Below are 70,386 nucleotides of genomic sequence, written 5' to 3' on the forward strand. Positions count from 1 at the left end.
GTTTACTGACCTTGTACCTTATGGTTTATTTGGATGATATCCCAACCTTGGAACCTCCTTGCTCGGCTCTTCCTCTCGATTTCCTGATCACAATTATCTCATAAACATCATTAACATGATCAATTACACATTTCAACTCATAAACATTAATCCTTATTTATGAACCCATATCATTGATTCATCATGAATGGAAACTATAAGTATATCAATCAATAATAACTCATATCAAGTTTAATTTACCTGTTATATCACTACATACATCATAATCCAACATTCAAAGACTTAATTCATTAAGTCCTATTTCTTCACTCATGAACCCTAAACTTCATGAATCCAATTTAACATAAAAGGTTCAATAACATTGTATTAAACTAAAATTAATCATAATATATCAAATAACATCCTAATTTCATCAATTGAACTCAAACCCTTCATCTCGGGTTTCAACCAAAACCTTCTAACTTTACCCTAATTTCACAACAAGTGTTATAGATGATTATCCTTACTTTGATTCAAAAAAATTGGAGTTCTATGCCTTTAGTCTATTCAAAATTGGACTTATGAGGGTTAACTAGCTGTAAATCGCACCTTAGTGTGAGTTTTTAGAGAGCTGGAATCGAATACCCAGTTAACAGCGTCACTCACTTTTACGTCTGTCACGTTATGACATTTTATCAGTCACGTCAGGAGAATCTTTTGTGACACTTCCTTCTTACAACTAAAACAAATTAAATCGCTAATAATATAAGGTTACTGTTGCGACATCTCACCAGGTCTTCGGGTCTTGGAGTCTTGGATCTGGATCGGAGATCCGGGTGTGATGCCGTCTGTGTATTCCCGATTTGATACCTAGTAAGAACCACAACATATTGTTAGAGTTGCCCCAGGGTGTACCCCGGGAGCTAGCTCTGACGATCAAGTTAGATCGATGTTGAGGTTGAACGGGTTTGTCCTACCCTGAGAGAACCACTTTGGTGTGTGGGTTGTGTGTTTTGCCCTGGAGGCTCTAGGGTTTAGATCTCTAGAAAAGGTTCCCTTCTATGGGGGATATTATGTTCTATTTAAGGGGGATAATTAGGTCTAGGGAGAGTTAGGTCGGGCCTTGGGCCCACCCAACTCATGCCCAACATAGGCCCAGCTAGCAAGGAGTTGGGTAAGGCCTCTTGGGCTCTCCAGGCGAGCGTTAGGTGAGCGCCAGGTGTGGGTGCTATACAAGGCTGGCAGGTTAAGTCTTGACGTATAGACCATGTTGATGGACCATACGTTAACAAGTCCCCCCAGTCTGATGTGATTGGTGAGTGGCCAATGACATTGGGCTGGATATATTCAAAGAAATAATGCATTAAAAAGATAAAAAGAATGATCGAACCTCGACCACGATAGACGTGGTGTTGTGTGATGAGCTTATGCAGCAGTGGCTGGGTTGATACTTCTTTCTCCTCAAGAATATGATCCGATCAATGCAATGAAACATAGATGTTGTTGATAATGTGATGCAGGGCACGACTGCTAATGACATTACACAAAGCAAGGCTGCTATATGACAATGGTGTCGACAAGATGTTGGGCCAAGGTAGCTAGGAAGCGTGGCCTCGCCATATAGTTTCTGAGATTGTCATTTGGTGCGGATGTTGTACCAAGCTTCGAAGTTTGTAAAGCAACCATGACGTACTCGATCCATGATTCCTGCCTCCTAGTAACGTCCAAAAGTTTTCCATAGAAACACCATTGAGGAAAACACACATGCTCCAACGAGGGGGGATGAGATATGTGGCCATCGTCGGGTAACAGGTTATATTTCTATGCCCAGGGGGGAACTTGTAACACCCCGAATCCTGGATGTGAAACTTGAGAGTTATAATGCACTTTGTATGACCTACTCGACGATTTGGTTGGTCCCAACTCGTCGTGTAGGAGCTGAGCTGGCCGCGCGAATTATGAAGCTGACTCGTCGAGTCGAAGGGCTGGACTCGACGAGTTGAGTCTGTGTTGAGAAAACCCTAATTTTAGGGTTTGAGCCCTATTTTAAGGACCTTAAGCCCTAATTTCCGCCTCCCTGATAATTTAGACACCCTGAGAGAAACCCTAGACAAGCTGTAATTGTTGTGAGAAAGAGAAAGTCTAAAGATCTTGTGTTCAAGTGCTTTTTTGGAAAAAAGAATGAAGAGCATTAGGCCTTGGATCGAGAAGGGGCTTGTGGATCAAGTGTTTCTCTGTGCTAGCTTCAGTTTAGAGGTAAAAAGCTACCATCTTGAGCATCTCTTGTGATAGATCTCTTCCTAGGGAGTTTTAGGGCTTATTTCCATCCATCTTTTGGATTTTGAGTTGTTGAGCTGGTTATGGAGGTTGAGACTCCATATCTGAGCTATATGAGTCCCTATGAGCCCAAAGATCCAAGCTTTATCAAGCTTTGGGCAAGTTTCCATGCATGAAAGCCTTAATAGAGATTGTTTTGGCATTTTGAGCCCTTTATGCCATGCTTGAACGTAAAGCTTGCAGCTTTACGTAATGATTCAGCCTGAGGAGGCAAGATCCAGAGTATGAGACCTTATTTCTGTCCAAAATTGTCTGAATGAGGAATTGGACTGAATGGACTCGACGAGTTGGTGAGCCGAATCGACGAGTCGGTTAGGGTTTACCCCGATGGTTTGGATACATTGCAGACTCCGCGAGTTGATGAGACAACTCAACGAGTTGAGAGGGTTTTAACTGTCTTTGGATTTAGAGTGGACTCGACGAGTTGCTGAGACAACTCGACGAGTAGGTAGGGTTTTCCTGGTCTTATGGATGCTGCATGTACTCGACGAGTTGGGTAGCAACTCGGCAAGTAAATTCGGGTTATCGCGATTTACTGAGTTCTGAGGGACTCGACGAGTTCATGAGCTGTACTTGGCGAGTTGATTCAACATGGACTGTTGACTTGAGTGTTGACCTCTATTGACTTCCGTTGACTTTAGGGTTCTGGTCAACTGTGGATTTTGGAGGCCATGGAGGGGCGGGGATTAGACCAACAACTTGAGTGTGGGATTCATTGCTTTACTCTGCGAGGTGAGTCTTCTCACTATACTTTGTACTTACTGTGAGACCAGAGGGTCTTATTCGTGTTATTGACCAGAGGGTCTTATTTACATTATTGAACGGAGGGTCTTAGTACATTGTTGACCGGAGGGTCATTGTACACTATTGACCGGAGGGTTGTAATTGTTTATATTGTGATTTGTGTTGCCATGCATACTGTCTTTGTGACATATGTTGTTATATTATTTTGCGTATATGTTAATCTTATGAGCTTATACTGAGATATGTGATATCATGCATTCTGTCTTGTGATTTATGTTGTATATTATCCTGTGCATTATTGAGATAGGACCAGAGGGTCCAACCCGAGCTGTGAGACCGGAGGGTCTTCACTGAGACACATGACCGGAGGGTCCTCACCGAGACGCATGACCGGAGGATCCATGCCGAGCTATAGCCATGAGAGGCTTATTATTTGTGTATGTGGTATTTTGGGGAACTCACTAAGCTTCGTGCTTACCGTTAGGGGTGTGCGCGGTGCGTTTTGGTGCGGTTTATACCCAAAACCAAAAACTGCACCGCATATGCGGTTTGAGTTTATCGGAAACCGCAAACCGCACCACGAAAGTTGTAAACCGCATTGTGCGGTGCGGTTTGATGCGGGCGGTTTTGTGCACTTTTGCGGTTTTTGCGGTTTGACAAGCTCCCCTATAGCCTAATATATTTACAAATCGAATTCGAGACAACAATATATAACTTGTGCACAACACGTGTAACATATTATTAATCTTAAATTAGTAATTACAAAATGACATTCTCTCATTTCATTATGATTTACATATGGAAAATTAAGTTTCATGCAACATTTTGTATAAACATTTTGTATAAAGTGTATATATTTGTTTACACTTTTAATAAGATCTATAATTATAGGTGGTTTTTAAAAACAATATTATTAAGAATTAAATAATACCATAATAACAGTAATTAAAATACATAGATAGTACTTAACTGTGGCATTAAAGCAAAAATCATATACATAAGATGTGAAGTTATTTATATTCAATCATGCAAATCATAACAAATGTTGGTTACAGCTTACAAGTGCAATCTTGAAAATTTAAAGATATATAAGAGTTAACTATAATAACCATTTGGTTATCTACTTATGCATTTCTGAATATATATATATATATATATATATATATATATATATATATATATATATATATATATATATATATATATATATATACATGCGGTGCGGTTTGGACCGCAATCTTGTAATTATAAACCGTAAAGCGCACCACAAAGTGCGGTTTAATAAAATTTCAAATCGCAAACCGCACCACCAAAGTTCTAAACCGCGTTATGCAGTGTGGTTTGGTGCGGCGCGGGCGGTTTATGTGGTTTGTGCGGGTTTATGCACACCCCTACTTACCGTGTTATGTGATATGTGTTTCAGGTACTTCTCAGGATCGCGGGAAGGCGCCAGCTTGATTGTACACACGAGATGGAGTTATGTTTTTGAGGATCCTGGATTTTATTCAAACAATTATGAATATGTGTTTTCGATAATTTGACCATTGGGGATTTTTTGAAATGTGTTGATGAGATTAATGTGATTTTAAAACGAAAAATTTGTTTGAAAATTTACGGTGTTACAAGTTGGTATCAGAGCCTTGGTTTGAGGGATTCAGATGTACTCTCGAGTATGTCTGGACTCAAACTGAGGATTTGAGAAAAATTTTCAAAAATAAATGATTTTTCTAAAACGAGTAAGAGTTTAAAGAGAAAACGAGTCGGAGCAGTGTGTACAATCAGCCAGAGCCCGAACGGTGATTTCCCAAAATACCCTTACTTATTGTGTTACGAGATATCTATGAGATGTTAGCGATGCGTGCTAGAGGATACACTAGGTATTTCATATTTAGGGCTAGAGTTGCCTGATTTATGATGCCTTAGCCTAAGGAATGCTATTGACTGATATTATCAGCTATTTTCTCTGTGTATGTGCTGAGTAAAAGTACCTAGAAAGAATATTTTAGAGAGATCTTTGAGTAGAGGAGTAATCTAGGAGAGATACCTAGACGTGCATTTGAGGAATCTACTGAGAGATTAGTTAGATACCCACGAGAGGTAGGGTTGCTTGAGTTCAGTGATGCCTTTTAGAGTTGCAAATTGAGCGAGTGGAGTTGTATGCTAGAGTGGTTTTATGTGTTGGTGGAGGTGATTCAATGCCTGAATGCTAATTTCTTTGTGCTTTGTGGAACTCTTGATGATGGAAGACAGCTACTAAGTGAATATGATGATATTCAGGAGGTAGATGGCTGACATCATGAGGAGTTCTTCAGCAGCTGATGGTAGGGAAGTGTGAGAACCTAGGGAGAGCCTAGGGAGTGACTTTAGTCAGATGAGCACGCTGACATAGGAGAGTATTTGCTGGAGAGCGAACATGTGTATCGGGATTGGTGATCGAGAAGGTTGAGCAGCTATTTAGGAAATCTGGGACGATCCGTGTGGAAAGTATGGGTAGATGTGGCAGGTAGTATGGGCCCATACTACTGAAAGCAGAGGACCCATACTCGAAACAGGGAGGATTCCAGAGGTTATAAATAGCAGGTTACAGGGAGATAACATGGATTAGGTACCATGATTCGTAGCAGAGTGTGTTTCCATATTTACCAGTTATCCAACGATGGGTGTTCATACTGAGAATGGATATGGTAAACTATGGGGCCAGAGGGCCATGTCGGTTGAGCTTCGATAGAGTGTACCATGTGAGGGAATTGAGTTAGATCCCGAGGATTTGACTGGTGGGCTGCCAGTTGGAGTCGCAGGACTTGAGGAAAAATGGAGGTGATACACTGAGAAAGATCGCGGTCTGGGTTGAGTGGTCGACCGATGGATGAGATGTCACATCCTGTGACGAGAATTACACTATTTCCGCTTCTCGTGCGAAGCGAACGAGATAACGAGCTCCTGGTTCCAGAGTTTGGAGGTAACCCCGAGGGGTAGCATATAGTTGCGATATTTTCACCAGAGTAATTGTGGTATGTTTGCTACGAGGTATTTCTTATACCGTGAGAGAGTCATCAGTGGGGATTGAGATGCATGAGGACAGGGAGATGCCCTAGATGAGTAAGGCATACTTTTTAGCAGTAGTTTCAGGTGATCAAGCGGAGTATGTCGGGGCGGCGTCCCTCGTTTCCTACGTTGTGTATCGACTGTAAGAGTAAGGTCTCTTGCTATTATGATGATCTACGCGATGAAATGTTGGTTGAGGGATCAGAGACGAGGTGTGTGATAGTGCATTATTTTCAGATTGAGAGTCGTGACTAATTCGGGACAACTGGGATATTCAGCGGTGTGTCGGTATAACTAAAAAATAGAACTTACTAATTTTAATCAACATCAAATATATTTTATTTAATATATAAATAATATTTGTTATCTAAACTTTATCTAAAATATTTAAATTACAATACATAATTAAATATTTCCATTTTCCATTTTTTATAAAAAATATTTGAAGTATAAAAACATCATTTTAAATTTATAGCCCCTCACTTGAAAGATTAAACACTTAATAGAAGTGGTTGTTCTACACAAGAAGCGCGACACGACCAATCCTTGGTCGCGAGACGAAGTGAGGTCTGATTCGCAACTATTTTGGACTGTAGTGGTCGTGATGCGACCATGAGCCGGTCACGACGCTTTGACCGTTGACCATTGGTAGTAATTTATGAGATGCGTGTGTTGGTAGATTTAGGTGGTTCGTGCTAGTTGGTTCATTCGATGAGTCTTGTGTGTGAGATTAAGATTTCCAGTTTCGGGTGAGTTTTCTCACTATATTGTGTGTGATGTTATATATCTTTGTGTGCTGCTAATATATGAATGTGTGATTAAGGTCCTGTGGTATGACGGTTGTATGTCTACAAATCCAATAGAAGGGGTTGTCATGATGGGATGATGGAGAAAGCCTATAGGCCCGATGGGATGATAATTGGGAGCCTACATGCCCGAATGGCGGCGTTATGATGAAATCGTAAGCCTATTATTTTTTAATTCGTAAGTGTAATGGAATATGTGGTATGTTGGGGAACTCACTAAACCTTGTGCTTAATCGTTATATTTAAATGTTTTTCAAATTGTTTTGGTGAGAAAAGGGATGGGTACGGCATGACTCTACTCGCATCTATGATTTGTTTTGAGACTTCTGCTAAGCTGTATGTTTTGTTTTATAATGTTTTAATCAAATTAGTATTTATGTTTCTTTTAAAAATGTGGTTTTTAGTTGTTTAATTCATACTTCAAAAAATTTAAATTTGGATGAAAATTTAGGACATTACAATATTCTACCCCAAGTTAATTATTGATGATTTTGTTGTTTTGAGAAGTAATGGGTTGGTACATTTGTGTATGAATTGAGTGTTTATTCATACGCCATCGGTATAATGTCTAACCCTGGGATTGTATTCACTAGGCTCCTTTAGCCTAACCTACTACGTTGATAATTTTTTGTTGGTTAGTTGATATTGTCAGAAGTTGAGAAGATTTATAAGATTTGGATATCTAGAAGACTCTTGGTTTGTAATGACTTCATAAACCTTTTTCTTTGATTATATTTTTGCACTCTCGCATGATGTTTAAACCATTTTATGAAAACTTTGAAATACAACAATTAATTTATTGCTTTAAAATTTAGGACCGTTTTTCGTAAAATAAAACACTGAAAAATATTTTTAAATATTTAATTAAAGACTATTTCAAATAGTAAAATAGATCCATGGTACACATGCATCTTAAATATCAAGTCAAACCATCCATGTTTACTAGATGTTTATTTAAAAATATAGAGGGATATAGCAAGACGTTTTCTTCCATTTATTTTAAACTTGCACTTGCAATTGAACAAGATCAATTTGAACCATGAGTTGGAGGAGATATTTCTCTATAGTGTCCGTTGTTACCTTTTCCACTTTCGTCTCCAATTCCAACGCTATTGTCATTGACACTACCGTCTCCGTTGTTGACTGTGTTACCGTTTCGGAAAATGTTTCCGTTGATTTTACCATTGTTGCTCCCGCTTCCGTTTCCAATATTATTGCGGCTACCATTGTCATTTTTGTTATTTATGTTATTAGTCAAATTAGGATCGGTGACATCCTTGTTTTCGATATTTGGGTAGCCATTTTTGTTGACGTAGATTTTGTACTTGTTGTTTCTGTTTTGTCTGCTAACATCATTACAACCAACATGACCATTCACACATCCTCCTCCTTGTATATTCTTAGTACGTTCTCTATTATCACCCACATATCTTATTCCAATATCTTCCCCGATCATTCCTCCAATATTTTCCTTGAGCGGTTCTTTTCTATTATACTCATGTCCTCCTCCACATCTCATGTTTCTCGTGGGACAACCAATCATACTTGTACCATCACCATATGCAAGGGGTAACTTTTCCTTTCCAACAAGCTTTCTACCACGAACAATGTCGATTTTGCAAATCAAAAGGACGAAAAATATACAAACAAAAAGCTTAATTGCCATCATGTAGGCTAGTATTTTTTTTTCTAATTTTATATCGATGACTTACGATAAGTGATAACACAATCACATGTATATATAGGGATTTCAGTGGGAGAAAATTTTAATAGGCTAGCTAATATATAAATAAATAAATAGTTTTACGTCTTAAAATACATAAAAAAAATATTATTATGTTATATACTATACCACCTAATGATTTGACAAAACCATCAAACAGTTTTCTCTTTGTTTTTCATTTTACTAAAAATGTAAGTACAATTATGTTATTTTATCAGTGAAATAATATAATAAAACTAGAAAACTCATCAAAAACTATACCATATTATTTGTGTTTTTGAACTTAATCATTTTTTTTTATTTTATTGAATAATTATCCAATACAGTGTTTTTAAAAAATTTAAGATCTCTATGTTATTTTAAAAACACTCCAAGTAGATATACACTTTTTCTCACTCCTCTTTGCTTGTCCTTTTCTTTTAAATACAATATGTTTATATGAATTATGTATATATACTTTCACATCTTTTATAATCTTTCATATCTAGTGGGTATATCTCATTTAAAAAATGGTAAATCGTACAACTGACAGCCTACGTCGAATCCGTCCCAAGATCCATCATCTGAGAGGTAAATTCTGAAGCAACTTAAAATAGAGGGGTTTTAATGTAAGTAGAAGAATATGAATAAAAATATGTAACCTTTGGTTTTGTGGTTAGTAATATTGGGGTTGTTACCTGGTGGGATGTCAAGTCACCAAGCAAATTACACCCTTTTGCTTGCAAATAAAACGTAATAAAATGGTAAAAATAGGATCGATCCACAGAGAAATGGTTGTGGTTAGTAATATTGGGGTTGTTACCTGGTGGGATGTCAAGTCACCAAGCAAATTACACCCTTTTGCTTGCAAATAAAACGTAATAAAATGGTAAAAATAGGATCGATCCACAGAGAAATGGTTGTATTAAATTACCAATGCAATCTAATTGAATAAGTAATAAAACTAACTAACTACAATTAAACTAAAAAAAAGGGGAGTGTGATTTGTTTGAAAACTAAAAGGCTTGAAGAATTAAAAAACTTGTAATTAAGCAAAATGGTGTGATGCTCAAATATTAGAGAGAATTGGTCAACTAAGACAATTCAACACAATGAATATTTGTTTATGTATCATTAGGATTCAATATGTAAGTTTATCATTCAACCCAAATTGGTTATATAAATCATGAATCATGATATGCCAAAATTCCTTTAAGGTAGTATAGAGGTTGGGGAAGCCCACAACACACCTTCTTAATCAAGATCAATGATTCAATTAAAGCAATTGATATCAAGAAAATTGATTAGCCGTAAGAATGAAGGAATTCCCAATCCAAGAGAATGTCAATATTTACACATCCATAAAGGAGTCATGATTCATAAGCTAGATATGACTTCTACCATCATAAAGCCTTTGTTCTAAGCAAATTCAATGATTCATTTCTAAATCAAAGAAAGAGACCAACAATTGCTCATCAAGTACCAAGCTCATGATCAAAGTATTAAATAAGCATAATAATTATGAACTAAGAATCATAAACATGAGATAAATGATAACCAAACACGAATCCTTCAAAACTCACAAATATCCAAGAGTTTTAGCCTAAGGCAACCAAAATAAAGTAACTAGCCACTTATGGCAACAAGACAATGATCATAAAAGGGTTTCAACATCAAGGAATTAGCAAAAATACTAGAAGAGTGAGATGATGAATGCTCTAGTTCTCCAAAATCGCCCCTAGCTGCTCCAATGGTGTCCAAAATCAATATATGGGCTACAAGACCTAACTCCAAGCTAAATGATGGGCCAAATGACCAAAATGCCTCCGGGAATGTAGTTGCGCTAGTGGGAGTGCAGAGTTGAGCGGGTGGAGACCTCACCCTCGCAAAAAGATGTTGAAATGTTATTGGCTCATTCTTCCACTACTCCACCCCACTACCTTAGATCCCCTTGGTCCCCTTCACACCTCACATCATTCAAATATGGACCAATCATCTTCAAGCATCAAAATGGATAGTCTAAGCCCATTTTCAAGAGTCCATGACCTATCCAAGTCTTCAACACATGTAGCCCAATTCTTCTAAAATGGATCCCCAAGGCCTAATAACTCCTCGAAAGTCCACAAAGCCCAGCAACAAGCTAATCCGCAAGCGCAATGAGATTCCAAAAACCTAAAAAATACCTTATGCAAAAGAGAAAGCACCCGATACGATTCCAAGATAAAGAAGGGATAGAATACGCAATGAAATAACAAAAAAAGATGATAACAATGCTAAATAAACTACATAAAAGAAGTAAATAAAGCAAACTATCAAATCACCCCAAGATTAAACCTCACTTGTCCTCAAGTAAGAACAAGACTAAAATAAGCTCATGGTGTACTAAACTAAAAAAGAAAGAAAAAGTTTACCATAGAACTTGGTCAAATCCAGTAAACATGGCCAGAGTCGAGAGAAAGAATGTTTGAAAAATGCAAACAACATTCACAAAATGATCACATAATTGCGGATTCCGCAAGGTAAATCAAGATACTTTCATGATATAACTAAAACCTTAGATTAGATAGCAATTAACTTTAGAGATTTAAAGCTACTTATAGAAATCAGTTTACATGATCTACTAGTGGAGCTCAAGAAACAACAAAGAGAGAGAGAGAGAGAGAGAGAGAGAGAGAGAGAAACGATTGATTTGAAAAGAGGCTTCCTTTTTGTTATATCCGAAGAAAATGTGAGACTTAGGATTCTAATATCGAATTCAAATAGCTTCAGGAGATTGTAAATTTGTAACGTGTAAAATAAGCGGAGAAAATGTTCACCTTCGTTCGTACTTACGTATGTATGATGAGAGAGTTTATCGTTGGGCTCGTGACTCGTCGGGTCCGGAATATATATCTTTAATGAAAAATATGTCAAACCGCCTAAAATGATATTTTCTTTAAAATTATATTTTAAAATGCAAGTTTAGAAAAATTAGAGAAAGGCTCACGAATGGTTTTGGTTTAAAAGTTCCCTCAAACTATCCTTATCAAAGTTTTTTGCATTAATGATCCCTTTCGACAAAAGTTATCACGTCAATGGTCCTTATGTATAACGTCCGTTAGAGAGAGAAGTTATGTACCCATAAGGACCATCTGTGAATTTTTTTGAAACTTCACACAAGCACCATTTGTAAATCTTTATGAAACTTCACATAAGAAGCATTTGTGAAATTTTAAAAAAGTCTATTAAATTTTGTATTATTTATCATTAATCGAAAAAAAAGAAAAAAAAAAGAACTAAAACATAGAAAATGTAATATTTTTATAAATAAAAAATAAAACTTACTAATTTTAATCAACATCAAATATATTTTATTTAATATATAAAAAATTTTGTTATCTAAACTTTATCTAAAATTTTTAAACTACAATACATAATTAAATATTTTCATTTTCTATTTTTTATAAAAAAAATATTTGAAGTATAAAAATATCATTTTAAATTTATAGCCCCTAACTTAAAGGATTAAACAATTAATAGAAGTGGTTGTTCTACACAGGGAGCGCGGCGCGACCAATACTTGGTCGCGACACGAAGTGAGGTTTGATTTGCAACTATTTTGGACTGTAGTTATCATGACGCGACCATGAGCCGGTCAAGGCGCTTTGACCATTGACCCTTGAATTTTCGATCATTTTGACTTTTGGTCAAACTTGGATGGAAATAGAGTTTTGGATTGAGGTTTAACCTCCCATTGGTAGTGATTTTATGAGATGTGTATGTTGGTAGATTTAGGTGGTTCCTGCTACTTGGTTCATTCAAGGAGTCTTCCGTGTGAGATTGAGATTTCTAGTTCCGGGTGAGTTTTCTCACTATATTGTGTGTTGTGTTATATATCCTTATGTACTGCTATTATATGAATGTGTGATTAATGTCCTATAGGATGACGATTGTATGCCTACAAGCCCAATAGAAGGGGATGTCATGATGGGATGATAGTGAAAGCCTACAGGCCTGATGGGATGATGTTTAGGAGCCTACATGCCCGATAGAATGGCGGAGTTATAATGGACTCGTAAGCCTATTGTTTTATGATTTGTAAGTGTAATGGAATATGTGGTATGTTGGGGAACTCACTAATCTTTGTGTTCGTTATATTTAATTTTTTCTCAAATTTTTTTGGTGAGAAAAGGGAAGGGTACAACATAACTCTACTCGCATCTATGATTTGTTTTGAGACTTCTTCTAAGCTCTATGTTTTGTTTTATGATATTTGAATCAAACGAATATTTATGTTTCTTTTAAAAATGTGGTTTTTAGTTGTTTAATTTGTACTTCAAAATTTTTAAATTTGGATGAAAATTTGGTACATTACAATATTCTACCCCAAGTTAACTATTGATGATTTTGTTGTTTTGAGAAGTTATGGGTTTGTACATTTGTGTATTAATTGAGTGTTCATTCATACGACATCGATATAATGTCTAACCCTGTGATTGTATTCACTAGGCTCCCCTTAGCCTAACCCACCACGTTGATAAATTTTTGTTGGACAGTTGATATTGTCAGGCGCATAGAAGATTTATAAGTTTTGGATATTTAGTTGACTCTTGGTTTGTAATGACTTCTTAAACCTTTTACTTTGATTATATTTTTACACTCTCGCGTGATGTTTAAACTATTTTATGAAAACTTTGAAACTCAACAATTAATTTACCTGTTTAAACTTTAGGACTATTTTTCGCAAATTAAAACAATGAAAATATTTTTAAATATTTTATTAAAGACTATTTCAAATAGGAAAATAGGCCCAAGCGAGGGGGTGTTACACATGCATCTTAAATATCAAGTCAAACCATCCGTGTTTACTTGATGTTTATTTAGATATATATATATATAGGGATGTATAGCAAGACGTTTGCTTCCATTTATTTTAAAGTTGCACTTGCAATTGAAGAAGATCAATTTGAATTAGGAGCTCGAGGAGATCTTTCTCTATAGTTGGCGTTGTTACCCTTTCCACTTTCATCTCCAATTCCAACACTATTGTTATTGACACTGCCATCACCATTGTCAGTTGCGTTGCCGTTTCGGAAAACGTTTCCGTTGATTTTACCATTGTTGCTCCCGCTTCTGTTTCCGATATTATTGCGGCTACCATTGTCATTTGTGTTATTTCTGTTATTAGTTAACGTAGGATCGGTGACATCATTTTTTTCAATGTTTAGGTAGCCATTTTTGTTGACGTAGATTTTTTTCTTGTTGTTTCTGTTTTGTCCGCTAACATCATTACAACCAACATGACCATTCATACATCCTCCTCCTTGTATATTCTTAGTACTTTCTCTATTATCACCCACATATCTTATTCCAGTACCTTCCCCGAACATTCCTCCAATATTTTCCTTGAGCGGTTCTTTTCTATTACACTCATTTCCTCCTCCACATCTCATGTCTCCTGTTGGACAACCAATCTTACTTGTATCCTCATCATATGCAAGGGGTAGCTTTGCCTTTCCAACAAGCTTTCTACCACGAACAATGTCGATTTTGCAAATCAAAAGGACGAAAAATATACAGACAAAAAGCTTAATTGCCATCATGTAGGCTACTTTTTTTCTTCTAATTTTATATCGATGACTTACGATAAGTGATAGCACAATCACATGTATATATAGGGGTTCAGTGGGAGAAAATTTTAATAGGCTAGTTAATGTATAAATAAATAAATAGTTTTGCGTCTTAAATTACATAAAATTATTATTATGTTATATACTATACCACCTAATGATTTGACAAAACCATCAAACGGCTTTCTCTTTGTTTTTCATTTTACTAAAAATGTAAGTACAATTATGATATTTTATCATTGAAATAATATAATAACACTAGAAAAGTCATCAAAAACTATACCATATTATTTGTGTTTTTGAACTTAATCATTTTATTTATTCTATTGAATAATTCACCAATATAATGTTTTTAAAAAATTTAGATCTTTGTGTTATTTTAAAAAGACTCCAAGTAGATATAAACTTTTTCTCACTCCTCTTTGCTTGTCCTTTTCTTTTAAATGCAAAATGTTTATATGACTTATGTATATATACTTTCACATCATTTATAATCTTTCATATCTTGTGGGTATATCTCATTTAAAAAATGGTAAATCGTACAACTGACGGCCTACGTCGAATCCGTCCCAAGGTCCATCATGTGAGAGGTAAATTCTTAAGCAACTTAAAATAGAGGGTTTTTAATGTAAGCAGAAGAATATGAATAAAAATATGTAACCTTTGGTTTTATGGTTAGTAATATTGGGGTTGTTACCTAGTGGGATGTCAAGCCACCAAACAAATTACACCATTTTGCTTGCAAATAAAACGTAATAAAATGGTAAAAATAGGATCGATCCACAGAGAAATGGTTGTATTAAATTACCAATGCAATCTAATTGAATAAGTGAAATAAAACTAACTAACTATAATTAAACTAAAAAAAGGGGGTGATTCGTTTGAAAACTTAAAGACTTGAAGAATTAAAAAGCTTGCAATTAAACAAGATGGTGAGATGCTCAAATATCAGAGAATTGGTCAACTATGGAAATTCAACACAATAGATATTTATTTATCTATCATTAGGATTCAATATGTAAGCTTATTATTCAACCCAAATTTGTTATAGCAATCATGAAGCATGATATGCCAAAATTCCTCAAAGGTAGTATAGAGGTTGGGGAAGCCCACAACACACCTTCATAATCAAGATCAAGGATTTAATTGAACCAATTGAACTCAAGATAATTGATTAGCCTTGAGAATGAAGGAAGCCCCAATTCCAAGAGGATGTCAATGCTTACACATCCATAAGCTAGAGATGATTTCTACCATAATAAAGCCTTTGTTCTAAGCAAATTTAATAATTCAATGCTAAATAAAAGAAAGAGACCAACAATTTCTCATCAAGTACCAAGCTCATGATCAAAGTATTAAATAAGCGTAAGAATTATGAACTAAGAATCATAAACATGGGATAAATGATAACCAAACATGAATCTTTCAAAACTCGAAAATATCCAAGGATTTTATCCTAAGTCAACCAAAATAAAGTAACTAGCCACCCATGGCAACAAAGAAATGATCATAAAAGTGTTTCAACATCAAGGAATTAGCAAAAATACTAGAAGAATGAGATGATGAATGCTCTAGCTCTCCAAAATCGCCCCTGGCTGCTCCAATGATGTCCAAAATCGATATATGGGCTGCAAGACCTAACCCCAAGCTAAATGATGGGCCAAATTACCAAATTTATCCCGGCAAGGCAGTTATGCAAGTGGGATCGCAGAGTTACGTGGGTGGAGACCTCACCCTCGCAAAAGATGTTGAAATTTTATTGGCTCATTCTTCCACTACTCCAACCAACTACCTTAAATACCCTTGATCCCCTTCACACCTCACATCATTCAAATATGGACCAATCATATTCAGGCATCAAAATGGATATTTCAAGCCCATCTTCAAGATTCCATGACCTATCCAAGTTTTCAACACATCAAGCACAATTCTTCTAAAATGGATCCGCAAAGCCCAATATCTCATCGAAATCCACAAAGCCCAGTAACAAGCTAATCCACAACCGCAATGAGATTCCAAAAACCTACAAAACACCTTATGCAAAAGAGAAAACACCCCATACGATCCAAGATAAACAACGGATAGAATATGCAATGTAATAACACCAAAAAAAAGGCTAAAAACGCTAAAATAAACTACATAAAAAAGTAAATAAAACAAACTATCAAATCACCCCAAGCTTAAAACTTACTCGTCCTCATGTAAGAACAAGACTAAAATGAGTTTGGGATGAGCTAAACTAAAAAGGAAAAAGAAATATTACCATAGAAATTGGTCAAATCATTCAACATGGCCAGAGTCGGTCTTGAATAGACCCTACACGTCTTCCAAATGTTCCCCACTTTAGAGCCATAAATCACCTTCTCGAACAACTTGAAGGTTGAATAGACCATGTATGAATGTGGAAGCCATTAGAGTTTACAAGACAAAGGGAACGGGGGGATGCGCCCAGCGGGGGCACTTTGAACTCATCAATGCAGACCATAATGCATGAAGGAGAGATGCCTCTCCATACAAAATGATTCCTACATTGGTTAGGCCAAAGTGTATCAAAACGAAATAGGGTTTGCAGGACGACCTCCGAGGCAAACATCCGGCTTCGGGGGTTTCCCCCTTATATTGTCCTTTATATTCTACCGTCTCACCTTTTCTCACCAAAATTAAAAAGAAAAAAATTACAACTCAATCTAAGAAATAGACACAAGACATCCTAAATCTTTATTCTTGAACTTTTGTTTTTTGATTTTCTGTCTTCTTATTTCTCACCTTTTTTGATCATAAGAGGATAGAAAACTTGACTTGGCTTCTTATTCTTCTTTTTGTGTTGCTTCTTTTTTCTTCTTTTTTCTTTGTTTTTGTTGCTTTCTCTTTTACTTTTTCTATGTTGTGATGGTCCCAAACCCTTTGTAGATTCGTTGATCAAATATAAACAAGAATGAACAATAGAAGAACAAAAGGTTATCATAAAGATGTTTTCACAAAGAAATAGGGTTCTCACAAAGAGAACAGGTCATACAGACGTGATTAGGGTTTAACCCTAATACATGAATATATACTAATCTATTCTAGTGAATCCCTTAAATCAAGGGATTGTATATAATCTAAATATAAACTAATCTGGTATATAAGGAATGGATCAAACTATATCTTCTCCAGATTCGGATATCAGCACCAGCACATCAGATGCTGATTAGAGCATCAGCATCAACGTCAGGGAGTCATCCACTTATCAGCTTCAGCTTCAGCTCATGCAACTTTAGCTTCAGCAGATAGTGTATGACCATTAGCGAGTGTCATTAGTGTATTACATGATCAGTGTGTCATCAATGTATGACCTTCAGCATATGCACACACCGATCAATCTTCAGTGAATGGTGTCTTCGTGTCTTTGGTGCCGATAGTGTCTTCAGGGTCTTTCAGTCATCAGGGGATGTTCTTTAGTCTTCGACATATGAACCTCCATCAGCATATCATAAACTATAACTATAATGTATATATTTTTCATCATCAAATCTATACAAGTATGTGACCCAAAAATCCCCCCTTATTTGATGATGTCAAAACTAAACTAATAAAGAATGAACTAATAGATAAATACAACTGAAGTGATATGCTGATTTTTGCTCCCCCTTAGATGTATAACCTTCTTCTTTCAAGAGTGTCTTATGTTCTTTGAATGATCAAGTAACAATGTAGCAGAACTAAACATTTCTCCCCCTTTTTGACAACATCAATAAACATCGTATTTGTTTTTGTTTTTTTTAAGAAGACAACAAGTAACCTAAAATGAAAATAAAACATCAATTAAAGTTAAAGGATAGGATAGGTGTATCACACTATTGTATTGTTGTAATAGTAGATCATTTACACAGTTTTGCGTAGTCTCATCAGCGTATGGTTTTTTATGCTAAATCATTAACCACATTTATTAGAAGAGAAAACGGCGAGAGTGGAATAATGCGGGTAATACATTCCGGTATGGAATGTACCCATCAGAATTGATTTTTCAAGTTCTCATCAGTGTATGGCATTTGGCACATACTTTTGAACTTTTATCAGTGTGTGGTTTTACACAGTGAATCATCAAGTTCTTATAAAGAAGACTTGTGGAAAGAAGTAGGATGTTTCAATCACGCTGAGATGAAATCAGCGTAAATCATTGACAGTGATAACCCATTAGCAAGAAGTGGTTTAATCCTTGCATCATAGAGTTAGTTGCAGTTTAGAATCAAAGATTCACCGTTAATTTGTTCAATGGTATCATGTCATACCTCAGTAGGAGGTCAAGGACATGAGAAAAAGATTGGCTAAGAGAGGGTATAACATCCTTGCCTTATAAGAATTTTCATTTGTGACCAGGCAATTATCTCTAGGTGAAGAATAGGCCTTGCTATCAAATCAATACAATAGATGGATGGCTCATTTAGTCTTAACAGGTAGGATCATGACCTGTTGGGTTAAAGACTTCTGAAGTGAAGTCTCATTAGGTCATTAACTGCTAGAAGACACGAGACTTAAGGCATATACGACAACATTTATTTAAGGGGCATTGATTTGTCAAAAGTTACATACTTGGCTTATGAAATGTCACCATCAAAACATAAAAGGTACACTGATTTTTGTGATTGTTGTACCAGGAAAATGATGACCAAAATGATTAAGTAATTCATTTGTCTGAAAACTGTCAAGGCAGTTTTCTTTGTCCAAAAACTACTCCAACTGTCAAAACAGTCATAAACTGTCACAAAATCGGATCATTAATAAAGGTCAAAACGAAGTCAAAAAACCGGGTTTATTTACAGAAAATTAAGCTCGACCCCAGCCAGGGGCTCTGCCCCTTGGACCTCGCCAGGGGCTGCCGCCCCTTGGACCCCGCTCCCAGGGGCGCTGCCCCCAGACCCCCGTTCGTACAGTCTACTTTGAATCTTGAATAAACTTACACAAGTGTGCACTCCGCACCTTCCTTACTTGTTTAATATTCATCAAGATTGATTTTTGGTCAACAAGTCAATCCATTACACTTAAATACACATTGATGATACAAAATCACCAACATCGATCCTAGTGATGAGATGCTGAGAAGAATTCCTTGCCTTCAACGTTACCTAATATTGCTTCAGCGAATAACTAGTGACTGAGACTAGGAGGACAGAAGAATTGAACCTAAGTAAGAATTTCATGATGTTGGAGAAATCAAGTGAAGAAATAGAAAATAAATGTTGGAAGGTGACGTTGAAGGCCTAGACTTGTGGAATAAACTAGCTTAAATCAGGGAGAACATGGAATTCCTTTGTGCAGATCAAGAAAAACAAGTGCAACTTTAACCAGACCAAAATACCCCTGCTTATGAAGAGAGAAAATTGAACTTTATGTGACCAGTCATACATAGTCTTTCTCTAAATATTTTGACCAACTTGCCTCATTTCATTGAATCACGTGAAGATAGAAAGAACGCAATGCACAAAACAACACACCAGCTTGTACCACTACATAGGCCTTGACAATGACATTACTCAAGCATGCACTCACAGTTGTAGCATTTGACTTCTTGATGACAGCTTTAATCTATCTTGATTCAAAATCCATGAGATTATATAGTATTTCTCTTGAGTACCTGCATAAAAATTGAAAACATGAGAGAGAGTAATCACATTTTGTTTATTTACCTGGATAAGAAAAAGGATATTTTCCCATTAGTTAATGTGTTGTGATTGACTATAGCCACGTGACAACTACAAAGCCTTATCATGCTCTATCTGACTTTTTGAAAAGTGACCATGCTTTCCTCTCTCTTTCTTTTGATGCCAAAACAAAAAAGTATTGAAGTATAACATCAAACCATACTAGTACACACTAGCAAATCCATGACCAAATGAGTTGTCACATCTTCTTCTAAGAAAGCTTTATAAACCAAAACCTCAGAAATCTTTTATAATCAGAAATAAAATAAGAAATAGACATACCTTTTCATGTTTTTGATTAATGAGAGGCAAACAACTAGATTTGAGCTTTAAGAATTCAGAGTCTTTCATTTCACCAGATTTAACAAAAAGACTTAGGAACCCATTCGAGAATAGGTTTTAGAGCATACCTCACTTCTGAACCTTTCTGATCAGTTAAAGAGACATTAGCTTCAGGTTTCTGAAATCTTCTCTTCATTCCAGGAGACTTTTGATTCTAATGCTTCAATGTTTGGCTTTGTTTTAGGATGAGAAGATTTATTCTTGAGAACTCACATTTGTTTCATCTTCCTTGGTTCTGGAGGAGGCTTCTTTGGAACCCACACCTTCTTTGGCCTTGTGTGACTCAACATCTTTTTCATTTTGTGTTTGGCCCTGTAAAAAAGTTTATTTAAACAAGGACATACATCAAGAAGCTTACCAACATGAGATCTTGTGATGTTCTGAGTTGAAGATGGAGCCTAAGTCTTCATAGGATAAGATAAAATCTTCACAGCTTGAGATATCTTGACAGTGCCAAAACTCTTGTCATCTTGAACAAACTCATCAGTATGAACTGATTTGTCAGCGTGTGAAGTCTTGACAGTGTGAAACTTCTTGTCAACATGAACTAGAGTGGCAGTGTGAACTTTCTTGCCAACGAGACTCGACTTGTTAGGGTGAACTATCTTGATAACGTGTGATGTCTTGACAAAGTGAGTCGTAGGGGCACTACGAACAGACTTATCATTGTGAGCGTCTTCAGTGTAAGAGCTACCCTGATGTTCATTACTGTGAAAACAAGAGTTTCTTGATGATGAACTCTCTTTAGGTACATCTTTTGTTCGAACACTTACAAATGAAAAGCTTTTCTTCTGAACATCCTTTTCTTTTATCTTCTTTTCAAATCTGACATTTCTTTCTCCTTTTCTATTAGTTTCTTCTTCAATTCATCTATATATTCTTGTTTCTGATAAATGACTTTGTCTTTCAGATCTAATTCAGTAGTGAATAACACAGATATAGGTGCCTTTGGATCATATATCAGATCAGGAAAACAAGATAAAGTGTAGCGCCCGCAGATTCGGGCTAGTCAATTTAAAGACGATAAGCGTCAAAAATTAATTTTTGATATAGGATTATTTAGAATAATAATCTTAACTAAGTTGTAGTATATGTCACAAGGTTTCCGTACATATAAAGAACGTCGAAATCCGAATTATAATGAAGAAGTTATGACATGTCGAAGTTTCGCGACAAAACTGGCACGACACGGGGAATCGTAAAAAGTGAATTTATGATAAAGTATTTTTTGGCCTTAGTGATCTAAAAGAAAGTTGTATAGTGCGTCTCCACCTACGCGTGGATATAAAGAACGTCAAAAATGGAGCTCGTATGCAAAAGTTATGACCTTTCGAAGATGCAGCTGTCTGAGAGCATGACATGTGTCAGAAACTCTAATCTGACTGGACTCACGACGTGAGCATGATTTCTCACGACGTGAGGAGTCAAACGGACACTAATCGAGGCTAGAAAACACATGGGAAGGCTATGGGATGACTCATGGAAGCTCACGACGTGAGCATGTGAGGCTCACGACGTGAGAGAGCCAAAATCAGCCTATAAATAGCAAATTCGACCATTTCATTCTTTACACCAAAACCTCTTTCCTCTCTCTCGTTTGCTGAAGTCGTTTCCCTTCCCGAGACTGATAACGACGAACCGCTGACCGTTTCTAGTTAGATTTTATCCAATCACGCTACTAATGTGAGTGAATAGTTACTTTCATCTTACACATAGATATGAAGTATTTAATATAAATTATGTGTTATGTGTGCACATTATCTGTATATTTGCTATCTATGCTGGATGAACAATTTTATACATGTTTTAATTTATTTAAACTGTATATGTATTTTATATCTACAAATATGTTGGGTAAAACATGGGTAGATGAATTAGATGATGTGTGATGAAATAAAAATTGATGAGAGGTCTCGATGTTTAAGATGATCTAGTCATCTATCAGAGTATAGACAATGACCACAGACTATTCTAGACAGTCTAATGGAACGTTAGCAGGCTCGTAGCCTATAGGTGTTTTTGAACTAGGTGTTCATTAGGTATTTTTGAACTAAGTGTTCACTAGGTGTTCATTAGGTATTTTTGAACTAATTGTTCACTAGGTGTTTTTGAACTATGTGTTCGTTAAGTATTTTTGAACTAAGTGTTCACCAGGTATTTTTGAACTACGTGTTTACCAGATGTTTTGAACTACGTGTTCACCAGTTGAAATTTAAAAACCCTGGCAGTTATGGACTTAGTGCCTTATGAATAGACATTGGTAGCTATAGACTTAGTACCTAAAGGATAGTTTTAGCAGTTATGCCTAATAGATAACATTGGCAGCTGTGCCATAGGCAACGATGTCTATTCCTTAGGACAATCCTTAGGAATGAATGAGTGGATGATAGACGATTCTTAGGATAAATCCTTAAGAATAAATAAGATAATGGGGATGGGTAAATGGGTTGATTGTTTGATGATTAAACATAATAATTATATTATTGTGGGTTGAAAACCCTATGTGCTCACCAGGTTTTCCAACCTGACCCACTCAGCTTATTTCTATCACAGGTGTCGATATGAAGCTACATTACACTGAGAGATTAAAAGAGATGTGGATCATTAGTGTAAATGAATGTAAGGTCTGTTTATGCTTATGTTTCTATATTAACAATGACATCCCAAAGTTTTAATATAAACAAAATACATTTCTTCGGAAATGCTTTGATAATATGTTTATCATGTTTTTCTGGGAACAAATTCCGCAACACTTTTCTTTAAAAGGATACTCTGATTTTTAAAATAAAGCATAAATAAACCGGTCTTTTCTGGCCGTGAAAATGGGGATGTCACATAAAGGACTTGCATTGACTTCTCTTTTATATTTCAAATTGTTCTTATTTTCTTTTTCATCAAAAACATTTGTATCTTTGTTGATCCTTCCACTTATAAATTCTTCTCTCATCTGAGAGACATTATAAGGACCAAACGTACCTGAACAGTAAGATAATACCAAAGATAAGGAAACATACCATACTCAATTTTCTGTGATTCTGTAGTATTCTTCATATCTGGATGATTGTAAAGATATCTTCTTCTTCCTCTTCATCTTCTGATTTTCGAGTTTCTGAATTGTGATTGAAATTCTGATGTAACGACCCAATTTTCAAAAGAAATTTTTCATTTTTAATCAGCCAAAAACTTTTCCATAAACCATAAAATCTCAATACAATTGTTTTCAAATTTGTAACAATAACAATTTTATTTCAAAACATCAGAGTGTCCCATCAAAACGCTCGAGAGAGAGTGCACGCCACGCCATCAAGCCTTGCCCTTGCCCTTGGGCTCAGATGTACCTGAAAGAAATCCACAAACTGTAAGCTAGTTCTTAATGAGTTCCCCAGAGCATACCCCACACACAATCCACATAACACATATCACATTAGCTATAAAAGCTACATATATCACATAAGCCATGCATACAAACATATAAGGATGCCATGGGCTCCCCCGCATGGTCTTATACCAAAGTGTCATGGGATCCCCCCATGGTCTTTAACTGACAAGCCATGGGCTCCCCCACATGGTCTTTCATCCGACTGCCATGGGCTCCCCCCATGGTCTTTAACTAACAAGCCATGGGCTCCCCCACATGGTCTTATATCCAAGTGACATGAGCTCCCCCCATGGTCTCCCCTGCAAGTATCATATAATCACTAACATATCACTTAGCATATAGCTAACTATCATACCACATATCTCTACTTCAGCTAGTGTAACACATATCACAAAATGGGTCGGCCTTGGTGCCTTAGACCCATTGGTATGGTGAGGAGACTCACCTCTCGAATGCTGAACTGACAAACTAAGATCAGATAAATCCCACGCACTGCTCCAACTCAACTGCCTATAATCATCATGTGATTAACTTGTCACAATCCCGAAATACCATAATTATCCTCAAAGTCAACCCTGGTCAAAGTCAATGTCAACAGTCCATGTTGACCTCAACTCGTCGAGTGCATCCAGCAACTCGTCGAGTTAACTGAATAACTCGCCAACTCGCCGAGTTACCTATGTAACTCGTCGAGTTCCTCCCGAGTCCATTCTACTAAATCTCGAGTCAACTCGCCGAGTCACCTAAGTGACTCGTCGAGTTCATCAAATGTCCAGAAGACCAAAAGTTCACGCAGGACAAAACTCTAATCCTTCACCGCACTCATCCAGAATCTCGAAAACGGGTAAACCCTACCCCACTCGTCGAGTCGACTAAGGGACTCGACGAGTTCCTTCAGTCCTTTTGTGTTCAGTCCTTTCCAGTGGGATCTAAGGTCCCAAACTTCAGATCCAGCCTCCCCTGGTGCAGTTACCACGTAAAGTTGCAAACTTTACGTGCATGCAAGGCCTCACAAAGCTAAAACATCAAAACCAAGGTTTTAGTGCATGGAAAGGGCCCAAGTTGGATAAAGTGAGCAACTTTATAACTCCAAGGACTTAGAGGAGTCCAGATCTGAAGTTGCAACTCCAGATCTTACCCAACACTCCAAAATGCTTCACCAATCTACTAGAAATGGCCCCAAAACCCAAGAAAAGGGGATAATGCTAGAATGATCAAGGTAACAGCTTGTTACCTTCAAATGGGTGTCCAAACGTTGTAGATGCTGGATCTACAATCTCCTTCCTGCTCCAATCTTCTCAATCTTCAAACTCCTTCAACTAAGTGCACCAAAAACTCTCTCTTAGCCTCTCAATCTCAAGGAAACAGCAAAGAACGGCTAGGGTTTCTTCTCTGGGTAATGAAGTGGTAAAGGAGGCCACAAGAGGCAGATTAAGTCCATCAAATAGGGTGCAAACCCTAAAAATTAGGGTTTTCCTTTACAGCGCCTACTCGTCGAGTAGGATTTAAAATCCGCGTCCTCATAATGATCTCTACTCGACGAGTTAGAGCTCCCCAACTCGTCGAGTCCATGCACACAACCCTGAAAATTAGATAAATTAAATAATACCTGGAACAGGTGTTACATCTGAATTTTCAATAGATCCTATAATGAATGTTCTGGCATGCTCTGATACCAATTGATGGTCACAAACCCTTTGTAGATTCGTAGATCAAATATAAACAAGAAAGACCAATAGAAGAACAAAATAATATCGCAAAGATGTTTTCACTAAGAAAGAGGCACAAAGAGAACAGGTCAAACAAACTGTCACACAGACGTGATTAGGGTTTAACCCTAATACATGAATATATATACTAATCTATTCTAGTGAATCCATTCAATAGGGATTGTATCTAATCTAAATATAAATTAATCTGGTATATAAGGAATGGATTAGATCAAATCTTCTCCAGATTCAGATATCAGCACCAACACATCAGATGCTGATCAAAGCATCAGCATCAGCGTCAGGGAGTCATCCATTGATCAGCTTCAGCATATAGTGTATGACCATCAGCGAGTGTCATCAGTGTATTACCTTATCAGTGTGTCATCAGTGTATGACCTTCAACGTATGGACACACTAATCAGTCTTCAGTGAATGGTGTCTTCGTGCCTTTGGTGCTGATAGTGTCTTCAGGGTCTTTCAGTCATCAGGGAATGTTCTTCAGTCTTCAACATATGAACTTCCATCAGCATATCATAAACTATAACTATAACGTATATTTTTTGCATCATCAAATCTATACAAGTATGTGACCTAACATGTTGCATTTCTGTGAATCTTCTTTTATTGTCTCTTTTTGTTTGCTTTTTCTTTATTTTTGTTTGTTTTCTTCTTGTCTTTCTTCTTTGAATGTCTAAGGAATTTTACCATAAAGCATATGATCCTAACAATATGAAAAAGAAGTAATAGATAAAGGCTATTATGAACACCTAATGATCATTGACAATGTATCAAAATCTACTCTAAAAGGTGGTGTATAACTCAAAAAATGGGTGTTACCAAAAAAACCGTGGTCCCAAAAATGTGAATTGGAGGATCCGCCTCACATTTACCTCTAGCATCACATCTCAATTGCAAAAACTCATAATTATATGTTAAATCTCTAGCTATACATATGAATAATTTTCTATTGATATGAAAACGTTCTTCGAAATTCTCTTTGTTGTATAAATAATTAGGGACAAAGTAATCACGTCCCAGAAGTTCGTTTGTCGCGATTTGATCCCTGTTGATCGAAGTTCTAGTCCTTTTTTCGACATTTGAACTTTCAGCTTCTTGACCCAACATATCGCTTGATGTTTGCATGAATATATGATTAAACAAATCATCATGATCATCATCGGATGAAAAAGAAGAAGATAACAAATTATTCATCTTTTAAAATGTGTTTGTAGTGTGAAAATGTATATGAAAATGATAGTATTTATAGGTAAAAAATAAATATTTTAAAAATTAAAGATTTTTTTTTAAAACAACAAAACGGTCCTTTTTTGACCGTTTAACACCACAACGTTCAAATTTTGTTTCGTAATTCTTCCGGGAGGCGTAATCAACACCACTCCACAAGACACCTACGCCCTTTGGGGGCAGTGTTTACGCGTGGAAATGGTGTTCCACATAGGAATTTATGCGTACACTTCACTCCATACCGGCCAACCTAAGACCACATGGTATGTTCAAGAAATATTTTTTCACTTTCTGAATGTCACGTGAGTTTTCCCTCACTCTTCTTTCACCCATCAAAAGGCAGTAAATTGTCATATTTCACTACCTTTCGCTATCTTTATTTTATTTTATTTTAAAAAATAATATATATTTTATATAAATATTATACCCGTTTTTATAAGGAACTAAAAACCATGAATCCTAATATATATATATATATATATATATATATATATATATATACCTCTTCTAATAAAAGAAACCTGAATATGCCACTTGTCATTTTTTTAAACTCTATTCTGCCACGTGTCATGTTTATGTTAACATGCTCTTTTGTTTTCCACTCAAGAAATTTGGTCTTCATCGGTTTCCAAATTTTTCTCAAATCATCAATGCAATCGCAAGAAATTAGGAATCAAATCTCTTTCGTGTATCTCTCCTAATTTAGAGTTTTTATTTGTGTAGATCGTTTGCCGCCTGCAATTCTAATTGGTTTGTTTTCCATCTCCCTTACACGATCATTGTGCTTTCTATCCAACAGTTTGCGTATGTGTTAAGATTTATAGAACGACCAAATTAACCTGGAATATTGTGCTTTATACCCCTTTTCTGTTGTTGACTCTCATTCTCTCGGTGCAACACCATGCCAAATTCTTTGAGGTATGTATGTTTGCCAATTTGTTCCTATTTTGGTAATTTTATTTTCTGCAACTTTTCGTGTGGATTTTTCTATTGATTGGTAGTTTTTCATCGTTCTTCTTCATTTCACTTCTGCACCATCTAAAGAATGGTCATTGGATCCCTTCTTCAGCGTTCTTTTTTGCTACAATTTTGTTGGCATCCAGTTATGTGTTTTGATTTTTGATTCTTTGGATATTTTTCTGTAGTCCAATTCAGTTGCTATAACCACAATTAGGGAATAAGAAGAAATTCTATTACTGAATTGGTGTTTGCTAATGGCAATATGATTTAGGCTCAAATATTCAACCATCATATATCCCACATACATATTTATGTGAATTCACGTTTGATAGATTATTGTTTTCAAGTGATTAATGGGCTTCCAAAGAAAGATCATGAACTCTCTATGTTTTTTTTCTTAGTGATGTTGAAGTTGCTCTTATTTACGTCTCGAATCCCAAATCCTATAAAGTTTCTTCTAGATATGGGTAAAAATAAGAAATTGACAATAATTTACTTTTGAGTTTTGTTTTTTGTTATTCATTTTAATCGATTCTTCAAAAAAAATCTTTCTAACCATATTCATCTTTTTTTTTCTTTTTCATTTTTAAACGATTCTTAAGTTTGGGGTCGCAGACAATTCAAGATGGTTTTAACACCTAATCATGATAAAGACAGTAAAGTACGCTGCTATTCTTGCCCAAGTAAATATAAAAGACCAAAGTACGTTTATGGCTGCACTGTAATTATCTAATTCATGATTCAAACTTCTATTTTTGATGTGGTATGTTCTGTGTTTTGTTAACTTAAGCATCAACAAACATATTTTTGGCTATTTTGGGCATGTCAGCATTCAATTAGTAATCTCTTGAGGCACTAATGATATATGTGTTTCAATTTGTCATCATGTTTAATACCAGGAAGTCCAGAAGGATATATGTTCAAGTGATTCAATTTATACTTGATATACATTTTCACCCCTATAAGTGGGTTTATGAGTATCTGAGTATCGAAAACTGGTGAAAGCTAGCATGTCATTGTCAAAATATTTACTTTCATTGGGTCGTTTGTGTATACTGGGAATGTCTTGATGTGATGGTATTTGAACTAGACTACCTTTGGTTAACTACGTTTTTTTTCATATTTTTATTCTAAAAAGTTTTTTTTTGGATATGGGTAGGGATGCAAAGGAGTTACTGTTTGGAAGGAAGTATTCATAAGTTGGATGGTATATAACCTCATTTGAATTAGTTAGAATGTGTATGGTGATGTTTAAATTAGTTGAATGTCGATGTTAATCTTTGTGGTTTTGAGACATGATTAACGAATTTTCTCTATTTTAAATCTGGAAACTAAATTTAATTAATAGTATCTTTTGATTTTGATTTTTGGTTTGAATATGTTTGAAAAAGTTTTGTAGATTAAAACTTGGACAATAACATTTTGATTTATTTTATTTATTAAATATAAAATTTAATTAACTACTAAAATCGACATTAGGCAAAAGATGACATTTTTTTATCTATTATAATAGTTTTAAATATATCGACCAGTGGTTTCCACGGGTTATAACCTGGTATATATATATATATATATATATATATATATATATATATATATATATATATATATATATATATATATATATATATATATATATATATATACCTGAAGAAAAAAACTGACCAATCACACAAGGAGAGAGATGAATACCCTCCCCTCACTCGGTTCCTGCATTGCAATTCTCACACCCTCGGTATTGTGTTCAGAGGTGAGGGAAAGGTTCCCGCTCTCTGATGGAAATAAATAAAAGTATGATGCTATAAAAGATTGAGCTTGCAGATCGAACCTGTAATGTTACCTCTGTGCAAACCTCCGCACTCCAACCTCGGCTACATCTTATCGACTCTAGACAGTAAATTCTTAACACTCAAACAACTTCAACAAATCCACAGTCTAATCCTCACAAATGGTCATCTCGCTTCAACACCCCTTATCACCACGTTCTTATACTCTTGCTACCATTCTCGTAACCCCAGTTACGCGTTACAGTTCGTATATAACTTACCGTCGTCGTTTTCAAAACCTTCCCTCTGGGGATCCATGATTAAAACGTCTTTAGAATCTAATAACCTGCGGGATTTCTTCACTTGTTATGATGTGATGATGCGGTGTCGTAATTATGATGCAAACATCCCCAGCGTTGGGATGTTTGCTTCGATTTTTCAATATGGTGCGAAAGTGGGTGATGCCCAATTGGGGAGATTGTTTCACTGTGTTGTAGTGAAATGGGGTTTTGATTCTGATCTGGTTTTGCAAACCGGGTTGCTTGATTTCTATGCAAAAATTGGAGATTTGAGGTCTGCCAAGAAGGTGTTCGAAGAAATGTCACAGAGAGATGTGGTTGCCTGTAACGTCATGATTTCAGTACTTGGGAAGCATGGACTTATTGAGGATGCACGGGTTTTGTTTGATAGTATGCTGGAAAAGGATTCCTATAGTTGGAATTCAATGGTATCTTGCTATTTCAAGATAGGTGATATCGACTCTGCACGGCTTCTCTTCGATAAAAACCCTGTAAAAAATACGATCTCTTGGAATGTGTTGATCGATGGGTATAGCAAATGTGGTTATTTGAATAATGCTGATAACTTTGAAGACTTTGTAACACTTTACAACAGAATGCGATTTAGTGATGTGCGTCCCAGTCAAACCATACTTTCTTTGATTCTCCATTGTTGTGCCAGTTTCTGTGCCTCACAACTAGGGAAAACAGTTCATGGCGAGATATTAAAGTGGAATTTCAACCACGATGTCGTTTTGCAAACAGGGTTGCTTGACTTTTACTCAAAGATCGGGGATTTAAGTTCTGCAAAGAAGGTGTTCGATGAAATGTCCCATAGAGACATTGTAGCCAATAACGCTATGATTTCAGCACTTAGTAAGCATGGATTTGTCAAAGACGCACAGAAACTGTTCAACAGTATGGACGAGAAGAATTCAGTCACTTGGAACTCCATGATCACCTGCTATTCCAAGATAGGTGACATTGAATCAGCTCGCTTCACTTTCGATTCCAATCCCGTTAAAGACATAGTCTCCTGGAATGCAATGATAGATGGTTACTGCAAATCCGGTCATCTTAATCATGCTGAAGAACTTTTCCACAAAACTGAAGTGAAAAACCCCGTGACATGGAACACCATGATTGCAGGATTTGTTCAGGATAAGGAGTTTCTAAAAGCATTGCGTTTCTTTGACCACATGCAAGACGAGAGGGTGAGGCCAACGGAGGTAACCATGGTTAGTTTGTTAACCGCTTGTGCTCATCTTGGAGCATTGGATATGGGTGAATGGATCCATGGTTACATCAAGAAAAACAAACTAAAAATCGATGCTATTTTAGGAAATGCTCTTATCGACATGTATTCCAAGTGTGGAAGTATATCAGATGCTGTAGATGTCTTTCACAAACTTCAATCCAAGAACATTTACTGCTGGAATTCGATCATTGTAGGATTAGCAATGCATGGTTATGGTAATGAAGCGATTGAGTATTTTCTTTCCATGAAGAAAGAAGGTGTAAAACCTGATGGGGTTACTTTTATTGGTCTTTTATGTGGTTGTAGCCACTCTGGATTAATCTCTGAAGGTAAAATGTATTTTTCAAAAATGGAAACCGATTACGGAATAGAACCGGGAATTGAACACTTCGGATGTATGGTTGACCTTTTGGGTCGATCCGGTTTACTTTTGAAAGCATTGGAACTTATTACCAAAATGCCATTGAAGCCAAACGCGGTGGTGTGGGGGAGTTTGCTTCGATCGTGTCATATTCATAAAGATACCGAACTCGGGGAACACGTGACTCAACGGTTGTTGGAATTAGACCCGTATGACAGCGGGAATTACGTATTCCTTTCCAATCTATACGCGTCATTGAGTCGATGGAAAGATGTGGACAGGTGTCGGAAGTTGATGATGGAAAACGGGGTTCAGAAGGTACCTGGTTGGAGTTCGATTGAGGTGGAGAATGTAGTGTATGAATTTGTGGCGGGAGATAGTTTGCATCCGGAATTTGAAGAGATAAATGGGGTTTTGGTTGAAATTGGGAAGAGATTGAAAGAAGGGGGTTATGAGGCGGATACGGGTGGTGTGTTGCATGATATAGATGAGGAAGAGAAAGAGATGTCGGTTGGGTATCATAGTGAGAGGATTGCGGTTGCTTTTGGGCTCTTGAGGATTCCTTTTGGGAAGGTGATACGAGTGGTGAAGAATTTGAGGACATGTGATGATTGTCATAATGCTATGAAGATTATATCAAAAGTATATGAGAGGGAGATAGTTATGAGGGATCGGAATCGGTTTCATCATTTTAAGAATGGGGTTTGTTCATGCAAGGATTATTGGTGAGTGGTGAGTAATGTATATAGCATCTTAGCAACCTAATGTGTTGTCCTTGAATAGCAGTAAGGACATGAGAATCTATAATCTATAAGTATAATATGGGTCTTTTCAATTTTGAATTTTGGAACAATATGGTTTATTTCCGTCATGTTAGTTGTTGGACTGATTGATGGGGTGTGAAAATAAAATAACTTACAAACTTCCTATTGGAATGGATGGAAATTTGTTTTGCTAGGAAGATTCTTATTCAAATTTAATTATTTGGCATATGACCAAGCAATACAAGAAGATATTTTTCTCAATTTTGTTTTTCTAAAACGGGTACGTTAGATATTTGATAATTGGTCAAAACTCTTTTCAATATGTGTGAAGTCAAACATCTTTGATGTATGGAGTACAACGTAGTATATCTTAATGGCTGGAACAACATTAGCATTTAGCAATTATATTGCAGGTTGAATTTTAATGGGTCACTATAAGTTTTTATCTCAAACCCCAAAAAGTTCAATCCAACACCCAACCTAAGCCCATTGTATAGAGGTAAATCAGTTATTTAGCACAGCCCAAGCCTCCGAAAACTGATTAGCCAGCAACAAGCAACCCAAGGAAGGTAACCACAATTGAAAAATAAATAAAATAATAATAATATTTATACTGCCATTATCAAGACTCAGGCCTCCATCTTTTGTTTTGTCCCAAAACCTTAGGCTCTTAAATAATTATATAATTGTTGTGATTACACAGGTACATGATAATGTATGTAAGCAATCTATGATTATATGTTAACTGTCCACTTAAATGGTTTCTTTGTCACTAAATTCAAATCATCATTCATATGCTTTAGTTAATATGCATAAATCATGTAGAATTCTAAAGGTTGTTTCTATTTATAAGTTTGAAAACGTGTACATTCATATTCTCTGTTCGTAAAGTTAGCTCAAGCTCTCACATATTTTTGTTTGTCCAGTAAATTTTCAATGGTCAATGTTTATAGATTTTAGTAGTTGGCTTATTTACATGGTAATGTCTAATTTATCTACTTTTTAATGAGAATTATAAATAATAACAATAATAAAAACAAAAACAAAACAGGTACCCGGTACCCAGAACCAGTTATGGTTCCTATATTTTTAGGAACCACCCAGACAATTAGGACGGGTACCCGCCCCACCCCTATTTATGACACCATACTTCCATACATAGTGAAAAAAAAGTGGGTGATTCATTGTATTTTGTTTAAGGCCATGTTTGCTGTTATTATAGGACAGCTTGTATAGCATTTTACATGCATTGGATTTAGACCGAGACGTGTGTGAAACAAAATTTGCAATTTTTCTTCCACCAAAAAGGGTGGATCAAGGTGAACCATGGATGTTATGGATTCAGTTATTTAGGTTTAAAAATCAACTAAGAACATAATCTGCTAAGGAATCATCCAAAACAACTCAACTAAATTAACTTTTGAGTTGATCTATCCAGGTATCCTTCAGATAAGGGTTCTTTTTCCCTTTTCAATACTCAAAACAAACCTTAACAAACTATAAGGGGTAATAAATAATATTGAGAAAACCACGAATATGTAAAAACCCGAATAACTAAAAGAATGTCTCAGGCAACCTAAAACTCCGTACTCTTTTATCCATTATACCTTCTTTTGTCTATCAGAACTCAGAAAGCAGCAAAAGCAAAGGCAGGCAGCCATTTATTTGTCAAATTCCCATAAAACACCATTTCCATCCTCTGCAATAAGTTGGGCATACTTTAGTATTATAAACTATAACAAGTAGCAGTTGAACAGAACTGAAAGTGAGTACCTTTAACTTTCTTGTTAATCCAGATTTCAGTTAGCATCCCAGCTCCAATCCCACCAACAATGCAGGACCCATAAATTGCAATGTTAGCTAACATGGATCTACGAGGGAGGAAATAGTAGTCTGGAATGTGGCGCATCTTTTTTGGAATCCGTTTTTTCACAACAGGTCCAGCATCAGCCTCATTCTTATTACCTGAATCACCAATGCTTTTCCAGTCCAGTGAATCCTTAGGGCCTTCAGTCCCCATAGTAACTCAATAATAGGCTGTCAAATTTCCACTCAATCATGTTAGTCACCAACAATTTGGGAAGGACCAATAATAAGAACTTAACAGACTAACTACAAGTGAGATATTTCATTCTTTCAGATTCACTGCTCAAAGTCTCATTTACAGCATACATAATCTTAAACTTGCAACTCATTGACGCAATATCACAAACACTTGGAGTGCTTTCTATTCCTTGGTTAAGAATTTACCAAATGCCCTGCGTTTTTAACGCTTATTTCAAGATTGAAGCAAACAATAAATAATTTCCAAACGGGTAACACATTGACACGAAGAATAACAACTGGATAGCATCGTCTTACAAAATTCATTCGAACCTATTTGAGGTTCTAATTTTCAACAAGATTATAATACAATTAAAATTCAGCATTTACGAATTAGGATGAGATTAACAAAACCTAAAATAGTTCATGGCGAACGCATATAAGCTGCACCAGCACGAGAAAGAAGCCGATTAAAATACAATTACCACTGCTTAAAAAATCAATTACAAACCGTAAAAAATCAAACATACCAGTTGAGAATATCACCGCCGTGTCAAGGAAGAGGAGTCGCCGGTGTAAAAGCCGATCGAGGAAGAAAAGCGATTGAAACGCTTGCCTGCTCAGTATGCACAGAGCCACAGACGGGTCAAATTGTTTTCCAAGCCGCGAAATCGCGAATAATTGTTTGATGTTTTGGGGGTCGGACGGGTACGGGTCAAAAAAAAAACTTATTATTAAATACAATATTTGTTATGATCATAATTTAATTTTTAAGCAAAATACGAAATAGACAATTGTACGTATTTATTGGTACACTAACACTTCACACATTTTTTTATCATTTCAACGTATTTGATGATTGCCTCGTTTCTTTTTCAGTTACTATTTTTTATTCTACCGTATTACTGAGTTAAAAACAAAACGTAACACAAACCAACCCACATTTAAGTAATCCCACTTAATGAATCATCTTTTTTCTGAACAATCAAGAAGCCAATTACGAGTGACGTTTTTATTAATTAAGATCACTGAACACTGGAAACCCAGTTTCATAATCTACACACGTCTTACATCTATATTGTGACAGACATTAAACAAACAAATACTCAAGACTCATAGCCCCCTCACCTATCCTATCACTCACAAAACCGTCACAAACACTCTCAGAAAACAAACTCCTCTTCACTGGTTCCTCCGCCACTTTCACTTGGTGGTGCTCGATCCTTCATTCCTTGCAACGCTTCTGCTGTTGCATCATCAATGTTCAACAAATACTGCAAACGCGACAGTTTTTCAGGCGCTGGATCACTCTTGAGATATATCAGAAACAGATCCGCCAACTCTTCAGTCACCTCCCATGATAATGGTGATGCTGGCACTGCCTTGTCACATGCTAACAAGTCATTCAGAGAAGAAACCTACATTTTGTCATTGGTAGCCAAACATATTTATCACAAACTCAGCAATCCAAATTATCAAAGATAATGAATTTTACACTTACCACCCCTGAGCTGTTCCTCTGTCGAAGCAACGAAACAGCCTGGACCAAAGAATTCGACAACCGGGTCCGTGCAAGTTCATGAACAACACCACGGGCTTTCTCAACATTAATTCCAAGATCTTCCGGAATCTTCTCATAAACTTCCACTTCATCAAACTCTCCTGTCCCCGAAGAAAATATATCATCTACAGTCTTCTTGAAGAGATTCTGTCTTAAATTCAATGACACCATCACATCCAACTCAATCCCCGACCCTTTCAGTTCCCGTATCTCCCGTATGCTAAGCCTCCCCTGGCCCACAGCAGTTTCAAGTGCAGCCGCCATTTTCGTGCTCGTGATATTCTTAATAATCTTCTGAGCATATTCACTCGGCAATCCCACTTGTTTCTGTAACTCGTTTAGCTGCGCGACACGCGCTTTGGTCAGTTGCCCATCTGCTAATATTACCTCCGCTTGCTGCCCGAACGCCTGCTCCGCTAAGCTTCTATGCACTTCCACAATCTCTTTATCGGTCAGCCCGAGAATCCCGCCCAATTGTTTCAAAAATACGTATTCGGAATCGTCTTTTTTTGTAGTGATTTGGGCACCGAACGGGACCCGGGTCACTTCTCCGGTCAGACAATACAGTAAATAAGTCTTGTAGAGGTCGGTTCGGTCACGGTCGGGCAGGTCGTCTTTGAGGGTTATTTCGGTTTGACCTGCTTTTCCCATGTTGACTTTGTTAGATTTGACTTTTCGGAGGGTCTGTAATGGCTCCCATTCTTCATCTTCTGTTTCATCTACAGGTTTAAACTCTGCCATAACTGTCTCTTCTTCTTCTTCTGCGGGTGATTCTCCTTTGATATCTGACACAAGTTCAGTTACAACTAAATTGTTAAAAGCTATCATTTTCTTGAGTTCTCTTGCAGCCTCTGTTCGACCACCTGCTGCTCGTGATCTTTGTATGTAACTTACGAAAATTTTCCGCACCTTCAGTTAAAAATAATATTTTAGAAAATTGAAATAGAAAAATAAACAAGGGCAAATCCATAAAAAAAACACTCACTGCTTTGCCAGCAATAGACATGGCCACATCCCTGGTTAACCGTAAACCATATGCAGCCTTTCTAACAGCCTGTTTCACATCAGCATCATACCCGTCAACCCCTGCAGCTATAGCCTCCTTAACAACCTGAAATACAGAATTTTTATTCATTTATAACAAATTGAAACATGGCTACATAAATTGGTAAGAAAATGGTATATATTAATTACCTTTTCAAATAAAGTGCCACATATTTCTTCGTGGATCTTTTCAACCGTTTGTTTAGGAATACAAAGCATAACTTGCAACCTCTCGAGTGATTTAACCTCAGCATCACTAAGCTCTCCATCCTTCACAGATTGTTGAAGATTTTGACGGTATATTTCTAAAAAAAGAGAAGTAAAAATAAGAACATTACAAACCCTATCTTATACCCATGTTTTAAAATTAATATATATATATATATATATATATATATATATATATATATATATTTTTAAGAACATATATCGACATACGTTCATGGATCTCAATGGCTTTTTCAGTATCAAAGTGCAATTCCTCACAAAGATTTTGAAGGAATGCTGCTTTACTCTCTGCAGCTTCCAAAGCACCCCCGGTTACAGATTCCGCAAGGCGTTTACGGTATACTTTAGAGGTAACATCTATTGCAATTGATTCTGCTTCCTTTTTACCCAAACCAAATATATTCCTCAAATGCCCCAATGCAACAAGCTATAGAACAGAACAAAACAAGAAACATTAACATAGAGCCTCATATCATCTAGGCAAAAGTCAAAAGTTTGATTTGACCAATATAAATGGAATCCAAAAAGGGAAAGTAATAACATTTGTGTACCTTGGTGTTTTCCATACGACCGGTTGATAGAGAATCAGCAATGTATGCTCTGTAGAGGAGTTTTAGATCGTCCATTTTTCTATCACCGTCATATTCACCACCTATACAAAAAGTAATAATATTGGTATTAAATACTAGAATTAGAAAATGAAGAAAATAAATTGTGATGAGTGAGAGTGAGAGTATACAGTACCTATTAAAGAAATTGGGCCCACCCCACGAGCAAAACGGTTAGCATCAGGGTGATTCTTTAATGAGACAAGTGAGTTATTGAATGCCAAAATCTTATCAAGTTCATCAACAATGAGCTTGGCATCCCTTCTGAAAAATATAATATATTTTACAAGTCATGAAAAGTGTTTTTGTATAAAATATGCTTGACCTATTGTTAATAAAATATAAACAAAATTATATGAAGTGGTCAAAATATGATATCGATAAAAATGTATGTTCTTTTCTTATCAAGTTCATCACGTACGCTGTTCTTGTCCTGGACTTGAGTACATTCACACTTGTTGTAATGTTTGCTTCAACAAGCTTTCTACAATGTTCCCTAAACATATCTTCAGCAAGCTGCAATAAATCCAAACCAATAACTAAAAAACTACAATTACGTATAGAATATTAAGTTGTTTATGCTCATTAAAATGTGTACCTCATCTGAAAGCCGACACTGTAATTGTGCATCTCTAAGACTAATAAGATCTTCCGGATTAACATCTAATTCATGTATCAAAAGCACATATAAAAAGTTAAAAATCAACCCTAGTTTTGTCCTCGTTAAGTCCATTAAGTAAAAAAGAAACAAGCAGTTACCTTGGGTAATTAATTTTAGCTTGGAAGCATACAACCGTTGTGCATTGTCACGTATAGCAACCTCAACCTGTGATTCAGTAACTTTGAACACACGTTTCCAAGGTAAAAGAAAGCCAGAAGCTTCTCCAAATACAAGTGTTGAAACATAAATCAGCTTCTGAAATGCCTGCACTGGAGACCACAACAATGATCAAGCTCTGTATCTCATTTACTCTACTAATTTCAATTTATTTAAAAAAAAAAAAAAAAAAAAAAAAAAAACCTACCCGACGCTGTTCTGCATCTGCTTCACGATCACCGGTTTCTAACCTTTGCCTGAAGATACGCCTACCAATCTATTCAACAAAAAAAAAATCAATGAAGAGAAACATGTGTGGATGTAAAGAATTTTTCACCTATTAAGGCATCAATAAATCATATTGTAACTGTAGCAATACCTCCATATGCATGCTAGCTGCATCAGGATCATCAATGCCCAAGGAATTTTTGAATTTTATGATAATATCAGCTTCATTGCCCTTTAGATCTTCACCTCCAGAAGGAAGTACAGAAGTAACATATCTGGGAATAAATGGAATGAGAGAATGTTAACAAGTTTTCATGAATAGGATAGCAGAAATTAACATGGAAAAAGTGCAAAAATAAAGACTTTTTTTTATTTTTGGTTTGAATATGAACGAGATATGATTATTAGACAGTTGCTACCCACCGACAATATATGTCACAAAGCTCTGCATTGAAAGCTTCATTCTGTTTGCTAACACCATATCTGAAAGAAACAATTATAAAGAAAATATAAGCATCAACAATAAAAATATTCATTAGCAGGACTTGTTACTTAATTAATCTGTTCAGCAATACACAAGACTCCTAATATGATTGTTTTGACTGAAAGTAATCATAATCATTTTTACCCAAAGTGATTCACAATATACAATTTAATCCCACATCCAAACACCCAAAGTAAAACCATATTGGGTTGCAGTTAGTATCAATTTCTTGAAAATGGAACGCAAATAACGCAGTTGAGTTCATATCAATTTTGAAGCAGCAAACTGATCGCCAAAGAGCAGCTTTTTGTTTGCCCATAAATGGCAATAAATTGCCCTTCGAAATATCTATGTTAATTGAACATTTTTGGTCATAGTTGAATCGTTTGGAATATAATTACATACAGAGGATAAAATCATGAGTCTAGAAGAATATAGAGCTTTGTATAGGTTAAATGAAATAAACCTGCTAGCAATGCTTTCAATATCTTCTTTCTTCAGTGCACCAGGATCTGAACCAGCCACGTAATTGTGCAAACTCAAGGCAGCAATCTCCGGCACGGAAGAATTCAACGCGTATACAGCACCGGCGCCGGCAGCTCCCAAAACAACAGCCCCACCCAAACTAGCATTCCGGGTCCCACCAATACGTAACCCCAGTCCATACCCAGCAGCAACGGCGCCTGCAACTACAACGACTGAGCTAGCTAACCTAACAGCCGGCGACATAGAATCCACAAGTGATTGGAATGCCGACAGCTCCTTCTTCCCTCCAAACACATCGCTTACCGGAGTGGTGGTGGATGGTTGGTCAACTGATGATGACGATGCGGAGCAACGGACAGCAGGGGCGCGGCAGCTGTATCTATGCCGACGGTGATTGAAGGTGAGAAACTTTGTTGTGATTTTTAGAGGTCTAGGATTGAGAAATGGAGTGAACAAGATGGTGGGGTGAGGAGAAGATGGTTGTTGTGTTAGAAGAATTGAAGGGTTCATGTTGTGGATTTCAGGCTACCCTTTCCCCCCTTCGGTGAAGCTCCGGCGGGTTGAGGCGACGGGAGGAGGTGAGTGAAGATGGTGGGAAAAAGGATAGGGAAGAGATAGTGTGGAGAGGGCGGAGAAGAAGATAAAAGGGGGCAGGCAGGGTTTTGTAAATTACTCCGTATTCCAGAATTACCCCCCTGAAGTTTTAATTTTAACACTGGTACACCCTTGACACTGATTATTGTATCATTGCCTAGAAATAGATTTGTTGTTAATGTTTTGCATCCTTTTTACAAAATATAGATATTTACATAGGCTTAATAAAGCTTTACCAATAGAATTGTTAGTTTTCCGTACAATGTTTGTAAAACTATTTATTATATATATAATTTAATTTAGAAACCCCCTTATGAACAGTATCCGGGTTGGATCCGGATATAACCTCACCGCCTACTTTAATCCCTTCACCGATCCACTCTACTTCCACCGCCATTCATGTCCACCTCTCCATCTGCTCTATTTCTCAGTTATCACTAATTTCGTCTTATTTTCCTCCTCAGTACGTTACTCTCTCCCATCAACAAATCTTATTGACCACAACAGATTCGCGTCACCGTGTATGAACTCTAAAAGCGATGTTTGTGGATTGATTGCTAGGGAAGAAGAACGGTGATGGTAAGAAATTGGCTGTCAAGAATCGGTTTCAGAAGGAATCGACTGTAAAACTCCCACTTCTCTTCCCCGAATCGATTCCCCACTGCTATCATCGTCGCACCAACGATGACGAATCTGATGTTGATTTGGGGTCGCCACCCCCTTCTTCCAATCTTCTTTAGGCGCGAAGTTGCACTCCACCAACTGCTTTGGTTTTTGTGTGAGCTTTTTCATCTCTCTGTCCAGGTTTTCGTTATGCAACCAGGAAAAACGGCGGTCATGGATCTTAGGTACCAACAACAATAGATGATGATGAATCAACATAGAGTATCGCCACCACAGCAGCAGTTCCATCAACAACATCCGGTGAAACTTTGTTTCAAACTCATGAGAATTTAGAACACTTGGCGGTGATGGAGAGGGTATTGGGACCTTTACCAGAGCATATGGTTCAAAGAGCCAAGTAAGATCAGACCTTTTTGGTGAAACTTTTTTTTCGGGATAATTATTAAAATATGATTTTGTTCTTTCTACGGGTTATTTCAGTTTGGTGGTTGTCAAAGCCAACAAAAATAAATACCCTAAATATTACACACTAAAATAGTGTATAGTAGTAAAAGTATCGTATCCATAAAGATTGGTTTATTTTATAACTCTATGATAATCTTGTTGTACAAAACACTTGTAAAACTAAAATAAAATAAAATTAGGGAATTTTGATATTTTGAGATGTTTAAAAGAAAACTAGAATTATACTAAGATTTAAAAACACAATTCAACAAAAGCAAGGTTTGATATAAAATCAATAAGAGAAAGATGGTTGACTTTGGACTTTCATTACTTGACCATTTGGTTAAACAATCATGAGAATACCAAGGTGCAATATTTGTATTTATAACCTAACTTGGTTATAGCAATTTATAAGCATAATTTGCCTCAACTCTTCTTTTGTATTAAAACGGCTAGAGAAGCTCATAGCACATTTCCTAAATCAAAGTCAAAAAAACTAATGAGGCATGTAATTTTGTGAAAATCAATTAGCATTATGCTTTAAGAGTCACCAAATCTAAAGAGTAATCCATTGTTTTCATTACCACTATGGAGAAAATAGTTCCTTAGTCTAAATGAAATGAAAACAAACATTTAAACTAATTGTTGTTTGTTAAGTTGTAGACCCATTACTTAGCCAAGAATTTGACTAAGAAAAATAGCATTCATATATCAAGATTCATGACTAGGGATATATAAACATGAAAGAAGTTTTAATGGAAAACATAATCATAGATATTAAACACAAGTTCATGGTGTTCTTCAAAATAACCAAGTCATTCAAGCAAATACATCCAAGTCAACTAATATTAACTTATCCTAACATGGCTAAGCTTAAACAAAAGGGAAAGAGTTTAGAAATACCACAAATTACTCCAAGAAAACAAGATGAAAAATCATAGTCTTCAAGTGTTCTTCATGTGTCTTCAAAGCTCAAAAAACTCCAGAGAAAGTCCCAAAAAATATGATCTAAGAATGCCCCAAAAGCTCCCACCAAACTACCCTCAAATAGCCATAAAACTTGAAAATCCGAAAATGCCCTTGCATGAACCACACGACCGCGTACGTTGCAGTGTAAAAACTCATGCGACCTCGTGAAATGTGTTGATCCATAATGGTTTTTGTTGTCCCTTTTCCTTTTTGGTCTTCTTTGTCTTCTAGTTTTGACTTCCTTGACTGATCCAAAAAGCCTAATTGAAATACCAAGTAGCCTAAGACAAGTAAATATAAGTCCAAAGACTCCATAGCCCAAATATAATCCAAAAATCCATCAATGTCTTAGCCCATAAGTTCCATCTTTTTTTTCATCAAACCCATTTGAATCCATCTTCCAATCCACCAAGTCCAGAGTTTCTCCCATTTAATATACAAAGTAAGCTCCAATGACATTAGTCTTCAATCCAACTATCTTTGATAAGCCCTAAGAATCTCGATCATTCGCTCGAACTCCGTTTATCTTCCAAATCTCCATCCACGCTCTATTCTATTCCTCTAAATATATGCAATAAAGCTCAAAAACTAGAAAGTACCTGATATAAATATAAAATAACGAAAAGGAAAGACTAATTAAAAATAAAATAAAATATGCTAAAATAAACTATAAAAAGAAGTAAATAAAATAAAACTATCACGGCTATGGTGCTGAAAAATACTTCAAAAGATCAAGATTAAAGTGGCCAGAAGGTGCGATTTTTAGGGAGAATATTAGAGCAGCGAGGAAGCTAGATCGTCTGAAGGTTTCCTTATTTCTTTTAAAATATTTAACAAGATGAAGTAAGTATGGAAGGATGTTAATGTTGGATTAGGTGTCTAAGCCAATAACTAATTTGGTATATACTTAAACTATTAACAAAGTCATTTTTGGTTGCCCTCAAACCTGATAATTGGATATGATGACTTTTAGAGAGAGATATTGATTTGTTGATTTATTATATGATTAATAAATAGCAATAAATGATTTATTAATATACTATAATAATACTATATTAATTAGAAATAGTATTATTTAATTAACAATTAATCAGAATTAATTAGAATTAATTTTGAGATTAATTGTAATTGTTCAATAGTCGAACAAAATGATTCCAAAACCTTCCCCATCAGAGGTGGATGGTTTTGGGGAATATTCTAAGGTCTCTAGAATATTCCTTGAAGATAATTAGGAAACAAATAATTACCTGATTTAAAATACTATTATTTTAATTAAGTAAGGGTTATCTAGGGTTTTCATATCAGTTACAAATAGGCTTTCACCTCTTCATATTTCCGGCCACTTGTTTCCTCAAGAGTATAGCCGAAATATACCTCCCCTATCCTCCCTCTTCAAGTTTCCTTAGTTGCTAGAGTTTGGGTGTGAACCATCAAAGACACGTTGGTGCTTGCTTCCAAGAGCCTTTGAAGAAAAATTGAATTGATTTGTTTACTATAACAAATCAAAAGGTATGTAACCTTGATTCTTATAATTTTTATTCTAGAAGGTCATTAGGGTTCAAGTTATTTTGTTGTTTTATAAATAATTCAACATTTCTCTATGTTTTTTTCTTTTTTTTTTTTTTTTTTTTTTTGCAAATGAAAAAAAATGAATTTACCACTTTACGTCTTTTATCCTTTACCAATTTATCGTTTATCATTTTGTGTTGTGAGTAAAGTTTTGAAGTTTTTATAGTTTTTGAAGGAAAAACTGATAATGTGAGATATTTTTAATCTTTTAAAATAATTAGTTAATTAAAATTATGTATTATTTTGTGGGATCTTAGGATCTCGATCCCGATCTTGCAAGCCCAAAAACAATCCTACCTAGAATCCGAAAACCTTGAATAGAACTATTAGATCATATGTACACATGCATTTCTATATATAGACATTCATTCCTTCGTAATTAGAGTGTTTTTTTTTTTACTGTTAAATGCATGCTATTTGAATTTATTTTTTGAGTTTTATAAATAAGGAATCTGTTAAATATGATTACAAAAATTATGTTGTTATGTTAAATGCATGCTATTTTCTCAAAACAGTTTGTCCATGTTTTATAAATAATTAAACATTTCTCCATGTTTGTTTGTCTTGCAACTTGGCATAATAATAATCCATTAATTTTCAAATAAAAAACTTGGGTGTAAACTGTGGCAGAATTCTTATAAAATTCGAATCCAGAAAGTTCTTGGATTTCAAAAAGTTAAAAGTTTGGGTCCAATAGGGTAGAAATCTAACTTACGACATATTAAGGTCGAATTGCCAATCCATATGGATCAAATCTATCATGTTAACAAATAAAGGGACAATAAGTGTATACTGTTTAAAGTAGGCGCCATCACTGGAAACCAGTGGTCTGTTCATTCACTCGCACACTTCTATCATCTCCAATGGCGACCTCTTCCCTCCGGTTTGCATTCTCCCCTCTTATTCATAGCCAAAACTCCTCCAAACTCCTGTTCTCAATCCCTAATTATCAAACCAAATCGATCAGAATCCTCGGTTTCTCCACCTCATCTCCTTCATCAGACACTACTCTCGAAACCCTAGCTCCTCCACCGCCGCCGAGCCATTCCGTCAATAACCTCAACCCATATAAATGGGAGCCTTACCGGAAGAAGAAGGTGGTGATGCGCGTCGGATACGTCGGCACCGATTACAGAGGTAACAACATTCAGTTCACCTTTACTGTCGATTTTGATTTTCCAATTTCCGTTTCTTTATTAAGTTTGGACTCAATTGCTCGGTTTTTCAACGGTGGTAAGTGTATGTGTGGGTTTCTGTTGGTGGGGATTTTGTTTTGGTACCTTACATCTGATATGGATTTTGATTGCAGGATTGCAGATGCAAAAAGATGACTCCATATCCAGTAAATGCTCTTCCTAATACTTGTTTTCTTCTATCTTGTTAATTTTACAATTCAGTACCTCATACTTTTGACTATGTCGCCAGCCTATCCTCTTTTCATAATCATATGACAAGTACCCCCTTCGTCTAAAAGACCGTCAAAAGCTTAAAGCTTTTAATAAGAGGATCTTATAAGAAATAATAGTTATTTAATAAACATAAAAGGATACGTTATTGTATTTTGGTTTTCTTAAACACTCACTTACCACAAAAATTTCTATTAATAACATATTATGCTTTTATGTTCATATCAAAATCAAAGTTATCATTTTACTTAACACAAAAATTTCTATTAATAACATATTACGCTTTTATGTTCATATCAAAATCAAAGTTATCATTTTATTTTATTTTAACAAAGTATTTTATATAAATTATTAATAATAATTGAGATCTAACATTTCCTTTAACCCTTCCTTCTTCCAATAGTTATTTTAACCACGATAGTATGTGATATAATGATGGTTGGCTTTTATTTATTTGTCTAAATGCGATGCAACATGTACATTTAAAATAAAATAAATAAAACAAAAATAATGCGTTTAGTGGCTTTATGTCTCAAGACTTTTTATTAGATGCATGAAAAGGTCTAATTATCATTGGTAGCAAAAGTGTGAGCTCTCCACATACTTGATTCTTGATTGATTTGAGCTAGATCTAATTGAGTTAAGCTCCACATACTTGTTGTTGATTGATTTGAGTTAGATTTAATTTAATTAAGGCATGACCCAATTTCTTACCAAACTTAGAAACATTTCAGAGTTATATAATACCGAATCAAAAGCTTTAAATTGTTGTATAAACTGTTTGAATCTAACCGAGTAAAACCCAACATCTTATCAAAGCCAATAAAAGTATATTAAATAACCACTTAGATTATCCGTTATATCGGCTACCGACAACTTGTTGAGGTGGAGTTGCGGCATCGTGGGGAACACCACATGCCTAGGACGGTTCCGCTGGCAGAAGACCCCACCATGGTGAAGGAGTTGTTGGCCACTTCTCCTTCTCCTCTTCTCGTGCAACTCTTTCTCTCCTTTCACCTCGAACATTGTGTATTAGTACTTGTAAGTTGTTTTTGAAAGATGAAAGGTTGTTTTTGAAAGATGAAAGATTAGTATATCATAGTTTGAATCATGAATGAGAAAGATGTGCCACCAAGTAATAGTGAAAGACAAAAGACACATATAAGGATATAAACTAGATTTGCAAATTTATAACTTATTATAATATTGAAAGTAAACTATTTATCAATCACATATATTAATCATTTATTTTGATTTTAGTTATATAATTTGAAAATATAAACTTGTTATGACGTTTGATATTGATGATAGCTCCATAATTGGAATAAATAAATTTGAGTAGACTTTGGTACCAGAAAAAGGTGTGTATTTAAAAACATAATTAGAATAAATTTGGTGGTTATCATTATTTGTCAAAAATATAAATATAATACTATATACTACTATAGTTCTATCTTTTTGGGAAAGCGTATATTCACATGCTTTCCCAAAACCTATTCGATTCAAATAACGAGTAGTGTATGGAAATAGTGTGTGTGTGGGTGTGACAGACTGACAAAGCCGATCTAGGTGTGTGAATTACGACACGGAGGATGATGATGTTGCATCCGGCAACCGAATTGCTTCCGCCACCCTCATCGCCGACGATCTCTTCAATTTCATCTTCTGATTTAGACACCGAATCAACTGGGTCGTTTTTCCATGACCGTAGCACCACCTTAGGAACTCTAATGGGCGTGACGTCGGCGTTTCCCGCCATCACATTCAGAACCCCCTCCCAGCGTCGAGACCGCACGCCCACTATAACGCTCGGATCAACTCCTAACAGTAGAAGCTTCGTAGGACGACGGAGGAGGAACAATGACACGACGGCGGACTTGGTGGCGGAAAGGCGTCGGAAGAGGGTGAAAAGGAGGAACTGGTGGTGGTTGTGCAGCGGCGTGGCTACAAAGCCTTCTTCACTTGGGGAGTTTCTGGAAGTTGAACGGAGGTTTGGGGTGGAGGCACTCTTCGATGGTGATGCTCTGATGGATTTGAATTTGGATGATAATCGCAACAATGATGGCCGGATGTTATTTGCTAATGGGAGAGTCTTACCACCACCAACACATTCCTCCGATGTTGATGAACGGAGTGCCTCTTCTCTTTGTAGGTTTCCCGTTTTTCTGACCGGAATCTGCCGCGGTGGTGGTTAACGTCGGGAACTTGGAAATTGGGATACCAATTTCGTCCAATTGTATGCCAATCTGACATTGTAACCATCTAAATTGTTGAATAAAATGACTGAACACATATAATCTTGGCTTTCTGAAAAGTAGTTGGTTGCTCTTTACTCTTAAGTGCTCTTTAGCTAAGTATTATTACCATTTGCATGATATAGCTGTGGAGAAAGAGCTGGAAACAGCCATTTATAAAGCAGGTGGGATTCGTGACAGTAACTTGGGGGATTTGCAAAAGATAGCATGGGCTAGAAGTAGCCGAACCGATAAAGGAGTAAGTTTAATTTAAGTTATTCTTTTTCTTTTGACTTCCTTTATTCATTACAAATTTACAATCTGTTTTTGGTGACATTCTAGGTTCATTCCTTATCAACCATGATATCCCTTAAAATGGAAATCCCCGAATACGCCTGGACTGGTGACCCCTACGGGGTGGCACTTGCAAATCTTGTCAATACATATCTTCCCCAAAATATCAGAGTTTTCAGCATTCTACCTTCACAGAGGTCAGAAATATATGATTCTACCTTTGTAAAAAGCTAGGACTTAAGGGGATTTCTGGTGACTATGTTTTCAGGAGTTTTGATGCTAGAAGGGAATGTAATATACGGAAATATAGTTACCTCCTTCCTGTTGAAGTCATTGGGGTCACTAGTAACTTAAGCACATCAGAAATGGAACATCACTTATCAGACTTCAATACTATACTTAATTCTTTTGAGGTATACTTTCACTTTTTCATCCACTTCTATGTTTACACAATTTGGTATGATATTTAATGGATTCCCAACGGGTTATTGCAGGGAGAACATCCTTTCCATAACTATACAATCCGAAAAAATTATAGAAAAAAGTATTCTGCAAAACGATCTCCTAACAGTGGGCGTATCGCCGATAGAAGGGCAAAATCGTCAATTGAGCCACCCCAAGCCATTCTTGAGAAAAACGACGAGGAAGAATCATCTGATGGAGAAGAAGCTGTTGAGACAGATGAAACGATTGATGAATCAGATGCAAATGTGGATACTTTGAAGGATGTACCTATACCCATTCTTGCCAAATGGCTACATGAACCTGATGATAAAGATAGAATAAGCGCTTCCCATTTCAGAAGAATTTTCCAATGTTCATGTGGAAAATTGGAACAATTATTCGGAGCAAGATATGTTGAGATCTCGATTTGTGGGGAATCATTCATGCTGCATCAAGTAAGTGAATCGTTTCTCATGTAAAACAAATTTAAATAAAAAATAATTTAACATTGTTAATTATATTCAGATCCGCAAAATGGTGGGGACAGCTGTTGCAGTGAAGCGTGGGCTGCTTCGAAAAGACGTAATTACCCTTTCACTGAACAAATTCTCTCGTATTGTGGTACCCATTGCTCCATCTGAAGTATTGTTTTTAAGATCGAACAATTTTTCGATGAGAACGCATATTGGTACGAGGCCTGAGATTGTGACTTTGGTTGAATCTGAAGAAATACTGAAGGATGTTGATGATTTCTACAAATCAATCATGTTGCCTCAAGTTTCAGAGTTCTTGGATCCTTCTAGACCTCCATGGAAGGAATGGGTTGAGTTGTTAGATAGAAACACTGGAATCCCTGATTCCCAGTTGGATGAAGTCAAGAATGCTTGGATTGCATGGAAGGGACAATTCCGAAGTCGAGACACGATTGCACCATTATAGTACAACCACAAACTTTGAATCTTCTTTTTGCAAAAAAAAAAAAAATGATTTATGGTTATGATTTTCTGATTTGTAGTATCAAAAATTCAAAATAGTCATATTTGCAAGCACATAAAGAATTGTAAGAAAAAATGATCATTGAGATGAGGAGGGCATTTGCGTCTTTTACACAAACGAGAAACTGAGTCCTTGTTTTGCCTTTTTTAGATGGGACAAAAAATTCTTACTTTTATTATCATTATTTGAAGAGTAAACTTTAAAAATCGTTTATGTGGTTTATCATTCTCTTTGTTTTTGGTCACCAAATGTATCTTTTGTAATAAATGACCCTTATAATAGGGTTTTGTGTTGGATCAAGTCCCTCAACTTAACAATGTCGAATAGAATTTGGTAAGTCCCTTGCCAATTTATCATTTTACTCTCATTCCTACCTTTTATTATTATTTTTTTTTAAATTGTTGTTGGCTTGTTATTATTAGCCACATCGCTTCCATCACCTATCTTTGTAAAACTTGATTTACAAAATATCTCAAGGGTTTAAGTTGGAATGAGTACGTCTAACATGCTATCACTATCTCTATGTCTAATAATATTACTGATTATGCATAAATGAAGGTAAACCTGACCATTTCATCAGCCAATTACCAGTTGAAAAAATGGCTCCTTCAAATTTGAAGGATTTCTCATGAGGCTCATCTAATTTCCAAACAAATAACATTAGGCTCGAGAAACTCTCATTTTAAACCCTTGATGCCAAGTTTCTCTTTCACTTTAGGTGCTGTTTGTTTTTTCTGATATAAAATGTCTGCAGTCTGCGGACCACATCTGTAGACCTCTGTAGTAGAAGAGGTGGACCAAACGTCTGCAGTCTGAAAAAAGAAGACTGTTTGTTTTTTTAACATCTGCGGGCTACTAAAATAAACTGAAATCTAAATGAACTTAATTTTTTAAACTTCAAAGTGATTTTTTAATATTTTTATGACTTTGTTATAAATAATTAACAAATCTAGATCAACTTTTATCTATTATTGTATAAAAATAAAAATAAAAATAAAAATGGTATGAATTAACGTATATATTTGATAAAAACCAACAACTTTGGTTGCAAAGTTATAATTAAACATTATAATTAGGGATCAAAGAATTTGATACATAAATGGATGGAAATAAACTTCGATTTTTTAAATTAAATCCATTAAAAACGTACCATAAATATTTTCTCGGGAAATTGACGATACTGTATTAAATAATGTTTTACAAAATTTGACAAAAAAATATAAGAATATATTATGATTTTTTTTTCATATTTATATAAACAATTTCAACGATTATTATTGTAATAAAACTTTATTTATAAATTTGTCAAAAATATCATGTTTGTATCGTCGAACGTTTTTTTTTTTTTTTTTAAGTTTTGTAATTTTTTTTTCAAATTATTTATCATTAAAAAAGTTGGAAAAAATATAAATAAAAAAAAAACTTAAAAAAAATGAAGATATATGTGTTTTTTTAAAGCTAGAAGATGTCTGAAGATGTTAGAAGACTATGGTCCACATCTGCGCCAAGAAGAGGGCGCGCAGACATTTTTAGGTCTGCAGTCTTCAAAAAAACAAACAGTCTGCCAATGTTAATGTCTGCGCGTGGTCTGCGCGGCGCAGACAGAAGAGACCACGCAGATCTGCAGACAAAAAACAAACACCACCTTAGTATATTCATTATTCTTTTGGGATGTTACTAGCCAACGTGCTCGATAAGAAAAAAAAAGGGAAGTACACAATGAAAGTATGTTGTTATTTTTTTGCATCTTCCCTTAAAAGAAACCGCTACCGGCTACTAAGACTAGAGGAAGTGGTAACACTCCTAGCACCTTGCTACATAGGATTTTTTTGAACCATATAGGATGAAAAGAATGGTAGCAAAAATGCAGGGAGTGGTAGCATCTAATGTTAGTGTTATTTTTATTTCGGAAAAAAAAAGTAACCAATCACAGCCTTCAAATCATTGCAAGCCTTTCTCTTTCTTCTCGCTAAACCTGTAGCGATGTATTTTTAGCGACTCCCCTAGCGAGGGTTAGGGGGCGTTGTTCCAAAATCTTAGTGACTCTTAGCGAGGCTCATAGAGCCTCCACTCCTTGTGGCCTAAGTATTAGGTAGACAATACATAAGTAACTATTATGATCATAATTTGAGACATATGGCCTCATTAGAAGGGCACTGTATTGTCTATCACGCACTAAGTTATAACCCGTGAAAACTACGGTCGGTATATTTAAAACTTTTATATAGATAAAAAAAATAATAAATGTAAAAAAAAAAAAACAAGATATTGTCGATTGTAAATAATTATGAATTAATTTGTTAAGCAAAATAAACATAATAATGTTATTAGGATATGATTTTGTATTTTCAAAATTTGAATTGAATTTGATTTATTACAAAAAAAAAAGAAATAATAAAAACCATAGAAAAATATCACGTGTCAAAGAGACATTCTAAATAATTAACACGTGTAATTTTCAGGTTTTATTTATCAGAAGATGTAGATGTAGATGTAGATTGAAACGAAACTGAAACTGATTTCAGTGAGTAAAATTTGTAATTTCTTGTCTCTTCCAAAAAGATGAAACACAATGGGACAACTTTTACTTTGATATCTCGTATGCATGTGCATAATGTAATATTGACATCTAGATACTCAATTATTCATAGATTAAATAAAAAACATTTTCATTTTCATGCATGAAACAATTAAGTTACCATCAAGATATATGACAACATATAAATAAGGCAATAAATAATGTACAGTAAGATTTAAATCGACCAATTAACAATAAAAAAAGTTAAGGGGAACACCGTAGTTTTAAATAGGTGTCACACTCTCAGGTACAACAAAATTTGGTGCAAAATGTCCTTTGCCTTAATTTAGTTTCATAAAAACAGTCATGAAAAGTAATATAATTTTTAGTGTATTTTTGCACAAATTAAAACTTTGATTAAAGTCGGATTTACTCACAACTTAATGCTTATATATTGCAAGTCATGTAAAATTTTAGAAACAACGCCATGATCGCAACCACCACCAACCATTCACTATTTTTTTTTATTGAATTAAGTAGCTTGTTTCCAAGTTTTAGAAAACAAAAGAAAAACAAAGGAAGGAAAGTAAGGAAAAGAAACAAGAGAAAGAAAGCGAAAGAAAATTGTATTGGTGTTTGGGATTGTTTTAAAACGACTTTTGAACTTTTTACTTTTCTAAAAAGTCAAAAAAAATTAAAAATATGTTTGAAAAATTAAAAAAATCTTTTGAAAACAACTTTTGGACAAAGGAAAAAATGTTGATTCTAAAAGTCACAAAATCTGACTTTTGGGACTTTTGTGCCTTTTGAAAAGCAACTTTTATCTTTTTCCATCCAAACACATTTTAAATATATATATTTTTGGACTTTGTGTTTCCGAATTGGAGATAAGCGAAAATAAAATTAAATATTTTGTTCATTTCGCTTCAAACCTTACAAATTGAACGGAAAATCTCTCTTCTTCCGTTTTCATAATTAATAAAACTCAGAGACAATATTTTTTTTCACTTCTATCAATTTTTTTCTATTATTAAGTTGAACTCGGGGACTTAAACTCAAATTTATGCACACGGTGAGTTGATATATAAAATCTTGGTTACCAAACGATCAAAATAAACATTTTTTGAGTTTACATATCTAATTAGCAAAGTAATTTGTTATCTAAATTAACAAAAAATAAAATAGTTAACTGATAGACAATAATATGCTTTTATAACACACAATTATATATATGAATACCAATATACACATATTACATACAAGTGTGCACACAATTATATACGTATATAATATTTCCAAAAGTTTTATTCAAATAGTATATATCGATTACAATAATTAGTAGTTGTGTTCATTAAACTTAATATAAATTATCATGACAAAAGTATTTCTATGTTTAGAGAAAAAACATACATGATCTTATTAATTTATAGTATTAATTTATAGTGTTGTAAGGTGTTAACAACAAATATAATCATCTATTTATTACAATTTGATATAAAAGTTACAAATGTATAAACATATAGATTGTACAAAAGTAAATTAACATAATTATATTAGTGAATAAAAAAATTACATTTTGAGGTGTATAAAAAAATCAATATTTCATTATAGAAAGTTATTCGTACGCAACACTTTTTTCTCCGTACACAACAAATTATGCTTTACAGGATTGTATGATACAATATTTTAAAACATAAACCGTTATGTATGAAAAAATATTATTGTGTATGGATCAACTCTTTCATTATAAGAATATTTATGTTGTTCCTAAATATTAAGTTTTCTACAAATAAATTGGTTATTGGTTAAGAAATGGAACCAATTTATTATCTTTTGAGTTTTATATGTAAAATAACATAAGCTTAATGTTTTTTATGATATTGAATATGTCTTTTATTCACGGCCCGGTTTTAAAAAAAAAATCCAAAATTTTATCAGATGCATTATCTAACCGTTTCGATCGTGAAACATTAATATAACAATAACTAAATTTTTTAATAATTTTAACATATACAAAACTAATATAATAAATCTTTGAGTAAATTACTAAAATCGTCCCTATGGTTTGGTCAAAATTGCACGTTTGGTCCCTAATTTTCTTTTGCACTCGGATGATCCCTATGGTTTGATTTTGCTACATTTTGCATCCCTTACATACATAAAGTTAAGGACCAAAGTTGAAATTTTGACCAAACCATAGGGATGAAAAACGTAACAAAATCAAACCACAGGGACGATCCGAGTGCAAAAAAAAGGTTAGGGACCAAACGTGTAATTTTGAGCAAACCATGGGGACGATTTCAGTAATTTACTCTAAATCTTTTGTTTGGTATCAACGGATAAGGTTGCATTTTTCTTTTAGTTATTCATTAATTTTTGGACGATGATGGTTAGGATTAAACAAAATAGTTATCAATCGTCAGTCAAGCTTTTTTGTGTGTTCATTTCATGTTTCGCATTGTGTGTGTGAGCAGTATAACTGAACAGCAAACGAGTACTGAGAAAGAAAATGCGTTCAAAGGTGTGGTACGAATCATATCACAAAAATGGCAATCAGAAACCTGCAAAACTGATACGGAGTAAACCGAGGAAATGCTTCACCAAAATGGTGGCAAAAATAAAGCTGAAATTTATATAGCGTACTGAGGAAATGCCTTCTGAATTTCTATAAGATCATAAAACCCTAACTTCGTTTCTCATTGTCTAGCTACAATATCCCTTCCTCACTCAGAAGTCGCCGCAACATTCTTTGCTCCAAGGTATCCCTAATTTTCACATTATCTATCTCTTTTATTGTCCAATCAATTGATGCTTATGTAGACAATTTTAGTGAGATTCAGATTAGAATAACTGTTTGGAGGTTTTATAATCTTTTTTCTTCAAGTGAATCGTTTATCATTTTGTTTTATGTTGAAGATAACTTGATTGTTAGTTTGTGCACCGAAACAAACTTTTCAATATCATGCACCAGGTGTTACGTTTATGCTAGCTGATTTTATTACCTTTTGTTGTTGATTTCGTAGCTCAAAATGTATTAAAAAACCTTCAGGAATGATAATTGATGAAGCATGCCAGATACGTTTTTTTAAAACTGTGTCGCTATATATGATTTCTTTTAAATCCTCACTTTAGATGAAAACTTTCTTTACAATTTCATAAAACTATTTTACAATCCAAATGTAAACCAGATGATATAGAAGAACTTTTCAACAAAAAGATTTATAAAACAACTATTGGCTACTCATTTGTTACACAGAGATAAATTAACTCAGGAAGAAAATTTAAACAAAACGATCCATTTCTACAACCTTAGTCCTCCAACTTCGTTTCTTTATACACCATTCACCATTTATTATTTTCTTGACAAAACGATCCGTCCTGCATATTCAAACAAATTAAATTAGTTTCTTTTTTCCATTATAAATCCTTCTTTCAAAAATGAGATTATGATATTTCTGGTATATTTCAACACTTTTACTTTTGTTGGCTGTTGACCTTTAGTATTTATTTATTTTGCATGTTTCATAAATTTGAGATCTATTCGAATCCGAAAATCATGATTTATTCTTTCTTATATATATATATATATATATATATATATATATATATATATATATATATATATATATATATATATATATATATATATATATATATATATATATATATATATCCTCCTGTTCTGTTTTAATTTTGTGTGTAGAGACTAGAGGATAGCAGAGATGTCCCAAAATTTGATGTACGCGCTAGTGATCATAGTTGTGGTTTTGACAGCGCAAATTTTGCTGCGAGATGGGCAGCATCAACTAGCGATGATGTGTTTCAAGGGTGCTTTTATTATGGCCATGTGTGTCGTAGTGTTGGAGGCTATCCTCTTTATATTATGAGCCACATACATGCATGCATCACACCATCTATGGACTATGTATGATCTTGCATGCACTTGAATTATAAGTTGATATGTATGTTTTTAGTTGATATTATGGTGATTTGACACTATTTTCAGGAATACCTATGTTTTTATCTCTTGGATTGGGCCGGGTGTTTGCTATAAAGCCTTGGTAAATAATCTGCATTTATCTTTAATTAGTTTTTTCATTTTGTTCCTATTTTCATTATGTCTAGAAGCTGAAATGGGACTATGGGAGTAACATTTTCATATATAGTTTATGTGACTCCACACATCTTATACTTGTTTTTTGAATTTAATGCTTGAGCTATTTTTAGTATAAATACTGTTGCAGTTGTTACTTGTTCTTTTGGTTATAAGAGTTTAAAATTTTATGTTGGACTTGATTCAAATGAAAATTTTAAGTTAAATAATCATTTGACAATCTTGGAGTTGAAATCATATATATGATTAAAGCATTATGAAGTATAATGCGCAAGTTTAAAGGTAGTGTTTGGCATCTAGTAACCAAAGGGCTTCTAGCCCAACGGTATCAGGTGTTGTCCTTTTTTTCTTTAAGGTCGAAGGTTCAAGTCTTGTCTGAGACATAGGTGAACTCATGATTAGTTTAAGATTAGATTAGATTTGTCGTTCCAAGAAAAATAAAACATTATATGGTGGAAAGAAAAAATCATGTTTGGTTGGTATAATGAATGGAATTAAGCATTCATTGTGGAATGAATGTGCTTCATTCTGGATACTTATCACATATGATTATCCTTTGTGTGAAGTGTGAGCCGGATTTTTACATTGCTTAGGAAATCTTTTCTTTTGGATTTCCAATAGGTGTAGCAAAGCTAAGATAGGGTGAAGTTCTTGGTTACATAACCCTAAACCACCTAAAAGTTCTCGGGTTGGAGGATTTTAAGCGCAGGTGAGAACCTTCAAGACGCTATGCAAAGCCATGAAAACCCACCACATAAAAGTTCTCACCTGCGCTTAAAATCCTCCAACTCGACAAGCTGCACGGATCATTCTTGGTTTTGAGTAACTTTGCTTTCGGGGTTATTGGATTAAGCCTCAGTTCATATACTTCATAAGAGCAGTTTATGGCATATATCTTCCCATTGAAAACATGTAAATCAACGAATTCTTGATCGGAGATGAGATGAATCCATGCTACTTTGCTTTTACCTTTACCTTTACCCGTTATAGAAAACCATATTTTAGTGGTGTAACTCTTTCCCACAACAAACACCCACCCTAACATTAAAGGTAAAAAGACAAAAAGAAGGGAAATAAAGTCCGTGTCTTGTGATAGGATTCACAAGCCAAAAGTGACGGGTCATCCGACCAAATAAGATCAGGTAACCACGAGTTAATCCGACTAAAGTCCTGCCAGAAGAATGGGGAAGCCTTATTTTAATCGTCTTTGTTCTATTAGATGAGTCCTCAAAGTAGCACCAATCATCCCTAAAAACACCAATCCATATCGACATCGGTGGTCTCGACTCCTTAAACTTGTTCTTATTAGAGAGAGCGAGTAATCACCATGACTTGAAAACTCCATTGAATGGAACAAAATCAACAACTCCTATTTGCATCATGATTAAAAAAAGCACATCATAGGGAAGCCCTGACCACAGTCCATCACGATTCTGCCCTGTCTTTGTCTTACTCTTACACATTCCCCTCCTTAGAAAAAAGGAAAGATAAATATCTTGTAAACTAGATGAAGGTCACCCACGCCATTGGCACGGGTTTGAATGCTCAGTAGTTTAAAGGAAATGTTTTTTTTTATACATTGAACGGGAAGCCGGTACACTGATGGATTGAATAAATTTGCACGTTACAAATGATATTTAATAAACTTGACGTTACAAATGATATTCAATAAACTTGCATCTTTACAAATGGCATAAAAAATAATTGTTATAAAGTACATTTAAACGATCATAAAATCAAACATTTTTCCAAAAACCATCTTAAAATGTCATAAAAACTAATTTATAAAGTATATGCTACTATGAATAAGCATAAAATCAAACATTTTTCCAGTATCCATCTTTAAATGTGATAAAAAAAAACTAATTTTTATAAAGTACATTGCTATAAATGAGCATAAAATCAAACATTTATCCAGAATCCATCTTTAAATGTCATAAAAACTAATTTTTATAATTTACACTGCTATAAATGACCATAAAAGCAAACATTTTTGCAGAATCCATCTTTAAATGTCAAAAAAACTAAATTTTATAAAGTACGCTGTTATAAATGAGCATAACATCAAACATTTTTCTAGAAACCATCTTTAAATGTCATAAAAACTAATTTTTATAAAGTATACTGCTATAAATGAGCATAGAACCAACCATTTTTTCAGAAACCATCTTAAAATGTCATAAAAATTAATTTTTATAAAGTATACTGCTATAAATGAGCATAAAATCAAACATTTTTTTAGAATCCATCTTTAAATGTCATAAAAACTAATTTTTATAAAGCATACTGCTATAAATGAGCATAAGATAAAACATTTTTCCGGAAAACATCTTAAAATGTCATAAAAACCAATTTTTAAAAAGTACGCTGCTATAAATGAGCATAAAATCAAACATTTTTCCAAAAACCATCTTAAAATGTCATAAAAACTTATTTTTATAAAGTACAATGCATAAAATGAGCATAAAATCAAACATTTTTCCAAAAACAATCTTAAAATGTCATAAAAACTAATTTATGAAGTATGCAGCTATAAATAAGCATAGAATCAAACATTTTTCCAGAATCCATCTTTAAATGTCATAAAAACTTATTTTTATAAAGTACGTTGCTATAAATGAGAAAAGAATAAAATATATTTCCAGAAACCATCTTAAAATGTCATAAAAACTTATTTTTATAAAGTACATTGCTATAAATGAGCATAAAATCAAACATTTTTCCATAATCAAGTCAGATTTGGACGTTCTTTTTATACTTACTCTCGGTTTAACGAACACTACAAGTTTTGTTTAGATCACTAAGGCCAAAAAGTAGTTTATCAAAAACTCACTTTTTACGACATTCGGCCCCGTGTCGGTTTGTCGCGAAACTTCGACAGGTCATAACTTCTTCGTTATAACTCGGATTTCGGCGTTCTTTATATTTTCGGAAACCTCGAGACATATACTACAACTTGGTTAAGATTAATCCTTCTAATTAATCTTCCATCAAAAAGTCATTTTTTTATGCTTATTGTCTCTAAATTGACTAGCCCGGATCTACGGGCGTTACAATATCAATTAAATAATAATAAATAAAAATATACAGAAAAGTAATTTAGAGAATATGCATGTTATAGGAACAGTGGACAAAATATCGCATATAATTGCTTTATAAACTCCTTTTTTATGTGTTCGTAGTGGGAAACGAAGCTTCTCATATAACAAAAATTTTCTAGTATACTTGTCATATATCAAAACCATGACAAATCATACAGACTTTGAAGCTAAAACCTGATCCGTTATGAAACTAACTCTAATTTAGGAGAAAGAGGATTGGAGGGGTTCTCCAAACTTCATCACAGGCAAGGCCCAGCCAAGACAGGTCTTGCAACACAACATATGGGTAAGGAAGATACCTCTAGTACATTGGCTTTTTCCAAAAAATATCCTTCCCTAGCTTGCAACTCTTCCTGTTTCTTCTTGAAATCCTACAAAAATAACCATAAAAAACCAACAGGCGTTATTAAAAAGAATCCACAATACTTCATAAATAAACATATAAACAACCCCTATAACCAAAATTAGCTTCTGATTAAGTTGGCAATACCCTTATCTCCTTTTTCACATCCTCAACGCTTCGTCTTCGACCTTTTATAGATCAAAAATGTTGTCCTTGATGGTACCAAACATCACAGGAACCACATCCAAAATACCGCAAGTGATCTCAGATGAAACAAACTCGCAAATCCTCTCATCCATAGGCCCAACACCATATCCTGAACCTGAACTGGAACCAGACTCTCCTCCACGAGTGCTCATAACCATATTGAAAAGCAATCCATACAATGATTTGAACATACCTAAAGAATCCTCATTTTATAGGCTGCTTAGAATCCTTGCGACTTTCCTTGACTCAAGTACAAATCCTATGCTTTCAGTAGTATGGGCCCAATACTACCTTCCACACCTATCCATACTTTCCTCAAGAATGATCCTGAATCCTCTAAGTCACCTTCTCAAATCGGTATTCCCAAAACCCGCTAAATAGCATACTATTCCCACTAAAGCACCTCCTAGGCTCTCCTATGATCCCCACCCCACCCTGCCATCAGCTGCTGAAGAACTCCTTCTAATGTCAGCTAACTACTTCATGAATACAACTTCATGCAACAAAATTCAAATAATCTTTCGATTAAAATACCCAACCTTTCAACGGTTAGACTCAAACGAGAGCTACACAATATGGCTGAATCAATCATTCTAAAATTATTTAACCTTTGCAGCATGTAACTCAACATATTCAATTAATAGTTAAATCATATAAATAAGAGTCCCATAAAGCACAAAGGAAGCAACATTCATGCAGTAACACTCAAAAGCCACAAAACATCAACATGTATCCTTCCTAACAGGCATTCTAGCATGCAACCCTGAACATGTCCTTATGCTAACTTCTAGCATGCAAATCATACAACATAACAACATGTATGAGTATTCTGGGAATCACTTACTTGAGCTCGGGTGATTGCACGCATCACACCCCTTTATTTGTAAAATTATTTTTCGAAAATTTTATTTTCTTTCAAAAAGATTACCAATTCCTTAGTTTGAGTTCAGACATACTCGTGAGTGTGCCCGAATCCTTCAAACCAAGGCTCTGATATCAACTTGTTAACGTCTCAAAAATACCAAGTAAAAATTTCATTTTTAATCAATCCAACATTCATTCATTTGTTCCAAAAGATATTAAAAGTAATAGTATTCTCAAAACATCAGAGTAAAAATCACAAATAGCCAATGCGGAATAAACTCTCGGGGGATGCAGTGCGATCATGTCGGGCCTTTCCTTTTGGAATTGGAAGTACCTGAAAAATGTTTAAACCACAAATCGTAAGCACAAAGCTTAGTGAGTTTCCCAAAATCCAGCATACCATACAACGGGCCCATCCCGACATACAAATGGGCCCAACCCGACATGTACATGGGCTCAACCCAACAAATCAATGGGCCTAACCCAACATATCCATGATCCCATACCAACATGCAAATGGGCCTAGCCCAACGTGCATACCAATTGGTCCAACCCAATATATCAATGGGCCTAGCCCAACATGCACATGCAAGAGTCACAAAGACAACTAGCATCTTACACAGTATAATGAGAAGACTCACGTCACTCGCTAGATCAGCTAAGCCACAACTCAACGCCCCGCAACAGATGCTACAACACTCTTATCAAAGAATAAAAGGTCCAACCTTAGTCTACACACTAAATCCAGAAATCTTGACCTAAATCCGACATAGGTCAACAAGTCAACGGTCAAAGGTCAATCCTCAAGGTCAACAACCCAAAAATCATCTCAGCAAATCGCAACGTCATGACCTTGAATTGTCCACGTCGTGGCAACGTAAAGACAAAACAGTCGAGCCCTTACACAGTCGCCATGCCATGACTGCCTAAAGGTCACGTCATGGGGATTGGTCTGAACAACTTAACATATTAGGTTGTTTTCCAACAATTCCAAGAATTCCAAAGCTCATATCTGGTCCTCCCCACGGTCTTGATGGATAAATTTTCCAACTTTATCCATTAATACATCTCAATAAGTCAAGATCTCAAACCCTAAGTCCTTAAAGACAACTCAAGGCATGCAAACACCCAATAAGCACTTAATCACTATAGTTACTCCTCCAAAGTTTCTAGAAGGGTTTCCTAAACCTAATGGACCATAAAAAATGTAGCTTTATGGAAAAGCATGTCTAATGCATGTCCCTTCTATTTTAGGTCAAAAACATGGCAAATGTGTACTCAAAGCTTGTGCATGGGACCAAAACTCCAAGGATACTCAGATCTGTAACATATAACACTAAAATGACTACAAGGATCCATAAAGTTGCCAACTTTATGGAATCCATTCAAACCATGAAGATCAAGGGACAAAAGGCCTAGATATAGAAGCAAGTAACAAAAAGATTGGATCTTGGGCACTTACAAACGTCCAGAGAATGCACAAGAGAATGATGATGCAGCTTGCTTCCTGGATTAACACATTAGAACACTTTCTTCTTCTTTTTCTTCTTTTTCTTCTTCTTCTTCTTCTTCTTCTTCTTCTTATTCTTCAAGCCATCAAAGGTGATGGGTTTGAGCCATAAGAACTTTCCTATGTGCACATGCAAACCCTAATGCTTGGATCTAGGTTTCACTAATTGTACATGCAATCATCCAAGACTTATAAACCCTAGATCTAATGATAATAATTCAAAATTATAAGAAACAAATCAGATCCAGAATATTACCTCTTGTTTGCTTGCTTGAATATTCTTGTCTTTGATGCTTAGAGTCACAAGTGTCACTCCTCTAATGACTTACAAACACCAACTAGCAAGAGGGTAGTATATGAGAGAGGGAGGAGGCACACAAAATCGGCTCTAGGATTCTTAGAGAAGTAGTGGCCGATTTCTGTAGCCTAGGGGTTCTATTTATACTGTGAGCAGCTAGGGTTTCAGTCAAAACCCTAATGGACAACTTAAACCCTAAGCAGCCCATGGAACCTTCTGGAATCCAGACCATGGACGAAAATATGATAGGCTCCCGTCATAATTTCGTTCACCCCTTTAATCCATCAGGTTTCCCAGCCCAAAATACAACTATCACACATTTGACAGTTTAAGTCCCCTTTATTCAATTAATCTCTTTTAGTCACCAAATTGATTCTTAATTAATTTATGACTAATATTAATTAAATAATATGATTATTCCTTTAATATATTATTCTCATAATATATTAATAAACCATAATATCTTCTCTCTCTCTCCATAAATCACCATGTCAAGTTGATATGGTGAAGGCAACCCAAAAGGACCATGCACAACCGGGTCAAGTACTTACCAAATATAGTTACGGGCTTAGACACTACTCCAACAGTCTCCCACTTGGATAAGTCTAGTAACTACAAATGCAAGCACCATCCGATTAGCAATCGTAGCTCTCAAAGACGTTGTCGAACTCTGATCTTATCAGTAACCTGTCCTTTAGATAAGGGATCGTATAATCCTCTGTTCTAGATATCGTGCGGACAATTACATGGAACATAGTCATACTTATTGTTCAGCAGTTTGTTTCTCGATCTCAGATTTGTTTGACATAGAACTTAATTGAACACATCAATTCAGTCCTGACCGGGCCCGACACATAAGTCAAATCAAATCATCGATGGGCCCTGATATCACTTTTACCCTCTTAGGATAAAAGAAACAGATAAACTTCGACTTATATGCATTTACTATCTACTAAACAAATCATACACAACAATGAGTTTTATAACATCAAGTTACTGATGCGTTTACGCATTATCAATGCACAACCAAGTAGCAAACAATAAACCATATATCTAGGTTTTAAGACCATATGATATTACCGTCTTGCGAACACTCGTGATAAATTCCATGAAGTGATTCCAGCAAGCGTGAGTTTATTCCAATGCTCAAATCAAGTTCATAAGCACTCATGAACGTTGTAGCAAACTTTTGTTATGTCTAATACACTTTAGACAATCTACACACCAATTCATGACAGTCTTCATTCATATCTACTTCCAACATATGAACGACTGTGGACGGTTCGAATAATCTTGTTATTCAGGAAGTCAAAACATGCAAAATGAAACAATAGGTAAATGATTAACATAAGACAGTGACATTACTAATAAATAATACTCTTTTATTTAATCATCTAATGTTAATTACAATTTTTCTATTACACGTTTCTAAACTGTCTAATCTAAACTAATATCGTCCTTCAGCCCGATGCTCCTAGCGTGCTGCAAGTGCTTAACCCTGCTCAATCCCTTCGTAAGGGGATCTGCTGGGTTATCCTCTGACGATACCCTCTTCACTACGAGGAGTCCTTCTTCCACTCGATGTTGAATAAAATGATATTTTCTGTTGATATGTCGAGATCTACCATGATCCCTTAGTTCCTTGGTCAGGGCAACCGCTCCTTCATTATCACATAAAATTTCCATAGGCTCTTGTATGGCCGGCACAACTCCAAGGTCTCCGATGAAGTTCTTCAACCATATCGCCTCCTTTGACGCTTCGCTTGCCGCTATATACTCTGATTCGCACGTTGAATCAACTACGATCTCCTATTTGGAACTTTTACAAGTCACTGCACCTCCATTAAGGGTAAAGACCCAGCCCGACTGCGAATGGTAGTTGTCCCTGTTGGTCTGAAAACTGGCGTCACTATACCCTCGCACCTTTAAGTCATCACTCCCACCGAGGACTAGAAACCATTCCTTGGTCCTCCGAAGGTACTTAAGAATATTCTTGACTGCGGTCCAATGCGCATTGCCAGGGTTCGCTTGATATCTGCTGACCATGCTCAAAGCGAAGGCCACATCAGGGCGAGTACAAGTCATAGCATACATGATCGAGCCAACTGCGGAAGCGTAAGGTACTCGGCTCATCTCTGCTATCTCGACTTCAGTACTCGGACTTTGAGTCTTACTCAACTTGGCATTACTTTGGATTGGTAACTCCCCTTTCTTTGAATTCTCCATACTAAAACGTTTTAGTACCTTGTCCAAGTAAGTATTCTGACTAAGTCCTATTAGTCTCTTACTTCTGTTTCTTACAATCCTTATTCCCAAAATATAGGCAGCCTCTCCAAGGTCCTTCATAGCGAAGCACTTCCCGAGCCAGGACTTAACTTCCTGCAGTGTCGGGATGTCGTTTCCTATGAGTAGTATGTCGTCGACATACAACACGAGGAAGCTTACAATACTCCCACTGGCTTTGACATATACACATGATTCATCCTCGCTTCGCAGAAAACCAAACTCTCTGACCTTCTCATCAAAGCAAAGATTCCATCTGTGAGATGCTTACTTAAGTCCATAAATGGACTTCTCAAGCTTACACACTCTATTGGGATGCTTCGCATTGACAAAACCCTCTGGCTGAGCCATGTAAACATCCTCAGCCAACTTCCCATTAAGGAAAGTGGTTTTGACATCCATTTGCCATATCTCATAGTCATGAAATGCAACAATGGCCAGCATCACCCTGATAGACTTTATCTTCGCAACTGGTGAAAAGGTTTCTTCGTAGTCAACTCCAGGAGTTTGAGTGAAACCCTTCGCAACCAATCGCGCCTTATAAGTGTGAACATTTCCATCCATGTCGGTCTTCTTCTTGAAGATCCACTTGCACCCGACCGTCTTACGACCTGGTACATTGTCAACCAAATTCCAAACATGGTTGTCATACATGGACTGAATCTCGCTGTCCATAGCCTCTTTCCATTTCGCAGACTTCGGGCCTGCCATGGCTTCCTTATAGCTGTTAGGTTCGTCCAGATTCACTAGTGTACTATCACTAATGAACGTATCCCCTTCTGTAGTAATACGAAAACCATAAAACTGGGGTGGAACACTAACCCTTTCGGAACGTATAAGAGGTAAGGACTCATCAATCGGTTCAACCGGAGTTTCCTCCTCAGGTTGAGCGTCAGTGTTAGAGGTTCCTTCATCGCTCGACTCTTGAAGCTCTTCAAGATCGATTTGCCTCCCACTGTCTCCTTGGTTTATGAGTTCTCGCTCTCGGAAAACCCCTCTCCTCGCAACGAAGACAACATTGTCACTCGGTCTGTAGAAGAGATATCCAAAGGATTTCTGCGGGTAGCCGATGAAAATACATCGCTCACTACGAGGTTCGAGCTTGTCGTGAGTCTCTCGTCTTACGAAAGCCTCGCAACCCCAAACCTTGACATGTGCCAACGAGGGAGCCTTCCCTGTCCACATTTCGTGAGGTGTTTTGGCAACCTTCTTCGTAGGGACTAAGTTAAGGATATGGGTGGCAGTCTCTAAGGCATACTCCCAGAATGAGATAGGTAGTGAAGCACGACTAATCATGGAACGAACCATGTCTAGCAAGGTTCGATTACGCCTCTCAGCTACCCCATTCAACTGCGGTGTCCTAGGTGGCGTCAACTGCGAAACTATTCCGCATTCCTTGAGGTAGTCATGGAATTCAAGACTTAGGTACTCCCCACCTCGATCAGATCGAAGCATCTTGATTTTCCTGCCCAACTGATTCTCCACTTCTTGTTTAAATTCTTTGAACTTTTCAAAGGTTTCTGACTTGTGCTTGATTAAGTAGATATACCCATATCTGCTATAATCGTCTGTGAAAGTCACATAGAAGCGGTTCGCATCCCTTGTGGTGGATCTAAAGGGTCCACATACATCTGTATGTATGAGATCCAATAAACCCTCACCCCTCGTACAAGTGTCAGTGAAGGGTGACTTGGTCATCTTTCCAAGTAAACAAGACTCGCACACGTCATCGTCCCTAAGGTCGAATGACTCCAACACTCCATCCTTTTGGAGTTGGGCTATGAGTTTCTTGTTGACATGTCCAACACGACAATGCCACAAGCATGCTTTATCCATACTATTGGAAGAATCCATACACAACACATCATTTCCTAAGTTATCTACAACCATCACAGTCTCATGAATTCCATTACAAGGCAATGCTTCAAAATATAAAACATTATTAAGATAAGCATAAATAGAACCTTTTTCATTATCAAATGAATATCTAAAACCTTGTCTATATAAACCATGAAATGAAATGATGTTTCTTGCCATATCTGGCGAATTGCAACAATTGTTTAAATCCAAATCTAATCCATTACTAAGCACTAAGGAATAAACTCCAATCTTGGTGACAGGCGACGATCTTCTGTTTCCCATGATCAGATTCATCCTTCCATGCTCCACATCCATATTTCTTCTTAGTCCCTGCAAATCAGAACATATGTGAAAATCACATCATGTATCAAGAACCCAAGAAGTAGCATGTGATAAACCATTAGATTTAATTGTGTAAATACATGTGAAAGATGGCTTGATCTTCCCATCCTTGATGGCCTGCAGATATTCTGGGCAGCTTCTCTTCCAATGCCCTATCTTGTGGCAGTAGTGGCACTCTGCCTCCTTACGGTTAGAGTTGGGTTTAGCAGAACCAACTTTGGTTCCACTAGAGGAGGTACCATCTTGGGACTTTCCCTTGTGGTGGCTCTTAGAGGGAGCCTTCCTCTTCTTACCCTTCCCTTGTCCTATTGCCAAGACAGGAGCAGCAGCGGGAGTTGGAGTTGATGTAACAGATTTATCCTTGAGGTTGCTCTCCGTAGTCCTCAACAAGCCCTGAAGCTTGCTCAAGGAGACCTCCCCCTTATTCATGTGATAGGTTATGCGGAACTGGCTATAGCAGGGAGGCAAGGAGTGAAGGATAATATCAATTGCCAGATCTTCATCAAAGTTCACATTCAACTTTAGCAGGCGATCGACATATCTCTGCATCTTTTGCAGATGAGCGGTAAGGGACTCTCCATTACCCATTTTGGTAGTAATCATCGAGGTGATGATCTCGTACCTTTCTTGCCTAGCGCTCTGGTGGTACCGGTCCAGCAGATCTTGGTGCATCTCGTAGGGGTACATGTCCTCATAGGACTTCTGGAGTTCTGCAGTCATAGTCGCTAGCATGATGCAATGGACTTTCATGGCATCACACTCGTGGGCCTCAAAGGCCGCGATCTCTTCAGCAGAGGCAGTGTTGATGTCAATCTCCTTCAGCTTCTCATCAAGGACACACTCTTTGTCCTCGTAGCGAGTGACCATGAGAATGTTGCGGATCCAATCATTGAAATTGGACCCATCAAAGATCACCCTCCCACACAAGTTCATGAGTGAGAATGAGCCATAGGAGTTTGAACCAGAAGCGTTGTTGTTGACGTTCGACATCTGAAAAGGAAAAAGAACAAAGCTTGATTAGAAATGAATTCCCCAATTAAACACCCAAATGAGAAATTAGGGCTAGGAACCAACAACATTATTCACAAATTAGAAAAGGGATGTCGTAATCTAACAAGCAAATAATTTGAAGGTAAGTGAATGTCGATTCACTAATTCTCCACCATGAAAAACGAAAAAGAGATTAAGTTTTAAATGTATTGAAAAACTCCTAGATCCTTTGAAATTCATTGAACTTTTTCAATGGCATGTTTAAATCTCGATATGCCCCTCTAGTTTGTGACTGAGATGCCGAAGATCACAAAGCGGGTGTGAATAACCATGCAAATGTACATGGTGCCCTCATTGTTACAGTCACCTATTCGATGTGCCGGTTAACCACACACGCTCCATCGAACTATGATAAACAATGAGTCACCCTTTGCCACATTTGCTTAGAACCCAATTAATGTGTCGGTTAACCACACACACACATTAACGTCTTAGCAAGGGTACAAAGTGTAATTTCATGAAATTGCATCAAATTCACTTTTGCCTAAAGTAACTAAGATTGAGAATTTTTTAAAAACATTTAGTTACTTTATATAGATTCATTATACTTTTAATGAGGAAAGGTTTGCCCTATCCTACCCGTTCGGCTAACGACCCTCCACCAATCAAGGAAGCGGTGGGTGAGAGTGGACACCCATTAAACGGCCATTTTATAGGCCATAACCTTATACCCCCCTTATAGATCGACTTCGTGAATGCGGGCCTACTAACGGTAAGACTAGCATTTTAAGTTATACATATATATATATATATATATATATATATATATATATATATATATATATATATATATATATATATTAATCTTATAATATGATAAAGTATAAGATTGAATTTTAAACTTGTAAAATTCTAGGGTTTGAAATTTAAATAGTTCAAATTAAACATTTTAATCACAAATTTAAATTTTAAAACTTGAGGACAAGTTTTGAACTTTTTCAAAACACAAAGGAACAAATAGCAAATAATTTTAAATTAAACAATTAATTTAATGATTATCTAAATTTGACCTAATTAAGATTATTTACAAGATAATTTACCAAATCAAATTCAAATAATCAAATATTATCAAATAGGGAATTTATTATTCAATTGATTTGAAATTATCTCTTGTTTTGTTAAGGATATTGTCAAAAAGGTAATAAAATTCGGATTTTATTTGTTTAAAACGATTTAGGTAATGATCCTCAACCAAAACAGCAAATAATCCCGAAAAATCCTCTGCCAGACGCGTTGACTCGCCGAGTCCCTCTATGGACTCGTCGAGTTCACCCTACTCGTCGAGTCCACAATGGGACTCGCCGAGTCAGACAAGCAGATTGCACAAAAACGAATTTTTCAAGGAAGAACATATCATATAGCATCAAATACAATTGAAACCAGACTAAGCTCTGATACCACTGATGGGTTTGAGCCATAAGAACTTTCCTATGTGCACATGCAAACCCTAATGCTCAGATCTAGGTTTCACTAATTGTACATGCAATCATCCAAGACTTATAAACCCTAGATCTAATGATAATAATTCATAATTATAAGAAACAAATCAGATCCAGAATATTACCTCTTGTTTGCTTGCTTGAATATTTTTGTCTTTGATGCTTAGAGTCACAAGTGCCACTCCTCTAATGGCTTACAAACACCAACTAGCAAGAGGGTAGTATATGAGAGAGGGAGGAGGCACACAAAATCGGCTCTAGGGTTCTTAGAGAAGTAGTGGCCGATTTCTATAGCCTAGGGTGTCACACCCCGATCCTTGTCGGAATCGATCAAGGCGTGATATATTGTTCAAAGTCTCATGACAACTAGGTTATAATGTGATTAGATTCAATTAAGTACTAAGTATGCAAACAAGATCCACAACATACAAGTACAAATACAAATGCAAACCACATTTAATACATCAAATTTAAATTGTCTTGTGGATTTCTAAGGCACAACCTATTTTTCATCATTCTTCATTCTTCAAATCTGCATCATGGGTAAAAACAGGTCAACTACGAGAGTTGGTGAGTAATCAAATTTTAGTAGAGAAAATTGTGAAGTTGAAACATTTATAATTTGAAATCTGTTTTCTTTTGAAGTCGCCAAACAATTGTATTTGAGATAACGGTTTATAAATCAAAAATTGATTAACAATTGATAACAACAACAATAAGTCCTCACCCTATATATATAAATATATAGGATGGAGCATCTAATCATCGTACACACTCAACCACGTATGATCAATCACCTTAGCGTCCCAAGGCGGGGTGGTTAACCCAATAACGCTATTATTGTCCATAACGTACCTCAAGAATACGGGCATAGTCATGGAGATTAGACTAAAAATGATAATGCACTACAAGTACATGTAGCGTAAACAAACAATAGTTATACAATTAATGACTCACGTATAAATGTCCCAACAATGTCTCAATTGTGATAAAACAATAAAATGAAGTTGGAACATATTAGAACCACATGATACACCCCAAAAGTATTGAAAATTATAAAATATGGGGTAGATTACTCACATTAGTCCCAAAACGAAATACGTGTGTCGTACGATAGACGATTCGGGTCAAAATGGCGTAGAACCTAATATAATTAATAGTTTTGGTTTAGGAACTGCTAAACGAGAATGGAGTATTAATACAAATAATTAGACACATATTCTTATATTAGATGAATTAACAATAATTCATTTTGATTATAATATTAAGGTATTTATTTGTTAAATGAATTTTAAATTGAATTACTTACTTTGCATAATTAATTTATATTTTCAATTTAGGCCAGATTTTAATAATTTCTTATTAAAATAATAACTTGCCCAATTATAATTATTTACAGATTTTAACAATTATTTA

General features: G+C 35.7%; 4 protein-coding genes, 1 long non-coding RNA gene and 1 pseudogene across 6 annotated transcripts; 4 read left to right on the plus strand and 2 right to left on the minus strand.

Moving 5' to 3' along the window:
- Positions 1–29,218: 29,218 nt before the first annotated feature.
- Positions 29,219–32,143, plus strand: LOC145139345 (pentatricopeptide repeat-containing protein ELI1, chloroplastic pseudogene; annotated as a pseudogene).
- A 1,218-nt stretch (positions 32,144–33,361) lies between these two features.
- LOC145138348 (krueppel-like factor) lies at positions 33,362–34,705 on the minus strand. 2 transcript variants are annotated; one of them, XM_079072446.1, is made up of 4 exons: positions 34,542–34,705; positions 34,426–34,455; positions 33,742–34,005; positions 33,362–33,667 (listed from the first exon to the last, which is right to left on the minus strand). In XM_079072446.1, exons 3-4 carry the CDS (start codon positions 33,986–33,988, stop codon positions 33,630–33,632), a joined length of 285 nt encoding a protein of 94 aa, XP_078928572.1. In that variant the 5' UTR covers positions 33,989–34,005; positions 34,426–34,455; positions 34,542–34,705; the 3' UTR covers positions 33,362–33,629. The 2 variants fall into 2 exon arrangements, with proteins under 2 accessions (XP_078928572.1, XP_078928571.1); XM_079072445.1 differs by lacking the exon at positions 34,426–34,455 and having other exon boundaries at positions 34,542–34,702.
- A 295-nt stretch (positions 34,706–35,000) lies between these two features.
- TIC110 (translocon at the inner envelope membrane of chloroplasts 110) lies at positions 35,001–40,110 on the minus strand. The gene is made up of 14 exons (XM_079070488.1): positions 39,448–40,110; positions 38,921–38,980; positions 38,649–38,772; positions 38,478–38,546; positions 38,212–38,377; positions 38,051–38,115; positions 37,874–37,968; positions 37,589–37,716; positions 37,396–37,496; positions 37,055–37,271; positions 36,767–36,921; positions 36,558–36,683; positions 35,513–36,481; positions 35,001–35,429 (listed from the first exon to the last, which is right to left on the minus strand). The coding sequence occupies exons 1-14, from the start codon at positions 39,975–39,977 to the stop codon at positions 35,175–35,177; spliced, it is 3,060 nt and encodes a 1,019-aa protein (XP_078926614.1). The 5' UTR covers positions 39,978–40,110; the 3' UTR covers positions 35,001–35,174.
- Positions 40,111–44,410: 4,300 nt separating this feature from the next.
- Positions 44,411–49,397, plus strand: LOC145136968 (putative tRNA pseudouridine synthase). The gene is made up of 7 exons (XM_079071107.1): positions 44,411–44,804; positions 44,977–45,009; positions 47,454–47,566; positions 47,650–47,798; positions 47,870–48,014; positions 48,096–48,500; positions 48,571–49,397. Exons 1-7 carry the CDS (start codon positions 44,531–44,533, stop codon positions 48,982–48,984), a joined length of 1,533 nt encoding a protein of 510 aa, XP_078927233.1. The 5' UTR covers positions 44,411–44,530; the 3' UTR covers positions 48,985–49,397.
- Positions 45,520–47,370, plus strand: LOC145136969 (uncharacterized protein At3g17950-like). The gene has a single exon (XM_079071108.1). It carries the CDS (start codon positions 46,666–46,668, stop codon positions 47,266–47,268), a length of 603 nt encoding a protein of 200 aa, XP_078927234.1. The 5' UTR covers positions 45,520–46,665; the 3' UTR covers positions 47,269–47,370.
- A 4,569-nt stretch (positions 49,398–53,966) lies between the features above and the next one.
- Positions 53,967–55,586, plus strand: LOC145135530 (uncharacterized). Its single transcript, XR_013719875.1, has 2 exons — positions 53,967–54,318; positions 55,263–55,586. It is a non-coding gene; the product is annotated as an uncharacterized LOC145135530 (long non-coding RNA).
- Positions 55,587–70,386: the final 14,800 nt, after the last annotated feature.

This window comes from Lactuca virosa, chromosome 9 (genome assembly GCF_052849685.1).
Source record: "Lactuca virosa cultivar CGN04683 chromosome 9, Lactuca_virosa_CGN04683_v6, whole genome shotgun sequence".
Lineage (NCBI taxonomy): Eukaryota > Viridiplantae > Streptophyta > Magnoliopsida > Asterales > Asteraceae > Lactuca > Lactuca virosa.

What these genes read in the sequence shown, in the direction of transcription:
- LOC145136969 (XM_079071108.1), top strand. Translation starts at nt 46,666, where the DNA reads ATGATGATGTTGCATCCGGCAACCGAATTGCTTCCGCCACCCTCATCG.
- LOC145138348 (XM_079072446.1), bottom strand. Translation starts at nt 33,988, where the DNA reads ATGGGGACTGAAGGCCCTAAGGATTCACTGGACTGGAAAAGCATTGGT. An exon ending in GATTAACAAGAAAGTTAAAG is followed by an intron (nt 33,668 to 33,741) that starts GTACTCACTTTC and finishes AACTTATTGCAG; the next exon opens with AGGATGGAAATGGTGTTTTA.
- LOC145136968 (XM_079071107.1), top strand. Translation starts at nt 44,531, where the DNA reads ATGGCGACCTCTTCCCTCCGGTTTGCATTCTCCCCTCTTATTCATAGC. An exon ending in CGTCGGCACCGATTACAGAG is followed by an intron (nt 44,805 to 44,976) that starts GTAACAACATTC and finishes TTTTGATTGCAG; the next exon opens with GATTGCAGATGCAAAAAGAT. An exon ending in AAAAGATGACTCCATATCCA is followed by an intron (nt 45,010 to 47,453) that starts GTAAATGCTCTT and finishes TGCATGATATAG; the next exon opens with CTGTGGAGAAAGAGCTGGAA.
- TIC110 (XM_079070488.1), bottom strand. Translation starts at nt 39,977, where the DNA reads ATGAACCCTTCAATTCTTCTAACACAACAACCATCTTCTCCTCACCCC. An exon ending in CAGATGCAGAACAGCGTCGG is followed by an intron (nt 38,378 to 38,477) that starts GTAGGTTTTTTT and finishes TCTCCAGTGCAG; the next exon opens with GCATTTCAGAAGCTGATTTA. An exon ending in GCTAAAATTAATTACCCAAG is followed by an intron (nt 38,116 to 38,211) that starts GTAACTGCTTGT and finishes TACATGAATTAG; the next exon opens with ATGTTAATCCGGAAGATCTT.